Here is a 60,948-nt window from a genome sequence, read left to right as displayed (position 1 = left end):
TATTATGCAATAAAGAAAATTAAATTAAAGATTCTAGGCAGGGAACCAGGAATTTTTATTGGGGGGGTCCCCCCCCCCCCGAAAAAAAAAACTAACCCAGAAAGAATGGAGGCGTACAAGGCAAAGATAATCCCCTGGTCTGAGACAAAATATTACTGTTACAGAAAATCATCTAGAAAGGTATAAAATGTAACAGACTTTTCACAGATTCCTCTCAAATCATGGCATGGACATTTATACGTACAAGTTGTTTAATAATCAATAATCGACCAATCAAATTCTTCGTTCTTCTTTCACGTGGTCTCATGTCAAAGAGAAAAAAAGTCGATGCATGGTTGAGAAAATGATATGGCAAATCTCTTCGACAGACTGAAAGAAACATTCACGCTGCAGGCTTCTGACAATTCCAAGAATGCATCTCCCGATATAAAGAAGGAACTCACACCAGAAACCGATGTCACGCGAGAAAACGTGGAAACTCCTCAGGCCAGACAGGGCCTGGTTTCCGCGTACGCCGTCAACAAACAAGATGGCGGGAAGACTTCAGAGGTGAAAATATGCTCATCAGCACGTAGCGACGATGCTTCAAAAATGAAGACTGATTCCCAATTTATCATTCCTAAAAGGAAAAGAGATGAAAGTGGTAATTAGAGGTTAATTAGTTTTCTTTTAACTAAGGACATCAGGTGAATGAAGGAAAAGTTATGGGTACCAAAATGAAAGTAGGCTTTCAGTATATTATATGAATATTGAAGTAATTTTCCGGAGTTTTGGGAGTGCCTTTAAATTGAAGCATGTGAAAATTTAATTTACTTTCGAAGCCATTTATGCATGAATACCATTAGCGAGAATTAACAATTTTAATTCTAGTGAAATGTATTGTTTTAATTTTACTTGTATATGATAACTTGCCTCATGGGGTCCTTGATTTTTCAACAGAAAATCTCATTCTGTACTTTCTCTGTGCAGATCATTCCCAGAGTTAGAATATGCAGTAAAATCGCTTATTTTCGTTGGGACAAATTTTCCTGGTTAGAGGAGAAAATTACGGGTTCGAGGTGATTTGATTTTGTTGTTAAAAGAGAAAATCATATTGAAGTAGGGGATTTGAACATATCGTGGGGAATATGAATTCATGGGTCTCTTCATACCACCAAAACAGTGAAAATAATTGATTTCACAGTATATGATTATAATTATCCAATATTGCTGTAAAATAAAGTAGATCATACATGTGATAATTTTTAGACCCAAATACTGTACAGGAGTCTTCAAAATACTGGAATTCAGATGAAAATACTGTACATTGTTCATCAAAAAACTGTACAAAACATCTACCAAAAATCAATGCAAGAAGTTCATTTTTTATTAATAAATTTCAATTCAATGAACAAGTGAACCATTGCATGCAGTGTTACTCATTTCAAGAAACTTTTGAAACTTTTAAAATTTCAGCAATCCCCACAGTCAATGCTGAATTTGGTAAAAAGACTTCCATAGTACTGTGTTTAATGCGAGAATCTGGTCATCTCCAGTCATCTGCATTTTTTTGGGGGGGTGGGTGGGGTGATGAAACTAAAAGCATTTCTCTGTGTTAGAATGGACAATACTTATGCCTAAGCAGAGCCAGAAAAAAAGTCTGCTCTGATTATTGACATTTTCTCTTTGAAACGTCTTTAATTTCTACTGACAAAATTTAACTAATTATACAGTTGAAAAAACCCTTAGTATGAAGGGTCTTATGAAAGAATATTCTGCCTAACACAAAGCTTTGATACGTTTTAATTACAATATAATTATCGCGGGAATGTTTCACACCTTCGATGATGAAGCACTTTAAATCACGCATCAAATGAGATTTTGGGTGTTATGAGAGCGAGAATTTAAGAAAAATGGTGATTTCTGGTAAGGGCTATTCCAGGAAAAATTGTATGGGGGGGTTGGAAGGCACTTTTATTTTTACCCCACCACCAATACATTTTTAATTACCTTCTACCCCACCCCCCATCAATTTAAAATTGCTTATGATACAACCACCCATCTAAATTTAAAAAAAAAAAATTGTGTCACACATATATATGCAATAAAATTTTATGTACTTTTTTTCAGGTATTGTAATTTATCTGACTTCGAATGAGTGTTGGGTTTTGACATCTATCCAACCAGGGCCTGTTTTACAAAAGAACTTATGACTGAGATCAAAATGTTATTATGCAAATAAATTTCTTTTTTGCATTACTTTAAAAATGTTTTAAATCTTTTTGAAAAAAAAAATAAGATAGTTTTATGCGAACAATTTTTATCAGAAACATAAGTTTTGTAAGATTTTATGAACAACTAAAGTTTTTAGTCTTAGTAAGAAGTTTTTTTGTAAAACAGTTCCCCGTGTTCCTGCTACAGCTTAAAAAAAATATGTTCCTTTAGGCCTATGATACACACCACTGAAAGCCTTTATTATAGTGATTTGTATATCTGTTCTGATGCATGACTTTGTAGTCTGTAAAGCTTAGGTAAAGCTTTTACAAGTATGTATACACATGTACTAGTAGAAATGACATTCCTACAATTAATTAAAATTAATATTGTAAATTATAGCCTAGCTATCCTTAACAATTGTTGTTCACCTTGTTCATAACAAAATGATTCCTGCTTTTTTTGGTGGTGGTGGGGTGGGGGGGGGGGGTACTAAACTTCTGTAGGCAGTGTCTGTGAAGTGAAAACTTTGATTAAAAAAAATATATTTAATGAATTTTAAATCCCATCTAACAACTTAGACCATTGGTGCATACAAGTTCGACAAGTTAACACTTAACAGGTTAAGGACTGGTATGTTTTTGACATAATATATTTCATATTGTTTTCAAACTCATATCTCATCTTCCTTTTACTCTGTATGTGGTGTAAAGTAAAATATTTGACTTTCAAACTCCGTAGTCATGCTTTAAAACGTTCATTATCAGATACGTTTTTTCTACTTTCGGTTTAAAATAAAACGATCTTTCTGATTGTTTCTAATATAATTTAATTTACCAATGTAATCATGTTTGATTAAACTGGCGAAAAGAAACTGGACCAGGGAGTCCAAAGCACAACTAATCCGTTTTCCAATCCCCCACTGTCATTGCAGTCACAGTTGCACATGCTTTTATAGTTATCTGCCCTTGTTTCCGTTTTGTTCGATTCTACTTTCACTTTCAATGTAAACACACTTTACAACTGTTTAGGACGAAAATATCAGTATTTACCGATTTATACAAAATGAGAGGAAAGAAGTACTTTGCACTTGATTATTTGTGAGGGTAAATACAACCACCCATCTAAAAATATATCGAGTGAGGACAACCACCCATACAAATTTAATTGCTCCAGACCCACTACCCATACAAAAATATATGAAGTGCCGTCCAACCCTCCCGTACATTTTTTCCTGGAATAGCCCTAAACAATTCAAAATACAGAACAAATTTTCATTTCCCATGAATTTTTATGTACCGCCATGAGCCTGTGAATGGAGTAAAAAATATGTGACATTTTGTGTACAGTCTGTACATATCACATGTATGGTAGATCTGCTTGATGCAAATTGAACCGGGTGATGCAATTAAAAGCAAGTTCCAAGTTAATTTAATTTGCTTCTTGAATTGTTCTTATGCCTTCAAAGGACAAAAGCTGATCCATAAAAAGGAAATAAACATCTCATTTTGTCAAACTTTTTTCCAGGTTACATATTCTGACATTTAGAACTTCCTTCGCGTACAAAATATTGCTTATATTTGGAGTTACCTGCCCCTGTTACTTTGCTCTGTGCAATTAAAAAGAAAAGTTATGACACCCCAAGGACAAAATCATTGAAACTTTATTCTATCTAGAACGCCATGTGCCCATTAATCCCAAACTTTTGCTGACAATTTCGACGGTCACATTTTAAACTTGGGAAGATTTCTAATCCAGACTTCTCATGGAGGCCACTAATATGCAAATCATTTTCAAATATGTATGATAAATATGATGTCATATGATAAGTATGATGTCATATCGTGACAAGTATGATGTCATATCATGATAAGTATGATGTCATATCGTGACAAGTATGATGTCATATCATGATAAGTATGATGTCATATCATGATAATTATGATGTCAGACCATGATAAGTATGATGTCATATCATGATAAGTATGATGTCATGTCATGATAAGTATGATGTCATATCATACCATTATTTCTTTCAGATATTTTGGTAGATTTAATGATCAATTCCCGGGAATTCCAGTATGAAATATTACCAGCTATTGTGAAGAGTTACAGAAACTCACAATCAGCAGAAAAATTTAAATACACCAAAGTACAAAGTGTGCACAACAGAGATCTACTCAAGCTGGTAAGTTTTACCTCTACTGGTCAATGGTTGGAAGAGCTTGTGCAATGGAATGTGTCCGTTGTTGTTTCACGTTTAGAAAACAGTGAGCAGTTTAATGTTTTAAACGTTAAAATTACCATTAAGTACAACCAGTAGAGCTACAGTCTCATAAGAAACTTCTGGTTCAGAAATCATGAATAGAGATTTAGCATATCCTTAACATTATGAACAAGATGGAAGATGCATACATATATAAGTATACCACTGACTTTAAGCAATCATTCTTGTACAATATGTAATATAAATTGAAGTGTATTGCACACAGTTGGTCATCGAGTTTTAGAGAAAAAGTAAGCAAATTAATAGAATAAATTTGATTGCAGTACTTGGAAAAACGCAAAGAGCTGAGGAACAGTGGATATTCGGACAAAGAGTCGGGAGACTGTGTAGCCTTCTTATGTGTGGAAGACGAGGAGCTCATGTTCAAAATCTGTCGAGACGGGGTCCCTATTGGGAACTATCCACGGTCTTGTCTTGGACATCCAATGATGGGTAGGACTGAAAATAAGACAGTAAAATATAATTATCTCCTTCATTATTTACTGTGTATAGATTTCTTATATGTGCTTATGTTAATTCTATTACTAATAAGTATTCTTGAAATATGATAATATGAAATATGACAAACTTAATGAATGAGCTATAGCATTGTAACTATTTATACCATGTAATTTCTATATCAGGGGTTCAGCTGTGTAAGCATGCAGACATAATCAAACCTGTACCCCTACAACCAAACGATACAGGATATCTTATTCTGTTCAAAATTATCAAGGTTAGTGCAACAGTGATTGTATATATTTGATTTTGGGTGATATGGGAAGGGATTAGGCCATGTGCCATAGTTGCACAATCTAATTAAAATTAGATGTTCTGAATCCGCTACCGCTTCTCAAACATCTAACAACATCCCATTAGGGGTCACGTCAGAGCGACCTTTCTAATATGAATAAACATAAAAATTTTGGCCAATCAGATTCAACCTTCTGTATACAATTCTAAAATTAGTTCCACGGCTACATATCTTTATATTATTGATGCTCAGTAGACTGTCTTACGTTGAATTAAAGTAATTTTGGTATAACTTGAACGTATAATCCGCCAATCTGGCATTCTAACCTGAATAGCACACACGAAAATGCACAAAATACTATATATCCTGCACGTCAAATTCATATATAGCATGACGTGACCCTTAATGGGATGTTGTTAGATGTTTGAGAAGCGGTAGCGGATTCGGAACATCTAATTTTAATTAGATTGCATAGTTGCATTGAAGAGAATAATGGCACATTAAATCAAACATTCAAAGTGGGCTTACAATTTTTCATAGTAGCTAAGTTTTAGTGATGTTGTTTAGAAAATATCTTGCATGCAACATGCCTAGTAATTGTCTTATTTTCATTTTAAATGCATTCATTTTAATACAATGAATCTCAATGGTGTAAGGTTGTCCATTGAAAATAGACTACCAATAAACCGTTTCCTGTCAGATAAAGCACTTTAGGACAATAAAGGTACAATACCTCATTGATTTATAATGCTCAATCAAAATTTTGACCTTATTTATAATTTGTCCAAAAATATGAGTGTTACATATTGTTAATACTATTCTTTAAATTTGATATAATAGAAAAAGTGAAGAATTAGATATAATTAATTTAAAAAAAAACCCAAAACAAAACATAGTGATGTGTATATTATATTTGTTTGTCATAATTGTAATAGTTCTCAAAATGGCCCTTCAGAAAGTGTAGATGGCCATTCATTTTGAAAATGGCCCATTAGAAATTCTAACAGTGGAGCGGTACTAGTCTGATTAACTTTCTTGGCTTTCCAGTCACTGAATTCTTTCTGCCTTTTGTTATGAACATGTATATTTGCATGGTGTCATTAGGAATAAAAGACTAAAGCTCCAAAATTTAAAACCATCCTTGAACAGTTGGAGAACTGTAATGTGTTCAGCTTGGCCATTATATTCAATGACAATGTAATTTTTGTTCTCTGTATCATTACTATGTGATTTACAGGGCCGAATAAAGTCAGTAGCTGAATCCATTAGTGAGAACCCCTTAGAGCCCACACCACATTTTGATTGTCATGTAAGCAGTAATGTGCCTGACACTTCAGCATCCTACCAGAGCTTGTTTGAATCCAGTCAGGTGAGCAAGTTTAAACATAAAATTAATATATGTTTGTTATTAGTATTTAACTGAGACAAATTAAAAGACAGTATTTTGTTGTAATTTATACAGGATTTGGTACTTTTATTAGTGTACATCTACAAGTATGTTCTTTTGTTTTATATCTTACATGTATGTGGTATTTGTACAGATGTACAAGTATGTGTGTTGTTCTGATATGTACTTTATGCAGTATATTTTCCAGGTGTACATGTACAAGTATATACAATGTTCTGAATTATATGGGATATGATATATTTATACAGGCGTACATATGCGAGTACATGTACCTGATATATTCTAGGTGTACATGTACGAGTTTTTATGTTCTGATTTATACGTGTGTACATGACGTGTTATATTCTAGGTGTACATATACAGTCAAACTTGTCATAGCGGTCACCTCTATCCAGCGGTCACCTGTCCTATGTGGTCATTTTATTTCCTCCCAATGATATTTCCTATATAAAGTAAATCTATTAAGCGGTCACCTGTGTAAAACGGTCAGTGGTCATCAAATTTCAAACGAAATCGCCATTTTTCCCTGTCTTTAGCGGCCATTTTGTCCAATCACGTGACCTGATCTGGTGTCAGCTGATTCCTAATTTTTGTAATGTAAATAATTGGTCAAGTATTGCGGGATCATGAACAAAAAATTAATAGATAGACTTTATTTAAAACCATTTATATTAATGGATAAGCGTATGAAATATTTAACAAACTGCTTATTTGTTCTACAAACTTCGGACAACAATGCTAATGACCGAAAAAGTTAGCAGGAAAAAAAACGAACATTATCGATCATAATTATGAGGACCTAAACTTATGGATTTGGAATCAACTTTGAAAAAAAGAACAACGTAACCCTATTTATCTATTGATACGTGTAAAATAATTTTGTTTCTCATTTACAGTGTGTAAGCTAATTACGATATCACATGCCCAACTCCGAGAGCTGTAAAATGTTTTTACACATGATAGGCATTTTTTCACACCTAGGAAACTTGTATGATTTGTAGAAACCATAATTACAGTTTATATACACAATGTGGATGGGGTATGTCGTGAATTTGTGAAATTCACAAAGGAAAAAGACCGTTAGGGATTAGTAACGCTTCATTGCAAAGCTAGGACACCTGTGCACCTGTTTGATCAACTGAAAGTCAAAGTGACAGTGCCCTGTTTGTGTATTATACAACAATTTGAGTTTATGAAAGAAAATACATGTACAGCTGTTAATTTTATGAATCAAGTTTAGATAAAATAATATTTGATGAATTTTATTGATTTATATTATAGAAAAATTTAAGTTATTATGATGGAGGATAATGCAACACCCTGTAAGAATATACTTTTTGGATTCATTAAATTTAGTTTGAACTCATCTTCAAGTCATGCGTCTACGGAATAAAGTTTTTAAAAAATAAGTGAGACCACTGGTGTCGTACCTATCTTTCTTTTATATTCTATAGTGTAATTATATAAACACAGAACCAAGATATTTGTATAGAAATTCTTTGAAAAAAAAGATGAACCTCTATCAAAAGGTCATCTCTGTATAAAGGTCACTTTTAATGGATCCCGTAGGTGACTGCTTAATACAGGTTTGACTGTACAAGTAATCTATGTAAGTTCTGATTTATATGTGACGTGTTATATTCTAGGTGTACATGTACGAGTATGTACGTTCTGATTTATCCCTGATATGATATATTCTAGGTGTACATGTACGAGTATGTACCTGATGTGATATATTCTAGGTGTACATGTACGAGTATGTACCTGATGTGATATATTCTAGGTGTACATGTACGAGTATGTACCTGATGTGATATATTCTAGGTGTACATGTACGAGTATGTACCTGATGTGATATATTCTAGGTGTACATGTACGAGTATGTACCTGATGTGATATATTCTAGGTGTACATGTACGAGTATGTACCTGATGTGATATATTCTAGGTGTACATGTAGGAGTATGTACATTCTGATTTATACCTGATGTGATATATTCTAGGTGTACATGTACGAGTATGTGCATTCTGATTTATACCTGATGTGATATATTGTAGGTGTACATGTACAGTATGTACATTCTGATTTATACCTGATGTGATATATTGTAAGTGTACATGTACAGTATGTACATTCTGATTTATACCTGATGATATATTCTAGGTGTACATGTACGAGTATGTACCTGATGTGATATATTCTAGGTGTACATGTAGGAGTATGTACATTCTGATTTATACCTGATGTGATATATTCTAGGTGTACATCTACGAGTATGTACATTCTGATTTATACCTGATATGATATATTCTAGGTGTACATGTACGAGTATGTACATTCTGATTAATATCTGTTATATTCTAGGTGTACATGTATGAGTATGGGGAGGAGGAGGTCGTACAGTACCCCAGAAATGTCTGTCCTGTGGCTGTAGTCAGTTTTGTGTATGAAAAAGATTCCAGGGACCCCAGAACAAACAGTCCCAGGTAAATGTTATTTTAGGAATGACTCTAATTCTTGGCCAAATTATTCAAGTATAACCTGGTTTGGGTCAGTTTACGTTCTATAATCCGCGAAGCGGATTATAAAACAGCGTAAACTGACCCAAACCAGGTTATACTCAAATAATTTGGCCAAGAATAAGAGTCATTCCTTATAATTTAATTTTAAAATCATTAAATAACTATGGGTGTAAAATTTCGTTGCTTTTTATTAGTTCAAATTTGCCGCTCAATAATACAACGGAAGTAACGAAAGTGATGGGAAGCGAGGGGAGCTAAAAACTGATACATAGGCCTAGCAGCCTTGTTGTTTGTTTACATGTGGTAAGATCGAATTATTGTTTGAAGTTAAAGGTACATTTATTAAATCTGGAATTTTCCATGAATCCAGAGGACTGGAAATGAGAGGATTGTATGGATGCAGATGATTCAGCTGGTTGTCGGGGGGGGGGGGGGGGGGGGGGTCCCCATACCAAACCAGGTTATACAGAAATAATTTGTGTTCCTTTTTGGATATTAACCAATCAGAGGCTAGAATACAAACAAAATTAAATTATTTCTGCGTGAAAAGGAGAGTCACAGAGATTATGGTATTGAGCCCAGAACAAACAGTCCCAGGTAATTGTTATTTGTCTCAATGACAGTCCCAGGTAACTGGTATTATCTCAATGAAATGGAAAGTTGGTTGATAGATTATGGTAATGATCAGTGTTAATTAAAAATTAGTTCACAGTTGTAGAAATCTTTTTGCAAAAACTTTATTTTCTTCATGTACTGTATACAGAGAAATTTTCACTGCCATTTTATTTTTGCACCTTTCGCTCTTGCTACAAGTGGGCGAATTTAATAACAGGTCAAATTCAAAGTAATCAGCATATTTTTTTTTGAACAAAAACTGTGCATGGGCAAATTCAAAATGGGGTGAAATTAATTGAAAGTGTGAAAGGGCCTAAAATAATATGGGGCCAAAATAACCCTGTGTATATTATTTTTCATTTTGATATTTTTTTTGTTACTTGAAATCGTGTGTGTGTTTTTGTGAGACCAAGCAAACCAAATTTATTTTGTTTCAGTACTTTTTAATTGATCCTTTCCCTCCACAGAGTACATCAGTCACTGTCTCGGGGAGGGTCGCTTGCAGGGGGATCAGTGAGAGATGGGGAGCAGGAGTTTGTGGTCTGGTCTGGTAGTCTGACCATTAAGGGACTCTATGCTTGTAGTGTAGAAATGACATCATCGGCAGCCTTTGTAAAACCAGCTGTGCTGTAAGTCATGTGTTTATATGACAAACACTATCATTGCAACATCTGATTGTCTTTTATTTTGAAAGATAATTACTGTGGAATCATTTAAATTCTTGGGGGTCAATGTTCGTGGGCAAGCAAAATTTTATTGGTTTGTGGGGATGTAATTTCATGGGCAGCTCGTTTATTTGGTAGATTTAATTAATCAGTACGTTGACATAAAAAGTGTTCGTGGGGATGTAAATTCGTGGGTAAGGGTGACCCATGAAATCCATGAACATTAATCCCCCACGAACAATGATGATTCCACAGTATGCTGTGGGTTCATGAGGTGATTGATTGGATACAATACTGGTCCCGTATAGATATTAATTACATGTCAATTCTACTTCATTATCAGAGGGAGCCAAATTAACATCAGTTCCAAACTAAGTGTAAAGCAGGTTCAACAGAAGTACCTGAGAAATGTGAGTGGTATTAGGAGAAGCAGCGAGGGCTATTGGAATGGTTACTATGTCAATGCTTGTGAGCTCCGCCCACTGGCTCCTGAGGGACGATCACATTTTCAGAGAGTCATGAACTACCTTGGAAAGCATAATGCTGTAAGTCACAGATGAAATAGATTTTGTTCATGTGTGTACTTGAGGAATACATATTAATATTCTTAATATAAACTTTATTAATTCAAACAGTGACATTTCTTTTGTTAGGGAGAACTGTATAAACATGCAAATTTATTTGTCACATCAGAATATTTTTCACTCATGCAGACATGTTAAGATAATTTGAGCAGCTTTTTAAGTAAATGATATAAAATGATATACTTATTAGTGTTGTATCGATAATCAGAGAACATCGATTGTCGACCAAAAAATGCCACCGATTCCGATGATCGATTAATATTTTTCATAATCGATCATCGGAAAAGGACTTCTTATAAAATGCATTCCGGAATTATCTGTTCCCGGTTTAAAATTTATTTCTTCGTAATGAAAGAAAATGGCGTCTGCACACAAAACAAAGGTGATTAAGAAACCAAAAGGTGCATATAAAGGAAGTGTAAAAGAAGCAAATCATCAAAGAAAACAATATATTATATATTTTATATATTCTTGTTAAAGAAATAATATGAAATACTTGTAATAGTCTCCTATTTATATACAAAACTATGACATCCTATTATAATCAATAAAATCGCAGTGGAAGCAATAACCGATTCCAACCGATGATCGATTATGAAAATTAAACGATGTCCCATCACTAATACTTGTGATTACTTGGTAGATTGCTGTACAGAAGCTGGAGAAAGATGTGACTTTGTTGATGCTGACACAAAGTGAACTTACATACCAACTAGGTAAACAGGATAAACTTGTGTAGAAAAGAGAAAGGATTTTTTGTTTGTTTATTTAGTGTCCTGAATTTTTCAAATTCAGATTGTTCTTATTTGATATATATGGTGAATTTTTAACTCACCTTGACCAAATCAAGATGAGATTATGCTGTATCCTAGACATCTGCATTCCTGGTTCAAGTTTTAGGAGCAAGATCATTCACAAGTAACTATAAGCTCTGTGTGGACCAAACATACATGGATGATACATTTAGGAAGGCTTGCTTTAGATGCTGATTCTAACCTAGATTTTCTGTTGCATGACCAGGTTAAAGTTTTTGGAGGAAATCCATTCACAAGTAACTATAAGCCATATCTGGACTAAACTTGCATGGATGATGCATCTAGGGATGCAAACAAATAAGCTTGCTTTATATTCTGGATTTGACCTACATTTTCTGGACGAGTGACCAGGTTAAAGTTTTTGGAGCAAGTCCATTTCCTAAGTATCTATAAGCTATGACAAGGTTAAATTTTTTAGAACAAGTCCAAGATGCAAGACTTTTCCTTACTCTAGATAATGTTCATGAAGGTGAGCTTAAGATATCCTTAAATACCTTTGTTTGAGAAAGGTGGTGGCTACTCTTTTTTTTAAACAATGGAGACTTTTTTCTCCAAATAAATACTGCTCTTGTGTAATATAACTTGATGATGAATATCCATTAGAAGGTGCGTTTTATCATATTTCAGGATTGAGCCGTCCACATCAGTATCCTGTTTTGTTGTATTGCTTGTTTTTGTCCCGAACATCTGCAAGAAAAAGTAAGAGAACAGAAGCATAAAGTTACAAATAGGAACATAATAATATTTAATTGTATATATGTATGTACATGCACATCTTTTTTCAGGGCTGTCTAACCCTGCTGGCATTTCCAAGGAAGCTGACAAGACTAACACCAGTCCTGCTAAGCCACCACAACCACCCATGCCTTCATCATTACCACCAGCAAGTCCTCGATCAGAGGACCCATTGAGGACACACCAGTCCTCTTCATCTCCATTCCTCCCTCCCTCTAGTCCTCAGCATTCCATTCCACCCTCCCCAATGCTAGACTATCAGAGATCTCCTTCTTCTAATATTGTGTCTTGGCCTCAGAACCTTCCATTTGGTAGTCCCAGAAATCCGCTAGTCCCACATTCCACACCTCCTCCATCTCCTGCCAATTATCCTGGTGCACCTGTACCCCATACCCCTCCCTATAGGATGCCACCATCTCCCCAAACAACCCATCCATTAGCTCCAAATTCACCATTTCACAGTCCATATCGTGGTCCTGAGTTCTGTGGAAGTTCACCACAAAGAAGGATAAGTAGAGAAGGTCAGCAAGGCTACTCTTGTCCCTTAGAATCAAAATCAGCAATGTCTTTCAATCCTCCCAACACATTCCAAGGTGGACCAAACTTTGATGCACAGTATCCACCGAGACCAAACTTTTTATCTCAGTCTCCTTATAAACCTCCCCATCATCCAGGTGATATAGGGTTCCAGGGCCCAATGCCCCACTTTAGAAACAATGCCGGTTTTGGAGGTCCTAGGTTTCCAGATCCAAATTGGAATTCCACTCAAGGCAATGCTTTTCAGGGAAGATTTGATCCTAACAGAAGTCCCAGAATACCAGGACCAACATTTGAAAACAGTGGGACATCTAATCCATTGTTGAATACACCGCCTCATCTCAAGTTGCATAATATGTCAAATGATGTTTTTAATTCTCCAAATAAGCCCGCTTGGTCACAGAGTGGTCCATATGGAGCCCCACCCTTAGACAGAGGTAATGTTCAACAAAATGTACAAACCACAATGCACCGGAGTGACCCAAGGCTGAGCAAAATTGTGTCACCAAAAGTGAATCCTGTTGCTCCAATGCCAAGAGGAAGCACATCTGATACCCATGGGAGTCCCAGTCAAGGAATGATCAGTCCTGGGGCTGTGGAGTTTCCCAGTTCAAAATTGTCTCCCATTTCACATCCTTCACCACAGCAAATACCAGGTATGAATCTTAGCAAATAAAGTTCCCTCAGTCATATCAATTTTCTATATATTTATTCATTAAATTGCTAATAGTAGAATGATGAAAATCTAATACAAAAATGAATTAGATAAGGCCATAAAAATTAATTTTTTCTCAGGTAAAAAATTTCAAAATTCAATGCCGCAAGCAGGGTTTTTTTTGGAAGCATGTTATACCTTTTTTTCATGTCATTCGTTCAACAAAATGATGTCAACTGATTCTTACTTTTTTGGTTCTCTCATTAATTATAATATGTATTCAACTTTAAATAATGTTATTCCAAACAAAGTTAATTCATAAAATACTGTATTAACAAGAAATGTATTGTTTATTTAATAAAAACGTCCTAGTATTAGCATTTATGAAAAGGGGAATAACTCAATTTTCTTTTTTAACTTGGAAAAATTACAAAACAGATATATTTCCCTTTTCAATATGTTAATAAAATTTATCAATGTGGCAGTGTTTGATATGATGAGGCAGTGCCTGAGAAACTATTGATTAATTTTTTCGCCTAATGATTTTTTGTTTTTAATTTAGAACTAACATGATTTCGTTGATTATTAATTTGTTTCAGTTGTGGCTCCCCCTGGGACACCACCACAAACTAAGGCATCCCATATACCTCCACCTCCTATTGTCCAGCTTCCAGAGCCTCCTATACCATCTCGAGTTACCACTATCCCAGAGTCTTTTGATGGTGGATTCTTCTTCAAACCACCATCATCAAGTCTCCTGCAGCTTGACAAAGTCAAAAAGGTCTTTGAAGAGCAGAATGTAGCTCAAGAAATCCAACAGCGAGCTAAAGAAGCCATCAAAAGGCATTTATTAGTGAGAAGTCGCACAGAAAGCAAGAAAACACAAAGTTTAAAGGCAGGAAAGATTGAAGTGAAACAAACTGGGAAGGACTTGGAGAAAGAAGTGGCTGAATCAGCAGAGGACATGAAGCAGTTGTTAGAAAGCAGTCTAGAACCCAAACTTACAGCAAAGAAAAAGGTGGAACAGCTTAAAAAGAAAGAGAAAGGTAAACATGAGGTAAAAGAAAAGTACCGGATGAAGGAAAAAGGACTTGGAGAAAAGCTTAAGGCAAAGGGAAAATATGAAATCATGCAGAAGGACAAAGTTGGTTCAGTGGAACCAGGGGTAAATAAGAAAATTCAAGAACCTGAAACTTCTCAAACAGAATCTTTATTAAAACTAAAAATTTCAGAACCTGAGACCTTTAAATTGGACAGTTTGGAAGACATTGCTCGCATGAGAAAAATAACGGAGGAAGAGATCAAAAGAGAAAGTGAGAGGCAAGAGTCAATGGATGATATGGACTTGGATGATGACCCACTTGAGAAAATTAATCGTAGGAATAGCAAAGATGAAGATCCAGCTGAGAAAATTAGTATAAAGAATAACAAAAACCCAGCAGAGAAGCCAGAAAGCAAAGATGAAGAGCCAGTGGACAAAGTTTCTAAGAAGAGCAAGAAAAGACCAAAGGAGAGGGATGCTTTAGATGAAGTGAAAGACCTATCAGACACTGACGAACTCCTGTCAAAGAAAGCCAAAATTGACACAGCAAGTGACATGAAAGATTTCTTGAATTTATCTCTAAATGAAAATGATCCATCTTTAGAGTCAACACCTCTAAGGGTAGATTTAGTGCCTAAAAAGAGATTAGAAAAGAGGATAGTTGATGGGAAAATGGAAAAGGATAAGAAGGCCAAAACTCAATATTACAACATTTGTGAAGAAATAAGTGGGATAGCAGGAGAGAGAGTGAAAATTGAAAATGTAATTGAAGGCGAAAAGCCTACTAGAACAGTAGAAATAAACGATCCTTCCTACAATGACATTAGTGCCATTGAGAAATCCAAATCTTTTTCAAATGTTAAAGGAAGTGTAACAAAGCTAAAGTTGGATGATAATCCAGAAGGGTTGGTGTCGGAGAAAGGTACCAGTGCAATAAGGAAGGACCAGAAACCAAATACTTCAAGCAAATCAGATTCTGGAAAGATGGAAGGAGAAACTGCAGATCAGTCTGGAAGATGGGATAATCCACTAAAGAAGAAAAAGAGAACAGACAGCGAGTCTGATGGTGAAAGAAAAATAGAAAACAAGAAAGGCAAGATCATAATAATAAAAGAGATTAGAATGATTCGAGTGAGTTCTGATGGCAGCGAGATCAAGTCCCCTGACAAAGAACCAGAGACCAAAGAGAAGCTGACAGAGAGTCCTGAAAGCCCTGTACATACTCCTGTAGAGGAGGATCTAAAAGTGGTGGATCTACAAGAGGTGGATCCGAAAGTGGTGAAAATCAAGATGGAGGAGCCAGAAGAGAGAGAACAAAAGAAGGAATACAGAAGAGAGAAAGAAAGTGTGAAACAAAAAGAAAAAGATTACAGACAAAAGGAAGACAAAAGTAAGAGAAGGGATTGGGAGGAAAGAAGAGATGACAATAGGAGGAAAGACAAGAATGAAAGAAAAGAGAAATCAAAAGGAAGAGAGGGAGGCAAGGAGAAAGAAAAATCATCTGATTTGAAGAGCAGAAAAAAGGCAGAGGATTCCAGAAAACACCTTGTCCTCTACAGTGACACAGAAAGTGAGAGTTCACGAAGCCATTCATCATCAATGAGAAGTCGGCGGTCCGAAACACCAAACTCTGATGATGGAAAGGACTCGGTACCTCGTTACACTAGAATTTATCCAGATTTCAAACCGGGAAGACCAAAGCTCCCAAAGGCAGCCTCTAGCACAAAGACAGCCTCTAGTAGTCAGGGTCGACAAGAACCAGCTCGTAAGCCTGGAGACCAAAGACGTGGCAATCTGTTCCACAAATCCAAGCATCAACAGGACAGCAAAGCATATCCATATAAGACGGGGTAAGTAGAGGCTAAGATAAACATGAATAGTTCAGAGACAGTTACTAAATAGGAATCTGGCCAATCATCATTATTCTTCATGCAGTGAAATCATTATGCCAAACTAACATAGCAACAATATTTTGTTTTTTCATTGTGTAAATGTTTAATCACATTTTTTGCTGAGTTATTTATCTATTGTGCATATAATTGTGTGTCCAGTGCAGCAACTTAATGATCATGCTTGCTTTGTCTTTACTAATATTAGAAAGGCAGGCATAAGCAAAATGACTGACATTCAAGTCAAGGGCAAAGTCAGATCTCTGGTCCAAAGTAGAAAGGATTTTAGGGCTCACCAAGGTGGTATAATGTTGACTTACTAACATTGTTTTTACTGACCAGTTCGAGCTGATTCAGCAGTTGAATTAATTGATTGCTAATGACAAAATATTAGATACTTAGTATTTAATCAATATTGTTTGTTACTAATTGTGCTAGATAGTGCTTTGTCAGCATCTAGATAAAATATATTTGTTACTGGCTATTTTTTTTTTTTTTTTTTTTTGAGGTTTTTACTTTCAAATCGGGAAAACTATTTTTGAAAAAGGTCAGTGTAATTTGCCAAAATTTTGGATATACTGCAAATATTGAATTCAGGTCTATGTATCATCATGAACACAACTTCTTCAATTCATTATATTTAATTAAATTGTGATTAGGCATAATAGATGAAATATTGAATTTAAATTGAAAGACGTAATTCTTGACATATAAACACCCAAGCATAGCTTTTTGGGTCAGTTAAGTCAATCAAAACACTTAGCACTTAGTGCTAACCATCCCCCACATGATGCACAATTTACTTTAAAATTAAAGCAATTGGCTACAGATTTTTGTAAGTTTTATAAAGTTATAAATTTGCTGGAAATTACACAATTACATGTATATCAACAAAGACACCTTTAGGGGCAGAGAAATCAGTTTGTGAATTTCTATGCCCTGGTATTCTTGGGTCTTGGAGTTTATGGCCAAAAAAACAGTAAAAAAAAATAAGGTCATTTTATCAATCTTGATGTGCTGCAGGGTTTGATGTTAACATTTATAAGTAATAGACCAATCGGGCTACTTTCGATAATTTTTACTAACCCTGACCAAACTTGCAAATTTACTTCTTTTAATCAAGAATTTTAATGAGGTAACTTATGAAACCATATTTAAGAAAGACATTGTCTTTTGCGTGTGTCAATATTTTTGACAGACTGTTCGATAGTTCCCAGAGTTTGGTTCATCGGGATATTTGAGTTTTATAAGCCCTGAAGAACGTTAATTAATTAAATAAAATTTAATTAAATAAAATGATTATCATAAATATTAATAAATTTAAAACTGTACTATACGTAACCATTTTAACCATATTGATACTGAACGACAGTAGTGTCGACTGTGATTTGCCAATTACAGCCGTGGCTAAAAATAGCAATTGTGTTTTTCCCCTTCATACAGCGATAGCTATGGAGAAAGAAGAAAATTTCATTTAAAGTTATTAGATTATTTATTTGATCATTGAAATGGGACTTTAACAGTTATTTTATCAACATGACCAATCGGTTTAGTTCCCATACATTTTACACGACCGGACCACTCATTTACTAGACTAAGTGGGTCGGACGTGCCTTAGTGTCAAACCCTGTGCTGTCCAGTAATCATACAGCTTCTCGACTGAAATGATGAAGCAGATTTAACCCAATATTTGAAAGGGAGACAAAAATTTGGTCAAAGTTATGCAAACCATCTGCGTTAATGATTACACCTTAAGTCCCTTACCAATGTTATGAAATTTTATGAAGGATGAAGAGTTTTGGCCCCAAGGTGGTGCTAAGTTGACCTTTGATACAGTATGACCATCAAGGCTCAAGGGAACCTTGTTAGCTCACCTGAGCTTTTCTGATCACCCGTTGTCTGTCGTCTGTCCGTCCGTCTGTAAACTTTTCACATTTTCGACTTCTTCTGAAGAACCACTGGGCCAATTTTAACCGAACTTGGTACAAAGCATCCTTGGGTGAAGGGGAGTTTAAATTGTTAAAATGAAGGGCCAAGTCCCCTTCAAAGGGGAGATAATCAAGAAAATACCAAAATTGGGTGGGTCATTAAAAAATCTTCTCAAGAACCACTGGGCCAGAAAAGCTGAAACTTATGTGGAAGCATCCTAAGGTAGTGTAGATTCTAAATTGTTCAAATCATGACCCCCGGTGTTAGGGCAGGGCCACAATAGAGAATCCAAGTTTTACATTGAAATATATAGTAAAAATATTTAAAAACCTTCTTCTCAAGAACCACTGAGCCAGAAAAGCTGAAACTTATGTGGAAGCATCCTGTGGTAGTGTAGTTTCTAAATCGTTCAAATCATGACCCCCAGTGTCAGGGCAGGGCCACAATAGGGAATCCAAGTTTTACATTGAAATATATGGTAAAAATATTTAAAAACCTTCTTCTCAAGAACTACTGGACCAGAAAAGCTGAAACTTATGTGGAAGCATCCTGGGGTAGTATAGATTCTAAATTTTTCAAATCATGACCTCCGGGGGTAGGGCAGGCCACAATAGGGAATCCAAGTTTTACATTGAAATATGTAGTAAAAATCTTTAAAAATCTTCTTCTGAAGAACCACTGGGCCAGAAAAGCTGAAACTTATGTGGAAGCATTCTGGGATAGTGTAGATTCTAAATTGTTCAAATCATGACCCCTGGGGGTAGGGTAGGGCAACAAAAAGTACTTGGGGGGGGGAATCAGGTGAAAAACAGTTAGACCAAAGTTACTCAGGTGAGCGCTGTGGCCCATGGGCCTCTTGTTTAAAACTCATCATAGATATTTCTCAATGATACTGTGGTAATGGGTAGTTGAAATAGATAAGAACAGATTACCATGTTACATGTCAAATATAATTATTTCATCCTATTTGAAGAATATGTCCTTATAGGTGGCCAAGTTCAGACCATAAACTTGAATATAACTGATCTGCAGATTAAGTTCATATTTCAATTTACATTTTGTATATTTGCATACATGCATGTACATTTCAGTTAACTGCTCAATTTATTTGCATGGAATCTCTAACTGCATGTAGTTTTTTTTTTTAGGATTGTTCATGTTTCTTAGCTCTGTGGGTTAAGACCAGCAGAGCTTCATGCAATAGTAAAGTGTCTGTCATCCATCCCTCTAACTTTCTGTGGACATTTTTAGCTCACCTGAGCCAAAGGCTCAAGTGAGCTTTTCTGATCACATTTTGTCCGTCGTCCGTCCGTCTGTCCGTCCGTCTGTAAACTTTTCACATTTTTGACTTCTTCTCAAGAACCACTGGGCCAATTTTGACCAAACTTGGTACAAAGCATCCTTGGGTGAAGGGGAATTTAAATTGTTAAAATGAAGGGCCAAGTCCCCTCACAAGGGGAGATAATCAAGAGAAGACAAAAATAGGGTGGGGTCATTAAAAAATCTTCTTCTCAAGAACCACAGGGCCAGTAAAGCTGAAACTTATATGGAAGCATCCTGGGGTAGTGTAGATTCTAAATTGTTCAAATCATGACCCCCGGGGGTAGGGCGGGGCCACAATGTGGAATCAATGTTTTACATAGAAATATAGAAGAAAAATCTTTAAAAATCTTCTTCTCAAGAACCACAGGGCCAGAAAAGCTGAAACTAATGTGGAAGCATTCTGGGGTAGTGTAGATTTTAAATTGTTAAAATCATGACCCCCGGGGGTAGGGCGGGGCCACAATAGGGAATCCAAGTTTTACATTGAAATATATAGAAAAAATCTTTAAAAATCTTCTCAAGAACCATTGGGCCAGAAAAGCTGAAACTAATGCGGAAGCATCTTGGGGTAGTGTAGATTCTAAATTGTTAAAATCATGACCCCAGGGGGTAGGGCGGGGCCACAATGGGGAATCCAAGTTTTACATTGAAATATATAGAAAAAATCTTTAAAAATCTTCTTCTGAAGAACCCCTGGGCCAGAAAAGCTGAAACTAATGTGGAAGCATCTTGGGGTAGTGTAGATTCTAAATTGTTAAAATCATGACCCCCGGGGGTAGGGCGGGGCCACAATAGGGAATCCAAGTTTTACATTGAAATATATAGAAACAATCTTTAAAAATCTTCTTCTCAAGAACCACTGGGCCAGAAAAGCTGAAACTAATGTAGAAGTATCCTTGGGTAGTGTAGATATAAATTGTTAAAAGCATGACCCTCGGGGGTAGGGCGGGGCCACAATAGGGAATCCAAGTTTTACATTGAAATATATAGAAAAAATCTTAAAAAATCTTCTTCTCAAGAACCACTGGGCCAGAAAAGCTGAAACTAATGTAGAAGTATCCTTGGGTAGTGTAGATATAAATTGTTAAAAGCATGACCCTCGGGGGTAGGGCGGGGCCACAATAGGGAATCCAAGTTTTACATTGAAATATATAGAAAAAATCTTAAAAAATCTTCTTCTCAAGAACCACTGGGCCAGAAAAGCTGAAACTAATGTAGAAGTATCCTTGGGTAGTGTAGATTCTAAATTGTTAAAATCATGACCCCTGGGATAGGATGGGACCACAATAGGTGTATTACATGGGGGAAAGTCTGGTGAAGAACAGCAGGGCCAAAGTTACTCAGGTGAGCGTTGTGGCCCATGGGCCTCTTGTTTCAAAATGCTCTACTTCCTGTACCTCGTACAGTTTTGGTCCAATTCCATAAACGATAGTACACAAGTAGACTTCAAAATACATAATTGTCTTCATCAGTTTTTGATTTTTATGAATGGGATTGCCATGGCTATAAAAAAAAAGAAGAAATTTCTGTGAAATCTTTCAGATTACTACTCTTACAGAATTTTGACAGGTTTAAAAATAACTGCGCACATATTAAGACTAAACCAAAATACATATATATCTCCATTGGATTTAGTTTTGATTTCATTGAATGATCTTGACATGGTTACTATGGTAAAAACCAAATTTTATGGGAAATTCTTTCAAAAATGCTATTCCTCTCAGAGTTTAGTTTGACTTCATTCAAACTTGGTACACATCAAGAAAACTGAAAGATATATATATAGTCATTTAAGGTGACATGAAAGTTGCTCAAAGTTGTCTGGCTTCACTAAATTTTTGTCAGGTCTGTTGGAATTTATGCCAATTAAAATGTGAATGTATAAATGTTGATTTTCTCTCCATTAGAGGTTAAAACATCAAAGACATTTCATTTCACAAATGTTTCTTTTTTAAAATTCCTTTCAGGATCAATTTTACTTGATAAAAAAGTAATTTTAATTCATAAAAAAAATTCCTTTGTTTATTGCAGCTATTATAGAAGGCATTATTACAAGCGCTAAAGTACCACTAAAGAAAATACCAAAAATTAAGAAGAAGCCAATCACCACCTCTACCTCTTCACCAAAACATGAATCAACTCTATCATCACAGGAATTAAAGACAGATAAAGAATTAAACCTAAAGGGGACAGAAACACAACAGGAGGAGAGCAGAGAGACCACTGCTACTGATGAAACTGAGGAAGAGGAGCATTCAATGGAGATTGATAATGCCGAGTTAAATGGAGAAGCAGAGTTTGTTCTTATGAAGGAAGAGGAGGTTAATTCTTTGGAAGTGGGTAAACAGGCTATGACAACTGAAACTAAAAATGAAAGTAGTATGAATGATGGGCATCTTCGAAAGACTCCACCATTAGAAAATACTATGACTGTATTTTCTGAAATTCCCCAAGAAACTTCCTCTGTAGGAAGAAGTTCAACAATTTTATCACTTGGAGAAAGTGTTACAATATCCTCTGAAATTCCTGCAGAAGCTAAAGAGACTTCCTCATCAGGAGAAAATATATCAGATTCCTCAAAAATTACAAATGAAAAGTTTACAGCAGCCAATAATGAATCTGTTTTGTCAAAATCTGTAATGGTTATTGGTCATCCAAAGACAGCAGATCGTACTGAAGAGGATTTCTCCTCTGAGCAGTCAGAAGAAGTACCTTTGTCAACTAAACTAGGGAAGGAGAACGAATCCCAAGAGCTCGATGAAGAAAAACACTCAACAGAGATCGAGACAAAGGATGAACAATGCTCAACTGAGTTTGGGTCAAAGGAAACAAACTTTCAGCAGGATTCAGTTGATAAAACAGTGAATCCAGGTATCAAAAAGACAACTTTTAAGAAAAAGTCTAGGAAGATGGAAACAGACTTGCGTAATGTAATGAACAGCTTCATTTCAATACAGAGTGGAAAAGTTACAGAGAAGTCGGTTGACATCTGTTCTGAACAGAAACAATTAGGAGCCAATATGTTGCAGCCGGAAATACTGGGATGTGATGAAAATTCCAAAGAAAGCAGAACTGATGAGGCACATCAGCAGCTGGAGGACCTGCTGGATCTAGAGATTGGCCGCAATGTTCATACAGTGGAAGAAGCACATTACGCAACATCTGAGCAAAATCTTGTTTCAGGAATCACAAAATCAGCTGGATCATTGGGAAATCTTTCTTTAACACTAACAGTGGACAAATCTGCCAGTCGTCAAATTTCACAAAGCAACGATTCTAAAAATGCCATGAGTTCTTCAAGTACAGCTTCAGCTTCAAATCAGAAAGATAAAAACAAAGACGAGGATTTTTTATCATCTCATACCAAGTCAAAAATGTTCAGTGCCATTTTCAATGAAACTATCCACCCCCGTCTGGATGCAGATATTGCTTGTGGTCAGAGGAATGATGAACAATCTGGAGGTGAAGATGACTTTGAACCAGATCCAGACAGGGTTGTTCAGGTTCCACCTGATGACCAGGGTTTTAAGATTACAGTCACCAATGATATTCCAGTATGTTCCAAGTTCCAGTGGATTTCTAAAGAACAGCTTATTAAGGACAGTATCCATGGGTAAGCTACTCTTAAGAATAGATCAGTCATAAGGCTGACTGAAATTAATTCTAAGTTTAACATCACCTAAAACTTCAAACTGAGGAGGATGGGAGAAAAAAATTAAAACAATTAAAAATTTCAAACAAATGAGTACTCATTTACAAGGATCAAAATATTGTGAATATTTGTGCATCATGCAGACATACTGTTTAATAATCATTTTTAGCTCTTCTGAGCCAAAGGCTCAAAGAGCTAATGCTATGGCCATTTGTGCGGTGTGTGGTGTGCTTGAACTTTTTAGAATATGGGCCATAACTCAAGAACCCCTTGGCCAATTATTGTCAAATTTGTCACAGGGTATCCTTGGCCCAAGGGCTCCCTTTCATACTAAAACTAGGGTTGTTACCCTTAAACAAGGGGAGATGATTAGGAAAATAGAAACAAAAGTACTGGTTGTTAAAAAACCTTCTCAAGAACCACTGGGCAGATTATCACCAAACTTACATAAAAGAATGAGGATATGTTGTAGATTAAAATTTGCACAGGGATTTACCCTGGGGCAAAGGGCGTGGTCTCAAGGTCACTTCAAAGTTGACCAAAAATTACATTTTATTAACATGTTGATATTTTGCTTACTATAAGGACTAGGATCATCAAATCTTGTCAGTTGATGCATCTAAGGACCTCATATCATGTTGACTCAAAAGTAAGTCACGGTGACCTACTTTTCAAATTTTGGGGCCATTCTTTTTCAAAATGATTTAGAGGCATATTTTGAACAATTTAAGGCCTATGATCATCAAACTTTGTCAGTTGATGTATCTTGGGTCCTCAAAGTATGTCAACTGAAAAGTAGGTCACCTTGACCTACTTTTTGAACTTTATGGGTAATCTTTTTCAAAACAATTAAGGTCATTAATTCGATACCGAAAGGTTTAGAATCATTAAATCTTGTAAGATGATGCCTCTTGGGGCCATAAAACATTTATTAAAAAGTAGGTCACTTTAACCTACTTTTTACCTACTTTTTGAACTTTGCAGGCATTCGATTTCAAAGCATTTTTAGCTCTTCTGAGCCAAAGGCTCAAAGAGCTAATGCTATGGCCATTTGTGCGGTGTGCGGCGTGCGGTGTGCGTAAACTTTTTAGAATATGGGCCATAACTCAAGAACCCCTTGGCCAATTATTGTCAAATTTGTCACAGGGTATCCTTGGCCCAAGGGCTCCCTTTTATACTAAAACTAGGGTTGTGACCCTTTAACAAGGGGAGATAATTAGGAAAATAGAAACAAAAGTACTGGTTGCTAAAAAATCTTCTTCTCAAGAACCACTGGGCAGATTATCACCAAACTTACACAAAAGGATGAGGATATGTTGTAGATTAAAATTTGCACAGGGATTTACCCTGGGGCAAAGGGCGTGGTCTCAAGGTCACTTCAAAGTTGACCAAAAATTACATTTTATTAAAATGTTGATATTTTGCTTACTATAAGGACTAGGATCATCAAATCTTGTCAGTTGATGCATCTATGGACCTCATATCATGTTGACTCAAAAGTAAGTCACGGTAACCTACTTTTTAAATTTTGGGGCCATTCTTTTTCAAAATGATTTAGAGGCATATTTTGAACAATTTAAGGCCTATGATCATCAAACCTTGTCAGTTGATGTATCTTGGATCCTTGAAGTACGTCAACTAAAAAATAGGTCACCTTGACCTACTTTTTGAATTTTATGGCTAATCTTTTTCAAAACAATTAAGGCCATTAATTCCAATACCAAAAGGTTTAGAATAATTAAAACTTGTAAGATGATGCATCTTGGGGCCATTAAACATATTTAGTAAAAAGTAGGTCACAGTGACCTACTTTTTGAACTTTGCAGGCATTCGATTTCAAAGAATTTTAGAGGCATAATTTAGACATTTTGAAACCTATGATCATAAAACTTTGTAAGTTGATGCATCTTGGGTCCTCAAAAAACATCAACTGAAAAGTAGGTCACCATGACCTACTTTTCAATTTATATGACTATAATTAAATATTTCAGGTACTAATTGACTTAGAATCATCAAACTTTGTCAGTTGATGCATCTTGGGTGTTCGGAGTAGGTCGACTGAAAAGTAGGTCACCATGACGTACTTTTGAAAATTTATGGCTTTAATTAAATATTTCAGGTACTTATTGGCTTAGAATCATCAAACTTTGTCATTTGATGCATCTTGGGTCTTCTGAGTATGACAACTGAAAAGTAGGTCACAGTGACCTACTTTTGAAAATTTATGGCTTTAATTAAATATTTCAGGTACTTATTGGCTTAGAATCATCAAACTTTGTCAGTTGATGCATCTTGGGTCCTTGGAGTACGACAACTGAAAAGTAGGTCACGGTGACCTAGTTTTGAAATTTTATGGCTGTATTTAATATTTTTCGGGTACTATTTGGCTTAGAATCATCAAAATTTGTCAGTTGATGCATCTTGGGTCCTCGGAGTAGGTTGACTGAAAAGTAGGTCACCGTGACCTACTTTTGAAAATTTATGACTTCAATCAAATATTTTGGGTACTGATTGGCTTAGAATCATCAAACTTTGTCAGTCGATGTATCTTGGGTCTTCAGAGTGCAACAACTGAAAAGTAGGTCACTGTGACCTACTTTTGAAAATTTATGGCTTTAATTAAATATTTCAGGTACTTATTGGCTTAGAATCATCAAACTTTGTCAGTTGATGCATCTTGGGTCCTTGGAGTACGACAACTGAAAAGTAGGTCACGGTGACCTAATTTTGAAATTTTATGGCTGTATTTAATATTTTTCGGGTACGTTTTGGCTTAGAATCATCAAAATTTGTCAGTTGATGCATCTTGGGTCCTCGGAGTAGGTTGACTGAAAAATAGGTCACCGTGACCTACTTTTGAAAATTTATGACTTCAGTCAAATATTTTGGGTACTAATTGGCTTAGAATCATCAAACTTTGTCAGTCGATGTATCTTGGGTCTTCAGAGTGCAACAACTGAAAAGTAGGTCACTGTGACCTACTTTTCAAAATTTATGGCTTTAATTAAATATTTCAAGTACTAATTGGCTTAGAATCATCAAACTTTGTCAGTTGATGCATCTTGGGTCCTTGGAGTACAACTGAAAAGTAGGTCACTTTGACCTACTTATAAAATTTTATGGTTATAATTTAAAAAAAAACATTTTAGGTATTAATTGGCTTAGAATCATTAAACTTAGTTAATGGGTCCTCAGAGAATGACAAGTGATAAAGCAGGTCACCATGACCAACTCTCAGGTACTAATTGGCTTAGAATCATCTTGGGTTCTCAGAATGTGAACTGGAATTTCAAGGGTTTATCTAAATATAAAAGATACTTAGAGGCTTCAAATAGAAGTGATAGGTTGTACAGTTTATCAGAAGAGCGATTCAAGGTCCTTGGGCCTCTTGTAAAGGCATAATTTGGACATTTTAAGGCCTATGATCATTAAACTTCGTAAGTTTATACATCTTGGGTCCTCAAAAAAGGTCAACTGAAAAGAAGGTCACCGTAACCTACTTTTCAATTTATATGACTATAATTAAATATTTCAAGTACTAATTGGCTTAGAATCATCAAACTTTGTCAGTTGATGCATCTTGGGTCCTCGGAGTACAACAACTGAAAAATAGGTCACCGTGACCTACTTTTGAAAATTTATGGCTTTAATTAAATATTTTTGGGTACTTATTGGCTTAGAATCATCAAACTTTGTCAGTTGATGCATCTTGGGTCCTTGGAGTACGACAACTGAAATGTAGGCCACTTTGACCTACTTTTGAAATTTTATGGCTGTATTTAATATTTTCGGTACTATTTGGCTTTGAATCGTCAAAATTTGTCAGTTGATGCATCTTGGGTCCTCGGAGTAGGTTGACTGAAAAGTAGGTCACTGTGACCTACTCTTGAAAATTTATGGCTTTAATTAAATATTTCAGGTATTAATTGGATTAGAATCATCAAACTTTGTCAGTTGATGCATCTTGGGTCCTTGGAGTACAACAACTGAAAAGTAGGTCACTTTGACCTACTTATAAAATTTTATGGTTATAATTTAAAAAAAAACATTTTAGGTATTAATTGGCTTAGAATCATTAAACTTAGTTAATGGGTCCTCAGAGAATGACAAGTGATAAAGCAGGTCACCATGACCAACTCTCAGGTACTAATTGGCTTAGAATCATCTTGGGTTCTCAGAATGTGAACTGGAATTTCAAGGGTTTATCTAAATATAAAAGATACTTAGAGGCTTCAAATAGAAGTGATAGGTTGTACAGTTTATCAGAAGAGCGATTCAAGGTCCTTGGGCCTCTTGTAAAGGCATAATTTGGACATTTTAAGGCCTATGATCATTAAACTTCGTAAGTTTATACATCTTGGGTCCTCAAAAAAGGTCAACTGAAAAGAAGGTCACCGTAACCTACTTTTCAATTTATATGACTATAATTAAATATTTCAAGTACTAATTGGCTTAGAATCATCAAACTTTGTCAGTTGATGCATCTTGGGTCCTCGGAGTACAACAACTGAAAAATAGGTCACCGTGACCTACTTTTGAAAATTTATGGCTTTAATTAAATATTTTTGGGTACTTATTGGCTTAGAATCATCAAACTTTGTCAGTTGATGCATCTTGGGTCCTTGGAGTACGACAACTGAAATGTAGGCCACTTTGACCTACTTTTGAAATTTTATGGCTGTATTTAATATTTTCGGTACTATTTGGCTTTGAATCGTCAAAATTTGTCAGTTGATGCATCTTGGGTCCTCGGAGTAGGTTGACTGAAAAGTAGGTCACTGTGACCTACTCTTGAAAATTTATGGCTTTAATTAAATATTTCAGGTATTAATTGGATTAGAATCATCAAACTTTGTCAGTTGATGCATCTTGGGTCCTTGGAGTACAACAACTGAAAAGTAGGTCACTTTGACCTACTTATAAAATTTTATGGTTATAATTTAAAAAAATATTTTAGATATTAATTGGCTTAGAATCATCAAACTTAGTTGATGGGTCCTCAAAAATGACAAGTGATAAGTAGGTCACCATGACCAACTCTCAGGTACTAATTGGCTTAGAATCATCTTGGGTTCTCAGAATGTGAATTGGAATTTCAAGGGTTTATCTAAATATACAGGATACTTAGAGGCTTCAAATAGAAGTGATAGGTTGTACAGTTTATCAGAAGAGCGATTCAAGGCCCTTGGGCCTCTTGTTAGTTAATCTGTCGAGTCTTAGACTCATACCAAATATACCTCAAACAGGGCACTGATATTGTCTATTTCTACAGAATGCAGTTCTTAGTTACTGAAAGTAAAAGAAAACCAGAATAGAAACTTCTTAAAAAAATATCAATTTGTATTTTCTAAGTGTTAATTTATCGAAAACATAGGGAAGGGTGACTTTAAGCATAAAATTATCTTAAGACAGCCTAAATGAGAATTCAGTTATTTAAATGTCATTCAACAAGAATTATTGCTTTATAAATGTGTCAGGGTATCAAAAGATACAGAGTAAAAGCACTGAAATACATATGACAGTAAAGTATACTATAATTGAGTTACAATTTATACCATAGTTGATAAAAAAACAATGCAGATCTTCAGTTTTGATTGGAACAAAGAAATACCTTTATAGGGTTAAAAATGTTGCTGTTCAATGAATTTATAGTTTAAAGTACAGTATTTTTAATGAGAAAAATTTATTGAAAAGCGTTAAAGCAGGTTTTTGCCATAAGACAGTATAGGTGCTTTTAAATGAATGATAAATGTCTACAGATTGAGAAATACACATACTTAATAAGATGATTTTTTCTTCACAGAAAACATAACTCTCCGTTGAGTTTGAAGGATGTTTACTTGATAAATGCTGTCAGTGCTGTAGTACACAAGAGTTTACCACAGACGGGAACACATCATAGGACTATTTCATCTGGTCAGCAGTCTGATGATAGTGAAACTCTGGATAACAGAGGTCGAAATGGTGATACCTCACTTGATGATGAGAACGTATTAAATAACTTTGAGGAGGAAACATTCAAGCTCGAGAAATCACCAGATAAGTATGAATACTTGGCTGAAAGACAAGAGAGGCCAGAGAATGAATCAGGAATTGTAAAATCAGAAATGGAGAGAATTTTGAATATGGTTAAGTTCCAGCTGGAGGAAAGTAATGATGGAACCTCAGTCAGTTCACTGTCGTCTTCTCAAACTTCATTTAAATCACTGTCTGCCTCACAAAATTCTCAGGACAATTTTGAAAAAGTCCTTTCTGATCAGCTGAATTCCATCTCACAAGGACTTGACCTTCTAATGCAGTGTAATAGCAATTCTCTTAGTTTTATCAGTCCCGATGAGGGAAAGGAATTAAATAATGTCATAGAGAACACTATGAAAACACTCGAAGCATCAATGCAAGAACAAAGTGCGGATTCTGATAAGAAAGAAAGCTCTGAATCTAAAACCTCTGAAGCGGAAACAACCAAAGATAAATCTAGACTGCAGAAGAGGCCAGATGTGAAGAATCAGTTCGATGTTGCTGAAGTAAACAAACATGTTGAATCCAGTGGTTCAAGTACAGATGAATTGAGACAAAAAGATGATTGCAATGTTGCTTTGACTACTGAAGTCAGGAGTCCATCCAGTAAAGAATCTTCACCCAAAGTGCATTTTGACAGCAATACAACAAGTGTTTCAGAAGTTAACACAAATCAGCCTACTGATGAGACAGCATTTTGGTCCAAAATATTGGGATTTTCTTCCCAAGAAAATAAAATTCTTCCCACGTTTTCAACACCTCCAAAGAAAGAAGAAAAACTGAATAAAGATTCTGAGGAGAGTGAACTCAAAGAAAATGTCATTATTATATCTGATTCTCCAGATTCCAATCAAAAAGGGAAAAATGCTGAGGCAGGAAGTTCTGAAAAACTAGAGGATAGTACCATAATGATAATGGACTCCTCTCCAGAATCAAATCAGAAAGATGGGAGCAGTGGACACAAGGGTCTTGAGAATAGGATAAGGGACAAAGATAATGACGGAACTGAGGAAAGTTTAAGTTCTGAAGTGGAAGGGTTGTCTTCTGAGATGTCAACAGTGTCCCCAGCTAGGGTTGAAAATGACAAGGAAGTACCAAAAGTTCGTAAAGCTTTTATTTCACCCATAAGATTTCCAGATCAGACTGAAAATACCAAGAATAAGGAATTGAAGAATGATGAGAATACTACCACAAGCAGGAACATCATTGATGATAATAACAATGCTAAAACATCAAACAATATAGAGACGAATTCAAAGATAAAGAATGAATCAGAAACTAAAAATAAAGTTCCAGAAATTAAGATAGAGCCTGCAAATGCTGAAAGCAAGAAAGTGGAACAAAATGTGACAATAAAATTGGAAAAGGCGCCTCTTCTGAATCTGGGTCTGACAGATGCCAGTAGACTACGGGAGAAAACCCCACCTATCGGTGTCTCTATGTCAACAAAAAGAGTTTCTCCACAAGAAAAGACTCTAACTGTCATTATTCCCGAGAATAAGAAAAAGCTGACTGCACAAAGACAGTCCCCAACAGTGTCAGTCAAGACAGAGACTAAAAGGAATGATTCTCCACGGCATTCCCCAGCATTAAGGAATGAAGAGGAGAATGTGAGAGGGGTATCCCCTGTTACGGAGACAAGAACAGTACAGTTTAAAAGCATAGAAAAGAAGGATGTTTTCTCAAGGCTATCTCCACAAATAAGAGATGAGGAAAAGAAAGAAAAAAGTGTTTCTCTTGGTAGTGAAGTTGAGACTACTCTACCTGATCAAGAGGAAGTTCAGTCAACAATTAAAGTGGAGAAAGCTGCAGAGACGCAAGCAGGGAAGGATGATATGGTTGTGGTTACAGTCAACAAGGAGAATCCAAGGTCAAGCAAATCCAGGTCAAGGTCACCAGTTACAAGAGGAATTCCGTCAAGTTACAAACCACCTCCCTCCTCTGCTAATGCTGAACCAATGTCAAAGGTATAGATAAAGTGTTTAAATGTCTTTACTGCATTCAGAAGCAAATGTGGTTGCAGATACATTTCCCAAATAATGATATTTTAATTTTAACGCTAGGATATCCTTATACGAAAGGACAATTTGATTTTTGAAAGAGTCGGGATTTTGTTAAATAATGAAAGTTCAATTTATTTTAGGCAGGACCAATAAGAAATGAGGTCAAGGCCAAGAGGGATGAACGTCAGTATCACCCATACAGGAAAGAAAAAGCCAAGAAAAAGAACACATGGTCTTTTGACATTGCATACGAGTATGTGGACTTTAAAGAATTATTTAACCAATGGAGGATTCATTTAAAATAATTATTGTATTATTAGAATACTATAATAAAATGAAATGATGAAGGAAAAAAAAGTATGATAAACCTTTGTGACTTCTTGTCCTACAATTTGAGAAAAGTGTGTTTAAGTAAAAGAATTATTTTGATTCTCTAGCTCACTAAGGGAGTTGATGCATGATTTGACGGTTTGTTCCTACAAAAAACAGAAGCACAAAGCAAGGCATAGGAGGACAAATTCCAGATTTGCCAACTACACCTTTGTAAGGTCAAAAGTACCAGACTCCTTGCCTGGAGGGTATGATTATTTATTATTGATATGCACATGTATTTAATAATAAACACAACACAAGATTCATTTTATGGGATTCTGATGATGGCATTATAATCTTGTTCTTAAAAAATTTTATAGCTGAATGCAAGATTTCAATGTCTTTTAGCATGGATATGGTGTTTTGCAAAAACTATATAAAATGTCAACCTGCAGTGCTCTATAACTAATAAACGAACCACTACGCAGTACAGTTAAGGTGCCAAATGGAAGTATCAGCGAATTTTATAGATAGAAAATACATTCTTTACAAGGATGGGTGATTATTTTTAGGACTTTACTATTATCGGACAAATGCAATGTGGTTGAAAAATACATGTTGAGGACAGACTTGTCACGTGATGTGGCACTCACGGGATTTTAGCAAATATACCTGCATCTATGAATTCCAATATTGCAAGGGCATAACCAAGTTAAAAATCTCAGTTTAATTTATAATTATTTTTAACACTCTTTGTAGTTTGTGAATAGTGCTGCGAACCTATATAGATTCCACTATCTAATTGTGAAAATTATGTTTGTTAGACGGTATGTTGAATATTTTGCTGGTCAATTACATTAAATATAGATATAATTAATTCATTTGCAATATTTCATCAGGTTTGCAGCACTTTTCAGATATCTTCATACTTCTTGAGTTTATGTGTAAAAGCATGCCATAATTCACTGAGGGTATGCCCTTGCAAAATATTGATTTATTACGACCCCGCTTGTCTAGGGAATGTACGGGAAGGATATGAATAAAATCAAAAAATGGACATCGCATCCAAGTTAATGGCCTCTTATATATCTTCAAATAATTATTTAATTACAAAATACATTTTTCATTGTATAGAAGATAACTTGATCCGCCTCTCACTGCATACAAACTGCATCAAATTTTACGATATGACGTCACATTGACAAGTGCATTGCGATCATTGAATTGTTTATATATTGCTGTGTGGGATTTAACCAGCGACAATAATGCATGCACTAGTTAGTATTGATATAGTTTAAAGCTATTTAACAGTTTAAAATAGCAAATCATTTCACTTTGTGGTAATTTGAAGAACTTGTATTTTTGTATGATATCATAGTAATCATTTCCTGTATAAATTAGGCCCCGCCTCCTTATTGTAGCCTTAACTGTGCTGTGTATGATAGTGAATCCCTCAGTTATATGAAATTTCTCTAGTGTCATATTCTGTTTATAAGAAAATCAGATTTTATTAAAAGATTTTTAGCTCACCTGAGCCAAAGGCTCAAGTGAGCTTTTCTGATCAAAATTTGTCCGTTGTCTGTCATCGTCGTTGTTGTAAACTTTTCACATTTTCATCTTCTTCTCAAGAACCACTAGGGGAATTTCAACCAAACTTGCCACAAAGTATCCTTGGGTAAAGGAGATTCAAGTTTGTTCAAATGAAGGGCCACGCCTTCTTCCAAGGGGAGATAATTAAGAATTAGTGAAAAATTAATGGCATCATTAAAAAATCTTCTTCTCAAGAACCACTGTGCTTGAAAATATGAAACTGATGTGGAAGCATCATCAGGTAGTGTAGATTCAAGTTTGTTCAAATCATGACCCCTGGGGGTCGGGTGGGGCCACAATGGGCGATCAAAGTTTTACATAGGAATATATAGGAAAAATCTTTAAAAATCTTCTTCTCAAGAAGAGCAAAGCCATGATTGGTCATATTTATGTGGTAGCATCCACAGATAGTGTAGATTCAAGTTTATTCAAATCGTGACCCCTTGGGGTCTGGTGGGGCCACAATGGGCGATCAAAGTTTTACATAGGAATATATAGGAAAAATCTTTAAAAATCTTCTTCTCAAGAAGAGCAAAGCCATGATTGGTCATATTTATATGGTAGCATCCTCAGATAGTGTAGATTCAAGTTTGTTCAAATCGTGACCCCCGGGGGTCGGGTGGGGCCACAATGGGCGATCAAAGTTTTACATAGGAATATATAGGAAAAATCTTTAAAAATCTTCTTCTCAAGAACAGCAAAGCCATGATTGGTCATATTTACATGGAAGCATCTTCAGATAGTGTACATTCAAGTTTGTTCAAATCATGACCCCCGGGGTCGGGTGGGGCCACAATGGGCGATCAAAGTTTTACATAGGAATATATAGGAAAAAATCTTTAAAAATCTTCTTCTCAAGAACAGCAATGCCATGATTGGTCATATTTATATGGTAGCTGCAATAATGTAGCCCTCTCCCGATTTTTTTTTTTTTTTTTTTTTGGGAGAGGGCTACAACTCCTAAGGATCTCCGTAATGGTGCAAGTGCGGGAGTGATTCACTACCGCACAGATTTCGGCTCAAATTATCAGTAAATGGGTATTTTATTAACATTTCTTACCTGAACTCATAAAATGTAGTCATGCAAGACATGAATTGATCCAAAAATATACAGAACAATCCGTATATCGGTTATTTTTCGTGTATGTCAACATCACAACTTGAATTTATCTGCCATGTTTACTGACCTTGATCGATTTTATTTTGGGACAACCAATGAGAAATCGGGATCTAGGGGAGCGGATCGTTTAGGATTTCCCTTATTTTAAGCATAAATATCACTGTTTATGAAAAAAAATCACATGGAATGCTTTTATTTATCGATGTTTTAGTGATATCATACCACACAAACATTTATCAACACCGACATTTACTTTATCAAGTGATTCTAAAATTCAAGCGCAAGTCTCTGTACATCACGCGAGAACTGTCATGGCTGCTGAAAAGATCGACTGGTAAACACGCAGATTTATTTTACTTGGTTTTCGCTCATAAAGGGCTATGATGTTGATAGTGAATAAAAATTCCGTCTTATTGGAAGTAAGTTGAATGCAAAAACAATTTATTTTGCCTGCAGTCGCCCGTATCTAAAAAATATATTTGCACCATTACGGAGATGCAGTGGAATTGTAGCCCTCTCCAGAAAATAGCAGATTAAAAAAATCGGAGAGGGCTACATTATTGCAGCTAATTTATATGGTAGCATCCTCTGGTAGTGTAGATTCAAATTTGTTCAAATCATGACCCCCAGGGGTAGGGTAGGTCCACAATGGGCGATCAGAGTTTTACATAGGAATATACTGTATAGGGGGAAAATAACTCGCGGTGTTAATATTCGCTATATTCACGGTGTTAAGAAATCTGTGAATTCAAGAAACAGTGAATAAGTTTTCAATAACCTCCATGTTATATTTGGAAATTTGAGAATACACTACGATAGGTATACATGTACATGTATATACGTATATTACATGGTCATTACAGTAATTACGAGTCGCACTTGTCATTCAATTATTTTAATTATCACGCTTTACTTTAATTTAGATCAGCAGATAATAAACCTGTATTTTTAATAGCCCACGCTACATCAATCAAAACACATGGGTCATGGTTTTGATTACCCGTGCATAACTATATGACCACATGTATTTGTTACCTGCATTATCATGCGTATTAGTTTATATCGACATTTTGTTTTTAAAAAATCATTCAAATAACTTTTGAACTTGCTGAAGATGTGGAAGGATATTATTTCTTCGACCTACAGTAACACATTTCTTACCGTCCAGTGGTTTTTCGCCGTGATGTATTATCCCTTCGGAAAGAAGATCTTGGGGTGGACAAGGAAGGTAATTTTTATTAAATACCGATTCCGCGAATTCAACAAACCGTGATCGTGTCAGAGGAGAGAAAACCGTGAAAATTACAACCCGTGAAATTAATCCCCTGTACAGTATAGGAAAAATCTTTAAAAATCTTCTTCTCAAGAACAGCAAAGCCATGATTGGTCATATTTATATGGTAGCATCCACAGATAGTGTAGATTCAAGTTTATTCAAATCGTGACCCCCTGGGGTCTGGTGGGGCCACAATGGGCGATCAAAGTTTTACATAGGAATATATAGGAAAAATCTTTAAAAATCTTCTTCTCAAGAAGAGCAAAGCCATGATTGGTCATATTTACAAGGAAGCAATCTCAGATAGTGTAGATTCAAATTTGTTCAAATCATGACCCCCGGGGATAGGGTGGGGCCACAGTGGGTGATCAAAGTTTTACATAGGAACACGTAATAAAAATCTTTAAAAAAAAACTATTTCTTAAGAACAGCAAAGCCATGATATGCATATTCATATGGAAGCATTCTTAGATAGTGTACGTTCAAGTTTGTTCAAACATGACCCCTTGGGGTCGGGTGGGGCCACAATGGGTGATCAAAGTTTTACATAGGAATACATAGGTTAAATCTTTAAAAATCTTCTACTCAAGAACAGCAAAGCCATGATTGGTCATATTTAAATGGAAGCATCCTCAGATAATGTAGATTCAAATTTGTTCAATTCATGACCCCCCCCCCCCCCAACTTTTATATTTAAACTTTTCAACCTTTCAAGACTGAACTGATTTCTGCTTTTTTCTAGCCATAGTGCTCAGGTGAGCGATGTGGCCCCTGGGCCTCTTGTATTATTTCATATAGCTATGAAAATGTTATAATAGTTTTTTATACAAGTTTTTTTTTTTTTGGAAAAGGGGAGTGGGATGGGGGAGGAGGACAAATTCTTTATGTTGATTACACCCCTGTAAACGAAGTTTGGTGGGTATATAGGAATCACCTTGTCCGTCTGTCCATGCAATCTTGTCTGGGCTTTAACTTCGTACTGGAGAATCACTAGAAGCTCATATTTGGTAAAAAGATTGCTTATAATCCAAGAATGTGTTATGACCTTGACACAAGGTCATTCTGGCAAGTTCAAGGTCACTGGCAGAAAAAAGTGTAAAATTCTTGTCTGAGCTACAACTTTGATTTTGTAATGGGGAACCACTGGAAGCTCATACTTGGTACAAAGATTGCTTATGACCTTGACCCTAAACCATTCTAGCAAGTTCAAGATCACTAGCGGAAACAATATATAAAGTCACTGAAAGCTCATACTTGGTACAGAAATTGCTAATGATCAAAGGGTGTGTCTTGACCTTAAGGTCAATCTTGAAAGTTCATCACTGGAAGAAAAATTATAAATATATCTTTGTAACGGAGGATCATTTGAAGCTTGAACTTGGTACAGAGATTGTTAATCCATGGTTACCAAATTTTGCAATTTATTTTTGGCTTTTCCCAAAGCTAGTATGTAAACTTGAAAATGTTACTTAGTTACATTATGATTCTGTCCTCTACTTTCTAGCATTAGCAATGCTGATGAGGAGGTTATAGATGATGATTTCAATGAGAATGCTATCCCTGATTTTGAGGAGAGGAAGAGGAAAGCTGACTTGGTAGATGAACTGACAATGAGGGAACAAGAAGAGGGAGACTATACAACAGAAAGAGCAGTTTACATCATGGAGGAACAGGTGAGCCAGAGGGGACATGTGGACATTTTCTGTGATGTAGATAATTGCTGCTCAGTGTTAAACATGATCAACATGCTCATTACTGTCTCAAGGAGCATCCTTGTCAAGGAAAGAGAAAAGCATAGTATAAGACAGTAATTCTTAAATTATAAATATTATTTTGATACTGTAAACCCTAATTATGGTTATCCTGAATATTACTGTGATAATTTGAACATGAGCCATGGTTATTCTAATAAATATTACTTTGATAATCTGAACACTAGTCATGGTTATTCTAAATATTACTTTGATATTGTGAACACTAACTATAACTGACCTCTAGGAGCAGCCTGATCAGGAAGAAGAGAAGAATGAGGAGGCAGAGAAGAAGAGGATCCCTAAAATGCTGGCTAATCTCCCTGTGAGAACTGTAACAACTTCATCACCAGGTATCCCAGGTACTTTTGCAGTTACTGAACAGTGTTTTCATTATATCAGTTTTACATGTTATAGGAATTACAAGACATCCTCCTATATGTGTTACTGCAAGCAGTGTAATGAAATATTTTGATGATTGAATGACAGGCACAGTTTGCTACTCAAACCCACTGATATTTTGGCCAGAGATGGAAACATATTCATCCAATTTACACACATAAAGGGAACTTGCTGCTTTGTCTGTATATAAGCATCTTTACAAGTCTGGTGTTTGTGATCTGCTACACCCATAATAAACCCTTGGCCTTTTGTGTCATTTGAAATTCAGGATTATATAAATGTGAAGTGACCACCTCTATACTATAAGGTTCTTTGCAGACAAAATAAGAGCATTTTAAGTTTCAAGATTTTAAAGAATATTCAACAAGCAGAGATCAAGGTTTTTTGTTTGTTTGTTGTTTAACGTCCCTCTCGAGAATTTTTCACTCGTGGAGATGCCGCAATGATTATTTGACTATTTCTTAAAGGTAGACATCAAGTCACTTTATATCCACATCAACTAAGATGATGCATTTTCTGTTTTTAGAATGGCTTTCTTTTGCTAATTCTACTGATATCAGAAATAAATTGATCAGTTTCTAGAATTGTTATGCCATTTTGTTTATAGGTAAAGAATGCAAACCAGACATAAGCAAGATGGATACCAAGCCTGTATTAACGGATGTTAGACGATCAGATACCAGGTCCATTATTTTTAAGTCGGAAGGTTCATCAGAAATGAGGAAGGTAGAGACTGTGGAGAAAACGCCTTCAGAGGATGACAGAGCTGATGATTCAGATCCAAAGATAAATTCAGATGAGGAAATCAAATCGGAAATTAAAGAACAAGTCAGTAATAAGGGTTAGTTTTTCTTAAGCTAGTTCAAAAGTTGTTACACATCGATAACCTGATTCAAATTCACTCAAACTGTAGTAAGCTAAAAAAAATTATGTCAAAGAGAATATGCATGTATGACAGAGTATATTTGTTCTTTCCAGAGGAAAAACTGAATTCAACCATGTTGGAGATTAAAAGTGAAACCATGGAAGTGGAAGATAATGACAGTGAAAATTTTAGGGTTAACTTTGTAAATTCATATAATGAAGCCCCGGATGATGAGGGGGAGACAGAAATGGAGGGTTTTAACGACTGGATTGTGATTGATGAAGCTCCAGATATAGAAGAATTAGATGTAATATCTGAAGTTCCTGCTGATGCAAGGGAAAACACAGCAGATGTTCTCATTGATGTGGGGGAAAATACTGCAGATGTTCCAACTGTTGTGGAGGAAAAAGACACAGATATTCCCACTGATGTTGGGGAAGTTCCCATTGACGTAGGGAAAAAAGATGCAGATTTTAAACAAATTTGTGAAAGTAGTGCAAATTGTAGTGTAGACATAGACCATGATATAACTATTGATTCAAAAGAGAAATTTGATATGCTATGTATAAAATACACCACTGAACAAACCAATGCACACAATGTAGAAGAAAGAATTTATCCTGATATAAATGATTCTGAGGCTTGTTCAGAGAATTCTAGAGGAAATCAGAGTAGGACAACAGACCTTAATACCAGTCTGAACAGAACAGTATCAGATGTTCAGGATATGAGTATCTCGGAAGACGAAGCCATTTCTAAACAGAACAAGGAAAATGACCAGTACATCCCTGTTATTCATCTACTGGGTGTAAAAGGAAATACCTTCTGGTGCAAAAATAAAAGTAGTGTGGGTAATGAAAAAGAAGTACTAAGCAAGGATGGGGGGTATACAAATGACACAATGGAAGTCAAAGAATGTGTTGCTATTAGTCCAGTGAAATTTAAATCTCCAGATGACTTTAAAAAGATTGAGGAGAAAGTGCCACCAATTTCTGAAAAATATGATCCAAAAGGAAAGGACTTTGGAAATTGTGAAGACAATTGTATTACTGAAAATCTGAGCGACTGTGACAATAGAGTTAATGAGGATGAACTTCCAGCAAAGCCAGAAAAGGGAGAAAATGGTCAGAATCAAATAGAGGTTGAACCTACAGCAAAACCAGCAAAGGGAGAAAATGGCCAGAGTCAAATAGAGGGTGAACCTACAGCAAAACCAGAAAAGGGAGAAAATAGTCAGAATCAAAGAGAGGATGAACCTACAGAAAAGGGAGAAAATGGTCAGAATCAAGGAGAGGGTGAACCTACAACAAAGCCAGCAAAGGAAGAAAATGGCCAGAGTCAAATAGAGGGTGATCTAAAAAATGAATCCAGAAAGGAAGAAATGGTGAACAGTGTTTTAGCATTGCCATTGTCAGTATCCACAAACCCTGCAAAATCAGCTTCTGAAACGTCTAAAACTGAAGAACACACTTGTATGTTCACTGAAACAGAGAATGAGAACAAGTATACTTATTGTGAAAAACTTGCTTCTTCAAATGTACACATTAGAGACAGTAAAACAGAAATCAACAATGTATGTAATGGGCATGCTGAGAACAACATGCTTGAAAATGTTAAAAATATGGTTGACAGTGGAGATGAGTCTGAAAACCCTGTTCCTTCCAATTTACACACAACAGAAATGGACAGTTTACCTATTGAGGATGCAGAGACCAACATTCTTGAAAATGTTAAAGAAATAGTTAACAGTAGAGATGGGTCGGAAGAAAAGTCCAGATTATTCACAGCAAATGTAAGAAACAATGCTGACAATTCTAGAAGTGAAGAAAAACTAGAACAAGATAAAGAATACTTAAATTCAGATTCAAAAGTTAATAGGGAGTCTGAAACCAATTCTTCAATGTTTAATATTACAAGTACTCCAAATAAGATAACGATTTTTTCTCAACCTGGTTCCTCTGGCAGTTCTAACAACATTCAAGATTTGGCAAATATAAGTGTACTCTCTGAGAGTTACAATGAAAAAGGGGATGGCCTGAGTTTATTGATTGGAGCTTATGATCAAAGCAGTGGAGGTGAAAGTTACAATTCATCTACTGATTTTCCACAGGATCAAAATGTTTCTCTTAGTAATAATACTCAAGCAAGTGATTGTTGTCATGATGGAGTTGGAAGTGATAAAGTTTTGGAAGCAGAAGAAAAAATGGAAAAATATGATGAGGTTAAGCTGGAGAAAAAGGATGATAGTGGTTTACATTTTCCTGCTACTGTTCAAAATACTCTGGACATTGTGTCTAACAATGAAACAAGTAAAACAACTTTTGATGAAGAAAAGAAGCAAGTAGATCATGCGCCAAATACAGTATTAGTAGATAAAAAGATGGAGTTAAATTATGATATTGAAAATCCCAGAGAAGCAGATAGTTCATTTGATGCAGAACAACAATTTGAGGATATTATGTCTGTAATTGGTGAAACTGACCATGATATTTACCAAGAAATGGATGTAGAAAAGTCAGATCAAATGAGAATGCTAAAATTTTCCAGCAGTGAATGTGGTTTATGTGATGACCAGCTTTGCTTAGCTAAAGTCAAATGTTTAACAGGACTACTCGACCCACTGGAGGAGGCCATGTTGTCATCTGGAATTTTGGACATTAATGATGTTCCAGTTGGAAATGTTGTAGAAATTGGTACTGATGAGAGTTTCGTGAATTCTATCAATTTATTGCAACCAAACAACACTATCAGTATTGAGAATGGAGAACCCAAGATGTTACATCCAATTGAATGCAAAGGAACATTTTCTGAAGAGGGTGGCATGATTCAAAGAAGTTGTGTAAATGTTCCTGAAACCAAAGCATCTAACTTAAATAACAACAATTTCAATTCTGATGATGAAGATTGTGAAAATCGTCTCGTAATTAATGATGAAACAGAGGAGACATTAAATGAAAGCGTAATAACCATAGAAGATGATTCAGAATCGGACCACACCTCATCAACTGAAACTGACTACATCTCTGATTCTGTAGATAGTGAGAATGAATTGTCTACCAGAGGAGATGACATGTCAAAATTAGTCGTGTCAGAGTACTTAAGAACCAGTCATAAAAATGGAAGTATTGATTGTCTGATTTCAGTCCCACAGAAAATGGAGAACAGGGTGGATTCACTTCATAAAAGCCATTCAGAAAAAATTCTGGAATCAATTTGGCATAATACACCAGAGAAATCCTCAAGGTTGTATAACACAACAGGTTCTCTTACAAAGTCATCCATCAATTCTAACACCCCTTTAGAAATCAAAGAAGAAACTAGGAGTAAAACATCAAAAATCAGAAATCAAAGTCTAGTAAAGCCTCTTATTGTGGAAAATAAAGATACTCCTTTACCAATCCCTGTGCGTTGCCCATCTCCAAGTTTGTGTTCAGTGCCATTAATGAACCAACTTATGCTTTCAAACATTTCTTTACCTAGTCAGCAATGTGCCATGCTACCTTCACAGCAAGTCCCTTTGAACCCCATACCCCTGCTGTATGCTATTCCTCAATTTCAACCATTCTCAAACATCTCTAGTACATTACCAACACTTCCCCTTTTGCCATTTCCAAATATTTCAGTTGTACCTCAAGTAAATCCATTTATGCCGATACAGTCACTTTCTGCATTTTCACCTGCACCTGCATTTGAGCTCACAAATGATAAGTTTGAAGCTTTTAGAAGAATGAATAATTCTGGAAGAGCTGAGTCGCGTTTTCAAAGTCCTATTCTTGGATCGTTACCGATGTTTGGAAGCAGGAATGTTGCACAATCGCCAGTACATTATCCTTCTCTGACTCAAAGACCGTCTCAAATTTTATTCAACAGAAATGTCACACCAGAAAGAACTACAGTTATTGAAAATGAGAGAACCACTCCAGATTTTCTTCAGAAGGAACAGTCACCTTTATTGCCACCAATATCTTCCTTTACTCAAAGAAAGGTAGCAGAAATTGATTGTGCAAAGAGTACTTGTGTATCTCCCAGCTTCCCTTCATATACAGGAAATATGGCTCCAAGTCATTTAAATCATCCAGTGAGATTGCCATATTCTTGTTCTTCATCTAGCTCATTAATACCTACTCATGATTTTCCCAGGTCCTCTGCTCAGAAATCCTACCTGCCTGATTATGTTAATTCATCAGTAAATATGGCTTTACATTGTGAGTCAAGTACAGACTCGCAAAAGATAAATAATCAGAGAAAGAATAAAGACCACAAGCAGACAAAAAGTAGAAAAGTAAAAACCAAAAAGCAAACGAATAACGTATCTGAGAATTTATACCAAGGCCATGAGAGTGTTCAAAAGGATTTTATGACTAGAAAAGATGGATTATGTTCAGGAAGAATTCCAGTGGGGCATGTGAAGCCCATGTCTTTCAGTGACCGAAATCACAGCGACAATCAAACAGACTAGTCAGGTTTACAGATGTCTAAAGAAGTCTGTGTACTTCATCTCTTCATTTCTCAGTAAACTCATACCAATGTTCATGTTTGAATTTAGCATTGTTTCTAGTAAAGTTAAGTAGTGTATAGTAAAATTTTTATGTTGTTGACTTTGAAAATGGCTAATTGTTGAATGTAATATTAGCGAAGAAGTGGCCTGGTTTATGTATGCCTTTTTCTAGAGAAAGACAACCATGAATGTAATTTGAGGACTTTTTTATGTCGAGTGTATGATTGTGTATCTTAACAGTCCTGAACAATACGTATATTTTGTCACTAAAGCCTGTCTCGATAACAAATCACAGAATCTCGTGAATTCATCATATCATTTTAAATGCATAATGTTACAAACGTGTAAGGTAGAGGCGTCTATTTTTATCATGACATGTAAATTGGTGCAAACTGTGCAATGGAATTTCTTGTTTTTGATTTTTTTGTGTGTGAAGTAGTATAGTAGTAGGGGGTATTTGGCGGTTTAACAAGTGCCATATCATTTGACCAGCTCATTCTTTTTTTTTTAGCTCTTCTGAGCCAAAGGCTCAAAGAGCTAATGCTATGGCCATTTGTGCAGTGTGCGTAAACTTTTTAGAATATGGGCCATAACTCAAGAACCCCTTGACCAATTATTGTCAAATTTGTCACAGGGTATCCTTGGCCCAAGGGCTCCCTTTTATACTAAAACTAGGGTTGTGACCCTTTAACAAGGGGAGATAATTAGGAAAATAGAAACAAAAGTACTGGTTGCTAAAAAATCTTCTTCTCAAGAACCACTGGGCAGATTATCACCAAACTTACACAAAAGGATGAGGATATGTTGTAGATTAAAATTTGCACAGGGATTTACCCTGGGGCAAAGGGTGTGGTCTCAAGGTCACTTCAAAGTTGACCAAAAATTACATTTTATTAAAATGTTGATATTTCGCTTACTATAAGGACTAGGATCATCAAATGTTGTCAGTTGATGCATCTAAGGACCTCATATCACGTTGACTCAAAATTAGGTCACCGTGACCTACTTTTTAAATTTTTGCTGCCATTCTTTTTCAAAATGATTTAGAGGCATATTTTGAACAATTTAAGGCCTATGATCATCAAACTTTGTCAGTTGATGTATCTTTGGTCCTCGAAGTATGTCAACTAAAATGTAGGTCACCTTGACCTACTTTTTTTAATTTTATGGCTAATCTTTTTTAAAACAATTAAGGTCATTAATTCGAATATGGAGAGGTTTAGAATCATTAAATCTTATAAGATGATGCATCTTGGGGCCATTAAACATATTTATTAAAAAGTAGGTCACAGTGACCTACTTTTTGAACTTTGCAGGCATTCGATTTCAAAGTGTTTTAGAGGCATAATTTGGACATTTTAAAGCCTGTGATCATAAAACTTTGTAAGTTGATGCATCTTGGGTCCTTAAAAAATGTCAACTGAAAATTAGGTCACCGTGACTACTTTTCAATTTATATAACTATAATTATTTTCAAGTACTAATTGGCTTAGAATCATCAAACTTTGTCAGTTGATGCATCTTGGGTCTTCGGAGTAGGTCAACTGAAAAGTAGGTCACCGTGACCTACTTTTGAAAACTTATGGCTTTAATTAAATATTTCAGGTACTAATTGGCTTAGAATCATCAAACTTTGTCAGTTAATGCATCTTGGGTCCTCGGAGTACAACAACTGAAAAGTAGGTCACAATTACCTACTTTTGAAAATTTATGGCTTTAATTAAATATTTCAAGTACTTATTGGCTTAGAATCATCAAACTTTGTCAGTTGATGCATCTTGGGTCTGTGGAGTACGACAACTGAAAATTAGGTCACGATGACGTACTTTTGAAATTTTATGGCTGTATTTAATAATTTCGGGTACTATTTGGCTTAGAATGATCAAAATTTGTCAGTTGATGCATATTGGGTCCGTGGAGTACAACAACTGAAAATTAGGTCACGATGACGTACTTTTGAAATTTTATGGCTGTATTTAATAATTTCGGGTACTATTTGGCTTAGAATCATCAAAATTTGTCAGTTGATGCATCTTGGGTCCTCAGAGTAGGTTGACTGAAAAGTAGGTCATCATGACCTACTTTTGAAAATTTATGGCTTTAATTAAATATTTCAGGTACTAATTGGCTTAGAATCATTAAACTTTGTCAGTTGATGCATCTTGGGTCCTCGGAGTACAACAATTGAAAAATAGGTCACAATTACCTACTTTTGAAAATTTATGGCTTTAATTAAGTATTTCAGGTACTAATTGGCTTAGAATCCTCAAACTTTGTCAGTTGATGCATCTTTGGTTCTTGGAGTACAGCAACTGAAAATTAGGTCACTTTGACCTACTAAAAAATTTTATGGTCATAATTTTAAAAAATATTTAAGGTATTAATTGGCTTAGAATCATCAAACTTAGTTGATGGGTCCTCAGAGAATGACAGGTGATAAGTAGGTCACCTGACCAACCCTCAGGTACTAGTTGGCTTAGAATCATCTTTGGTTCTCAGAGTGTTAATTGGAATTTCAAGTGTTTATCTAAATATACAGGATACTTAGAGGCTTCAGATAGAAGTGATAGGTTGTACAGTTTATCAGAAGAGCAATTCAAGGCCCTTGGGCCTCTTGTTTTAAATTTATTTACTTATTTTGGTTATTTATGTTTGTCTTTCAACATTTCTGTATTTTCTAGAGGCCACCTTTTTGTCAACTAATCTAATATTGGATATATCTCCAGGCCCGTAGGAAGCAAATTCACTCTGAGGGGGCACAACCATACATTTTCAGTTGGGGGGGGGGGCACTATCAACTACCAAAATTCCTTGAAAGGTCATCAGACGTTATTATTGAGGGGGCACAAGCATGTAGTAGCCATGTTTTCTATAGTACTTATATACATCGGCAAAATTATTGGGGGGGGGGGCACGGCCCCCCGTGCCCCCCCCCCCTCCCGGTTCCTACGGCCATGATCTCTACACAGTGCCGTGGTTGATAAATATTTTTAATGAATATAACATTTTGAAAGTTTCAAATTAAAGTGTTTGATATATTAATTTTTTTTTAATAAGGCTTTGGTTCTAAGTTCCTGCATTTATTAAAAAAATTAACTTGAACAAAGTTTAATAAAACTGTTATTAAATGAAATGAGAAATTTTAAAGTGCATATAATTTTTAAAGGAACATTTACTTGCAAAAAAAGAGAAGAAAGAACGAGGGCGCTTTTGATTGGCATTCAGCAGGAAGCTGGGCGCACTTGAAAAGTGAAATTTTCATTGATCTGTCACGTGAAATTTTAGCATTCCTTTGATGTATCAGGTTCCTGTGAAATAGGAAAGGGACATATTTTCCCGATATTGTATTTTGATTTGCTAAAAAAGAACTTGAAAATTGGCTAGATGAGTCATTTGGTACAAAATGTTACATTTTTAAACACATTTTTCTAAAAATTTGCTATCTCTGGGTCATCTCTCCATGATTTTGATACGTTATTTCAAAGAAACTAACAAACATTTGTAAAAAATGGAGAGAAGACCCAGAGACGATAAAAAATGAACTTTTTCCAAAAAGAAATCCACCGCGTAAATGCGGTGCTTCATTGTCGCTTTAAAAACCATAAGGTGTATGTAGCGGTGATAGCTCAGTAGTATTCGTTACCCGTCCAGTGCAATGAAAAGGAGTATTTTTTGGTTCGATCCTCGCATGGAGCGTTAATATCTTTTTTTAGTGCAAACAATTCTTTTGTCAGTTTAATTTTATGTACTGATTTATTTTCAAATAGATAAATTCTGGTTCTGTTGCACCGAAAGCGAAAGCAATTCTTCCGACCTACTGATTCTTTAATATATTCATGTACTTGTAATTGCATTTAACAATACCCTATGGGTATATTTAGTATTTATGTGAAGCGTTACTAAGTTTTACATGGAGTAATTATTAAGATAAGCGGACTTATATATTAAATTTGACAAAGTATTTCAAACTAAATGTAATATTTTCCCATGTGCGTAACTTTGTAAAGTACTGTATGTCCAGCTGTGGTCAGTCGACCAAATCGTAGACATTTAAACTATAAATGTTTCGTACGCCTTATTCCTGCAGATCACACGCCAAACACGCCCATCTTCTTTGGTTTTAATGTTGCATATGTAGGATATTCGTTTTTTTCCCTCTGAATTACATGTTGTAGGTCAAACAAATAAGCTTTAACGATGTATTTTTACAATCTGTTTGATGAAGTATAAACTTTTGCCAATCTTTGTTAGTGCTGTCATTCCAGATAAATGAAGTATCAATTTGGACAGCTCCTGGCTTGAGCACGGAAAGTGTTTATTACGCTGTCAGTTTTATGTATACATTACTTTTTTCTTTGTTGCAATCATTAAAATTTAGTTTAAAAATGTATTTGACTTTTAATTTGGTGCGTGTTTCCGACTGTTTCTGTTGAGCAGTTTTAAGCTGTTACGGTTAAGTCTGTGTTGATTGATCTACTCATCATAAGATGTGAAGCCTTCACATTTGTAAATCAGGTTAAAATGCAAATATAAGTATACTTGAGTTTGAGCGTTGCTCTTGACAACCATCCGTTGGTCCTTTTCCTGAACCTTTTACCTTTTTAAAGGGGCAGGGATACAGATAAGATGTTTATAATCTTTTAAAAAAAAATATGTAGAATTTTGTGACGTACGTTTTGCAAAAGGGTATTATAATAAAAATTTCAAGTAATTTAGGCTAGTCTCATTAGTAAAAGATATTAAAACTACTGTCAAAAGAAGTAAAAAGAATTGTAAAACCATTATACAAGTCTTGTCAGTTTGTGGTCTGTGTTTGTTTGTATTTTGTTTAACGTCCCTCTCGAGAATTTTTCACTCGTATGGAGACGCCACCACTTGCCGGTGGAGAGCTGCAAATTTTGTCCTATGCTCGGCACTTACGGCCATTGAGCAGTGAGGGATCTTTATCGTGCCAGCACCTACTGCGACACGGGACCTCGGTTTATACGGTCTCATCCGAAGGACCGGTCTCCACGTCCCACAGTGGGATTCGAACCCGCGACGTAAGGATCAACTCCTTACTTCGCGACTCTAGAGCAGACGCTGTAACCACTGCGCCACGCGGGCGTTGTGGTCTGTGAACAATGTCAGAAAATTGATATGGAACACATCAGGTAAAACGTAAAGATTAAGGTTTTGCCAAAGGTCAAGATGTCCAAAAATTTATTTTTACAATAGTTCAAACACTATGTGAGGTATAAAGTTAAAACTTTTACAGTTTATAAATATATCATTGATTAACAGATAGAAAGTATCACTTGAAAAAAAATATGTAAAAAAATATTTTTTGAGAAAAAAAAAAATTGCATATTTTTAAAAAAAATACACCTGCTTAATTCTGTACTTTTAGAGAAAACCATCATTGAAGAAATAATATATGTTTATCAATGAAGGGCAACTTGGACGTGAATGGTCTCTGAAAGGCTGTTATTGAAAGCATGACATGTATAAAGACAAGACCCTTATAAAATCCGCCATTTGCAATGAACTTTCGGTTTCAAATCTTAACATTTGGACAAAATAAACAGGGAAAACATCTTTCCAGAGGCTATCGAAGTCCAACTTACCCTTCATTGATAAACATATATTATTTCTGCAATGATGGCTTTCACTAAAAGTACGGAATTAATTAGGTGTATTTTTTTAAAAAATATATGCATTTTTTTAAAAGAATTTTTCTCGATAATTTTTTTTTTTTAAGTATTTGTTATCAAGAGATACTTTCCATCTGTTAATCAATGATATATTCATACACTGTAAAAGTTTTAACTTTATAAACCACATAGTTTTGGAGCTATTGTAAAAATAAATTTTTGGACATGTTGACCTTTGGCAAAACCTTAACAACTGTAACAGATTACCAACATCTTTTTTTTGGGGGGGGGGGGGGGGCACTACCAGGAAAAATTCCTTGACAAGCTGAAAAAGATCATACGACATTCAAGGTAGTACACAATAGATAGGCAAAATTTTTCCTCAAATTCAATTTTTTTGAATTTTGTTCTAGGATCCAAAATCTCTCTTTATATGTAATTTGAAAGAAATTCATCCGCACATTTCTTGCCCACTTGCATGTAATTTTGAAATGTAGCCTATCAGACCTTTGTAAGAAGATTGTGAAATCGGACATTGCACTTTAGAAAATACATTTAAAAAAATTGTCAATCTACTGCAAATTTGTGTGTTATGCTTTTTATATATTTATACAACCTTTCTGTTACAAAATTTCGATAAATTATATTTAAACCGGTATATTTAAGTGAAATATGATGGAAAAAAAAGAACATACATTACCCAGGAATGAAAATTCACATGTAAATAGTTAGAATTCAATTTCTACGGGAAAAAAAAATCAGCAGAATGATTGAAATGGAACCCATATTAAAATGTGTCAAAATGGGGAACATTGAACCGACAGTTTCAGATATTCTGGCGATTTAAAAAAAATATTCAGTGCAAAAAATTGAAAGAATCGGTAGATGGGTCACAATATTAGAACCTCAAAATATGACCTTGACCTTCATTGTGTTTAAAGAATGGAGACTCTTGTAAAATGTCAAAATATCAGGTCCCAAGACCATAAACTGAGAACAGACTTAAGTCAAAATTTCAAGTTAATATAACTTATGAAATAATTTTGATAATGGAACAAAATTTTCATCATAGGTTTACATTGGAATATTTTACAAACCTGCAAATTTTAAGTATGTATGTTGAATAAAACTTAAGATATTCAAAATCAAAATTTTGACTTAAGTCTGTTCTCAGCTTATGGTCTCTAGGCCAGGTCTCTATTATGAATGGATGAAAAGTTACTTTGCATTTAATAACAGACTGTCCTATCGCATGGAGATGGCATAAACACATTCTAAAAGTAAGCTCTCGAATGACCAATATGTAGGATTCTCTAATTTTTTAGCTCACCTCAACGAAGTTGGGGGAGCTTTTGTAATGCCCTCGTCGTCCCAGGTTAAAGTTTATGGAGCAGATTTCTTTTCAAGTACTTCTATGCCCTATATTAATCAGAGATGCATGGAGGATGCTTCTAGTGTGTTTCATTGTACCGACTGGTTTAAGATGCTTCAATTTCAGCTGAAGAATGACCAGGTTAATCATCGATCGAGTAAAGCTATTAGTATATATATATATATATATATATATATATATATATATATATATATATATATATATATATATATATATATATATATATATATATATATTGTTTAATTCCGGAAGATAATAAGAAGTTTTACTGCACGAGGGGGCCTTTTTGCAGAAATGGATTAGCAGTGAGTACTTTCAGCTTTAAGTTTTGTCTTTTACCTTTGGTTTGTTCTTGTTTTCAACATAAGCATTTTATACAGTAAAATACAAATAAAACAAATAAATAAATAAAAAGAATCTCTCAAACAAATAAATTATGTGTTAACACTATTTATTAGATTTTTTTAATCTCTCCATTTAATCTACAAATCAATACAATGCTAAGTAAACTTGAGTGTCTTTTTCCTCGGAGTTTATAATTAATGTCGCTGGTAATTCGGAATGACACATGCATCAAATCAGTAAATAGGACTTCATTGTTTTTTAAGATACTCCATGACATATATGTTTCCAGACGTTTTTTCTCCCATTACCAGAAATTTATTGTCCGCAACACATATAGAGAGTGGACATTGAATACCATTATTTTTTAGTGACACTAATTGGAAGAATTCCCCTTCACTACCAATAACATGCAAGTAAGAGTTATTTGAATCTGCTATCAAAATATGTCCATACCGATCCGTAGCAATGCTGGAAGGAAGCAACTCGCGCTTTTGTTTGGTCAGTGTCTTCCAATCATATGTAAATCGTAATTCTCCGCATGACTTTATGACAACAACAGCATAATAACCAAGATCTGTAGTGCAGATATCATTGTAATACATTGACTGCGATGCAGTCAGGTATGTTGAAAAGAAGGTGGTTTTCTTTATCATACTGAAATTCGGAAATAAGTTCACCGTGGTCTGTGTATTTGGCGACTTTAGAATCATCTTTTTTGTACAAACATACAAATAGCTCTCCAGCTGAGGTACAAGTCATACCTTTTGGTTCCCATGGGCTTGCGAAGATTATGGATGACAAAGTCCTGTCGCAAAGAATTTCATCAACCGTGTTCTCCTTGGTGTTGCTGAACAAGAGATTACCTTTCGACGAAAGAGCCAAATAATTTCCTAAACTAGCAATATCAATGTCGTCAATAAGGTTTCCATTAAAGTCAACAAGAACCAAACATTTGCTTTTCCCTCCTACCCAAACTCTGTTGTAGCCAAAATGCACAATCGAGGTCAAAGATTCAAAACTATCCTCGATCCAAATTGATTTCATGTTGATTTTGAACAGTACACTAGGATGCTTCAGAAGGATTTTCTTGTAAATTTTGATTTCCTTAACATTTTGTATTCTATATGCTGGATGTTCTAGTAATACTCTTCCGGAAATTTCTCCGAAATGCTCCTTCAATTTAAAATCTTCAAACGTTTTCGCGTGAAACTTAGGTCTGGTATATTCTTGCAATGCTGGTAAATCTGTGAAAATGTCCGAGTTTGGCTTAAATCTCACAAGTTTGTCAATCTTATTTGAGGCTTTTAGATCTTTGTTTTCTCTCAGAAGGATTTCAATACTGGCAAGTTTCTCTTTGAAGAATTCCTCTTGTTTCTTTAGCCCAGTTATGTCTTGAGATTCCATATCATGCAATTGTCTTTGAAGCTGGAGTGCAATATAATCAATTTCCTCTTTCCATTTCAAAAACGACCTTGCGCGAGTTTTGCGGATATCTTCTCTTTGTTTTTCATAATGTTTTGGGAGAGACATCAGCCGTGATTTCATATCATTAAGATTTTGTTGGTAAATGGATCTCAAGCTTTGGAGGTTTTCATTTTCAGTTTCAATCTTTTGGATTAATTCCCTCTTTACTTCTACCAGTTCTACCATATCATGTGGCTTGTGTTTTGTGGAAGAACAAATCAAACAAAGGGGTTGGTTGCAAGTCTGACAAAACACTTGGCATTCAAGCTCTGGATGACTTTGACACCTACAGTCATCGGTATCGTCACAGCCTTCTAAAATGTCCATTAAAATATGTCCCAATTTTGACTTGCTTTTTAGATGTTTTGAAACACAATTCTCGCAAAGTTTCACGCAGCATGTCTTACAAATGTATGCACTTGGCTCATCACAATCACTACAAGAAACAATGTTTTGTGCCGTAAAGTCAGCCGTTGTCATTGTAAAGATTACACATAGAGCAGCAACAAATTTTCAGATCATTTATAAAGTACAAAAATATGTTGTTGAGGAAACAAATCATGAGAGAGCAGTTCCTCTACTATGAGAGCAAATGTTTTGGTGAGAATATATTCACGGGCCATCTGATAATGAGGTACGAGAGGGATAAAGTGAAATTTAATTGTTTCCCCGCAATTTAAAAGTTCAAAGGTTGATATTGCTTTCCGTGTAAAAACGACTCATTTGGCAAATATTAAACGTTTGCAATTGAAGTACACTCTTTGAAATTTGTTTACGGAAATCGCATTAAAAAATACACCAAAAACCTGATAGACAAACTATTTCATAATATCGTTATATTTTGCACCGAAATTAACACCAGGAAAAATATTAAAAATAATAATAATAAAAATTTTTCTTATCTTTCATCATTAAATAGAAATATTTATGTTCAATTTTTACGAAAGAAAGTTTTATGGAACTCAAAAAATGAAGAACTGGACGGAAAAATCAGTGAACCATTAGTTGAGGAAAGAGTGCAATGATGCCTAAAAAGTTTAGTACTGTGAGGCAAGAAATTCAAAATTAAAAAAAAAATAGTAAAATAAAATTAAAGAAAAATTATGATTGAAAAAAAAAATGTACAACAAAATATTATGAGCATTATTTTTTTGCAAAACAAGAAGATTAAAAAAGGGAAAAAAAAAATGATTTTCTGTTTTATGCCCTGTTCACAGATTTGTACAGAGTTGTTCGGAAAGTCCGCGGACCATGTCAATCTTTTCAAAAAATTTAAAATGAGCACATTACAGATGGGAAATTAATTATTTGTTGGTGTTTCATTCCATGTGATTTGATAGAAATAATGTTACTTAATTTTAAAATCAACATGCTTTGTAACCGCGGAGAATACTTTAATAACAACATTGTAATGTTAAAAACATAGCGAAATGCGTTTCTTAAGAATACTTTCCCTATGAATTTCACACAATCTGGCTCAATACCCACTCATCACTAGAAATTAGTTTATTAAGAAGTGTTTCAGTCGCGTCATTTCGTTGGTCAATGCCTTTCATAAGAACAACAACTGTGAAACACCTATCTCTTTCCATGACCTTACTAACTTTTAAAAGTTTTTGATAAAATTTTACAGATAATCTATTTCATAACAGATTGTCCTCATCTGAGTCTCTATCATTCAAATACCGCCTGTTCCTTTTCAAACATATGCAGGATTCGCTTTTGACACATTTCCTGCCTCCCCCATCATTTTCAGAGATTATTCTAGTATTTCCCAAGTACACCACAAAATTGTATGGTTAACAGCTGCTACATGACGTTCTACAACGTCATCATTTTTTTTTTCCTTTTTGAATGAGGACTATCTACCTCTTTTCAACGACGCAAAATATTAGGTCTTAATTTGGAATATGAAACTAGGTAACAATTCTTAATTTCAACGTCTAGGGTATTTTTTTTGTTATACGCCATTTTACAGAGTAAATGACTACATTATTTAGTGTATTGTTTGTAAATTACTAAAATAAGTCATGCTCCACGATCCGATTTTCGCAGTTTTTGAATCCGAATAAGTTTGAAATGAATCATGATATTTGAAAATTTTCATTACACATCTTTTGAACTTATTGTTAAAACATTTCTGACAATTTGGATATATAAAGTTAAGTTAAAAAGTTATCAGAGAAGTCCGCGAACTTTCCGAATAACCCTAGTATTTGTACTGCTCTTTGTAGTTTTTTTTTTTTAATTTTTTTTTTAGATCGATCACTGTTCGTTAGCTTCACCTTTTTCATATGAATGAGAGAATGAGATGTGAAGATAACGTGGATATAACGAAAGTGTTTCTGCTTAAAAGTCCACTTAAACAATACAACACAGGCATCTGAAAAAACAGTTGGGATAAGGTGCCATGGGGATGTGAGCATCCCCTGTAGACCTGTTACACCACCATGTGCTATTTGTCACGATCAGATAAAAAAAATCTACAGACATAATAGCTTAACAATTCGTATAAAAACAGCAGCCAACATTCTACAGATTGTATTTGCAAACAAAGGCATTGTACCACAGTTGAATTTGCAAAATATTCACTTTAAACGAGGTATTCTTGTATCATCAACTTATTTGTTAACAGCTGCCTCGTTTAGAAATTTTTCGTACATAGAACATGTACATGTATCTGGAAGACATAAACTATCCATTCAGGAGGTAATGATAGTTTCTACATACGAAGGGAAGTTTTCGATAGAAAAGGTGAAGTCATCACGTTTATCATAAAGTTTAGTAGTTAGTTTGCCACCAATAAAGTAAACCACAGAGTCTGACACACCTGTCTCATATTTGGATATTTTACTAGTCGTTCTTTCTTAAAATACAGATGTGTCAGACTATGTGATGTCTTATTTGGAGTTCAATGGAATATATCACTGATAAAACGTCGTCGATATATCTAAATTTCGAATGGAAGGCCATAGCAAGAGACATTTTTTCATGTAAAAGTTTTTAATAAATATCAATTGCTTAATGCGAATACAAAAATAGATCTGCTAATAACGGGACACAATTAGTATCCATGGAAATACTAGTTCCTCATACAAAAATCTAATATACTAGTAAATAAATATATACAATGTCTCCGCAGCAACCCGTATGGCGAAACTACGTACATCTGTGGGAATTTTAAATAATCGGGACGGATAGATTTGGTAAAACTACAACTGTTGTACGTACGAGTATTTGTTTTGCTTCATCTGCAGAATAGTGGAAGCTGAGAAATGATGTGATGTATGTAAATGATAATATGTAAAAGGTTAAGATAACGAACAGTGATCGATCTAAAAAAAAATCCACAAACAATACGTGAAGAGTGCATAAAACACGGACCCCTTGAATTCCAGAGGTGGGATCAGGTGCCAAGGAGGAGTAAAGATCCCTGTTGACCGGTCACACCCGCCGTGAGTCGTATGTATTGATTAGGTAGAAGGAACTATCCGTAGTCAATTCAGTACAAAATCAAAGGTCTAACAATTGGTATGAAACAAGTCAGCCAAAATACGACCCAATGATAGGTTTTAATTGCTTACAAGGTCATGATAACCACCATAAAATTTACAAAATGAGGACTTAAAACGAGGATGTTGAAATCCCTGTAAATCAACGTTTCAATGAGTAGCCTGTCTCGCTTTAAAAATTGATCGTACTCAGAGCAAGCTCTTGAGTAGCGAATAAGTTGGGAGACATAAACACCATAAGCAGGTGATAGTGGAATATACATGAAAGTACATAAATAAGGAAAGTTGACAATGGAAAAGCTAAATTCATCTCGTTTGTCATTCAGTTTACTTGTTAATTGGCCATTATCGTCTATAGTCAGTAAAATATCTAAATATGAAACAGATGTGGCAGACTCTGTAGTGTCTTTTATTTCAAGTTCACTTGAATATATCGAGTCGAAATACGTATGAAAATAACTATTGTTAATTGATAAAACATCGTTGATATATCTGCATGAATGTCAAATTGAAGGCCACAGCTAGTGTTTTCCTTTTCTCGTGTAGAAGTTTTTGAATAAATTCTACTTCATAGGAATATAAAACAGGTCAGCTAATAAAGGATCACAATTAGTGCCCATTGGCATTCCAACAGTTTGTTGGAAAACTTAGTCCCCGAAGACTACATAAATGTTATAAATGAGGAACTCCAGCATCCTTTTAATATCAACTTCAGAGTACCTGTGTGTACAATCAGAGTGGATTTTAACGAAGTAATATTGCTGATGACCAATCACAAGATGTGAAAATTTCCAAGTTCTGTTTTCCGAGTTCCGATAAGTTACAGATAAAAGCGTGAAATACATACCTTTACATCTACTTGTATAAGAAACTTGATCTATCAGATTAAAAATTGATGTATATAGTTTATTTTTTTCTCTCTATGTATTGAAGTATTATTGAGCTAAATGTTGATGTATAAATTTCATTGCACATTGAAATGTAATCATATGACCGTTTTATCTTAGGATATCTTTGAAGAGATCGGTCATCTGAGTCTTTAGATAAGGGTTTGACTTCAGAGGTACTAGTATACCGGTGATACTGGTGAATTAGATTAATTAATTACGTATACGATCTTTGAAGTAAAAAGAAATTCATTATAGATTTTTGCACCTTTCAAATAGATATGATATTCTTTTCCAATTGACAATTTCCCAAATTGGCGTGTGATTCTTTTTAATTTTTGTATTATTTTCATATTATCAAATATTTTCAGAATATATAAACATGCCATAAACCTTACAACAGTAGCTTAAATAGGAAACAATAAGTACATAAAATTAATCACGCTCACGACTTCATCTTTCTATGTAATTTTTTCTTGAAAAACCGAAAAAAAACTAATAATTTGACTTTGAATCTTAGTTACAGGACAAACACATACGTAAGCAATAGTGATAAATATTATATTATTTTATAATGATATATCGTAAACCAAGGTTAAATGATAATTTATTTTGGTCAAAATACAATTTATAAAAGAAAAAAATTAGAAAAGAATAATTCACATGTTCCCACGTAGAATGAATTATACATGGCATATATAGCATGGTACAAAGGCAATATGTTACTGAATATATTAATTTTGTACATGAAATTTTTTTTTTTTTATTATTTTTCCATTTTCATATTCTACTTCATTTTAAACCAAAAAAAAAAAAAAAAAAAAAAAAAAAAAAAAAAAAAAAAAAAAAAAAAACCAAGGTACATTCCTTATGTTTCAATACAAATGTACAATTCGGCGGGACTTTTGTGTGTTATGTACATAGTTCTAGTTTAAAGATTTTTTTCTTTTGATTTCATAAAAAATGGCCACATTATGTTGCCCCATTTGAGCCCCAAAATTTTATAAAGTAACCGAAAATCAGTCCATATCACAGGGACTGCTTCAGTATTAACGTGACCAGACAAGGCCATTCTGATTTGGAAAAGAAGATTTTTTAAAATAGATTAAATTTCTGTACAAATGCATTATGTAAAATTTAGTCCCTAGTATAAGCCCCGCTCTAACGACAAGATTCATGATTTGAGAAGCTTGAATCTAAACAACTTAGGAGGGTTTGTATATCAATGTGATTTAGTGCTGCCCTGATACTGTTAATTTTTGAAAAAAAAAATCCTTTATCTTCTCATGTAAAACACTGATACCCCTTTGTATCCCGAACCTACCCCCTGGATCATCATGTTTTAACAAACTTAAATTTGAACTTCATGTACCTGAGGTTGCTTGCTTATCAAATCACTAAACATGTCCCTGTTGTTCTAGAGATAACATTTTTTGAAAATTTTCTATATATTCCCATTGGAAAACGTTGATTCTGGATAAGGTACGTCCCACCGAACTCCCTATAGCCATGCTTGAAGGAGTTGAATATACGACTATCTATAGGATGTCTGAATGTTAATAGGACAATTCATGACCCTGCTGTTATTGAGGAGATTTGTTTATTCTCTATCCCAGGGTCCACGATTTGATCAAATTCAATATACTACAATAGGATGCTTGAAGATTAATACATGTATGATTAATCAACACACTCTTGTTCTTTCACATAAAATCTTTGAAGATTTTCCCCGTATCTATTCTTTTGTATGTTTGAATGATTCATTGATCAATAAAGTCAAGAACATAACTAGTATTTAAAAGTACATGTAAGACACAAATATTTATATCACACCCTATCACACCCCATATCATTATTAAAAATAACAACAACCAAAATAGAAAACTATATATGATTTAATAGATAATCATAATATTTATATTATTACTAAATAATCATTTTAATACCGACGGATATTGAATATTGATTTCATATTACGAAATTCATCTCTGTCCTGAGAATATCAACTACCAATGTTTGCCCTAACTTTCCAACTTGACTATTTTCAATTTCGATCGGCTCTAAAATTTTCAAAACTTCTTTGGTAATCAGTCATACAAATGGTTTTATGATTCTTTTAATGAAGGAGACTTCTCACCATTGATTTCTTTTCGGACATGCCATTTTTGTTTATTTGATACCGTTCAACCCATCAAATCTTGATGTCATAAGGTATTCTAATCCTTTTCGCTGTATGTTTGCCTGCAATCGTTGTCATTTATTTTAATCCCGCATTTTTATCTTGCTTTTAACCGTTTTCTCATAATAAAACTATGAAAATTATATGTATTTAGAGTAAAGTTCTTATTGAAAGGCAAGATATTATGTCATCAAAACTTTTCCGCGGAAAATTCTCTCGGGAAATAAAATTCTACTGAATAAAGTTCATTTTCCTGAGGTTTGAACCAAAATAATAGGAATCTAGATTCTCAATCCTTTCGTAGAGACTAACACGTTAACCATGGACCAACAGGTAATTCCATTCAAATCGTATTTGTGATATGACCTTTAAATATCTAGACTTCACAATTTTCGGATAAAATACAAATGTTATGTCATAAAAGTTTATTATTAAGGCACAGTCGGGTCTATGTTCAATATGATTATGTACAGGGAAATGTACTTTTTTTTTTCGCATACTTTGAAGTGTAATAAAGGTGAGGATAACGGACAGTGATCATTTGCAAAAATCCAGTGAAGAAAGCGAATCGTGAATGGAGCAAAAATACGGATCTGTTGAAACCCCAGAGGTGGGACCAGGTGCCTAAGAGGAGTAAGTAACCCATGTCGACCAATCACTACCATAGTGAGCCCTATGTATTGATAAAATAGACAAAATAATCCGTAATCAAATTTACCATAAAAATAATGACCTAACAAATGGAATCAAACTTTTTCCTATGAGGCAGAATCAATCAAAAACTTCAACATGAGAAGAAAAAGATGAAAACACTTGCTGTGACCTTCAACTCGACGTGTAGATCATCAATTGACAATTGTGACTTTCATTCATTTGCCGACTCGATATACCCCAGTGAACTCGAAATAAAAGATACCACAGAGTCTATCACATCTGTTTCATAGTTGAATGTTTTACTGACTCTAGGCAATAGGGGGAAACTAATTATTAATTTGACAAATGAGATGACTTCAGCTTTTCCTTATTTGTCTAGCGATATTCCGTTATCATCTGCATTTGATGATTATGGCTCCCAACTCAGCTCTGGCTCCAGGGCCATAAAACTTAGATGAGCTTACTTTTGATCCCAGTCTCACTTTTCCACTATATATTCCGTTTGTAAAAGTGAGACTGAGATCAAAAGTAAGTTCGTCTAAGCTTTATGGCTCCGGAGCCTGGTTATTTTTTAACCGAGACAAGTTACTGACAGATAAGTTGATGTGAAAGGAATTTCAACAACCTCGTTTGAAGTCGGCATTTCGTTAATTCTATGGTCGTTATAATGATCTTATTAGCAAATCAAACCCAACATTAGGTGGTATTCCTACCGATTTTAGGCCCTTGCCTTTATTACTGAATTTGACTACGGAATGTTCCATCTACTTTGTCAATACACAGGGCTCACGGAGGGTGTGACCAATCGACAGGGGATACTTACTTCTCCTAGGTGCCTGATCCTACCTCTGGAATTTCCGGGGATCCGTGTTGTCTGACCTGTTTACAGATTTATAATGTTTGTAAATTTCTTTAGATCGATTTCTGGTTGATATATTCACACTTTTCATTGTTACAGGGTTGGGCAGCATTTTGTTATCTTTATACTTTCAGATATCTTAGGATGTGATTAAAAAATATGTTTAACAACTGTTGCTAAATGCTATTTATTTTGAATAAATGTTCTGCATTAAAAAAATATCATTTTTTGAATTGATTTTCCTCAAAAGTATTATGCATCTAATACCGCTTTTTATCATAAGTGATTAATACACACTACATTCTCCTGATGGGGGCATTAAGAACATTTGCTTGAAAGTTTGTAATAGGGAAAATAATATGAAAACAGTTTTTTGTCACTCGGTATGTTTATTGAAACGATATGAAACAAAAACAATAAATAAAGAAAACAACAATGAAACGATTGCAAAAAGTAGAGAATTTTAAGATGGTCAGTCAATGACAGGTAAACAATTTACATGGTGGACTACAGTTGCCCTACGTAAAAATGGCTATAATAAAACGTATTTTGCCATCAAAATGAGAGGAATGTAATTTTTTTTTTCGATGTTTTATCCCCACA

The 60,948-nt window shown here is 34.9% G+C and overlaps 2 protein-coding genes and 1 long non-coding RNA gene across 3 annotated transcripts; 1 reads left to right on the top strand and 2 right to left on the bottom strand.

Moving 5' to 3' along the window:
* The first annotated feature begins 293 nt into the window (after positions 1-293).
* On the top strand, positions 294-43,404 carry LOC133203560 (uncharacterized). The gene is made up of 22 exons (XM_061339329.1): positions 294-643; positions 4,233-4,381; positions 4,744-4,912; positions 5,104-5,195; positions 6,451-6,582; positions 8,986-9,107; positions 10,226-10,387; positions 10,767-10,968; positions 11,651-11,723; positions 12,450-12,521; positions 12,608-13,750; positions 14,349-16,641; positions 16,889-16,980; positions 21,964-23,545; positions 29,388-30,092; positions 30,198-31,569; positions 31,746-31,858; positions 32,043-32,183; positions 37,408-37,576; positions 37,902-38,016; positions 38,664-38,897; positions 39,035-43,404. The coding sequence occupies exons 1-22, from the start codon at positions 349-351 to the stop codon at positions 43,378-43,380; spliced, it is 13,773 nt and encodes a 4,590-aa protein (XP_061195313.1). The 5' UTR covers positions 294-348; the 3' UTR covers positions 43,381-43,404.
* Positions 18,597-19,369, bottom strand: LOC133203782 (uncharacterized). The gene is made up of 2 exons (XR_009723471.1): positions 19,106-19,369; positions 18,597-18,776 (listed from the first exon to the last, which is right to left on the bottom strand). It is a non-coding gene; the product is annotated as an uncharacterized LOC133203782 (long non-coding RNA).
* A 7,974-nt stretch (positions 43,405-51,378) lies between the features above and the next one.
* Positions 51,379-52,440, bottom strand: LOC133203559 (uncharacterized). The gene has a single exon (XM_061339328.1). The coding sequence runs from the start codon at positions 52,438-52,440 to the stop codon at positions 51,379-51,381; it is 1,062 nt and encodes a 353-aa protein (XP_061195312.1).
* Between the last annotated feature and the right edge of the window lie 8,508 nt (positions 52,441-60,948).

Source organism: Saccostrea echinata, unplaced genomic scaffold (assembly GCF_033153115.1).
Source record: "Saccostrea echinata isolate AGI-Se365-2 ecotype Australia unplaced genomic scaffold, CSIRO_AGI_Sech_v1 ptg000051l, whole genome shotgun sequence".
NCBI classification, from domain to species: Eukaryota; Metazoa; Mollusca; class Bivalvia; order Ostreida; family Ostreidae; genus Saccostrea; species Saccostrea echinata.
This window is presented reverse-complemented; position numbering and strand designations above follow the sequence as displayed.

Coding starts and splice junctions, on each gene's coding strand:
- LOC133203559 (XM_061339328.1), bottom strand. CDS start 52,440: ATGGTAGAACTGGTAGAAGTAAAGAGGGAATTAATCCAAAAGATTGAA.
- LOC133203560 (XM_061339329.1), top strand. CDS start 349: ATGGCAAATCTCTTCGACAGACTGAAAGAAACATTCACGCTGCAGGCT. Junction 644..4,232: donor AAGGAAAAGAGATGAAAGTG/GTAATTAGAGGT, acceptor TATTTCTTTCAG/ATATTTTGGTAGATTTAATG. Junction 31,859..32,042: donor TCTTTTGACATTGCATACGA/GTATGTGGACTT, acceptor TTGATTCTCTAG/CTCACTAAGGGAGTTGATGC.